Here is a 72,089-nt window from a genome sequence, read left to right on the forward strand (position 1 = left end):
AAAGTCAATATAAAAATATATATGTAGTTTCTTTCTATTCCTCTAGCTTCAAGTTAGATAAATATACTCACATTTAGAACGATGCTGCCACACCATGGCCGAAGCTATTAGATACACATGCAGCGTTTGAACTTCTAGTCATTCAGCCACTAGAGGGCGACTTTGAATTCATCGCACATCCCGCGAGCTTTAGTGAGATCTCGTTGTTTGTTTACAACCCGAGAACTTCCTGTCTGATGAGAGTAGCATTTTGGTTTTTTTGTGTGTGACAGTGACTGTTTGAGCTAACTAGTTAGAAGTGAGCTTTCAAGATGGGTTGTGATGGTGGCACGATTCCCAAAAGACACGAGTTGGTGAAAGGGCCCAAGAAAATCGAGAAGGTGTGTTAGCTTTATTTGGCTTCAGTTTCCCTTCCGTTTTTAAATAGAAAATATCCCTGTTGGCGATATTTTTCGAACGCTAACAAGTTGCTAATGCTAATGGGCTAAACTAAGTATTGTTAAGTTTCGGGGTTTCATCATGAGAATAAAAAAGACATATTACGGTATTTTAAATGTGGTTTCTAATGTACGTTATGTAGTTGCTGTGAGTTTTCAGAATTTAACGCTAGTTAACATTATCTTGATGTGTTATAGACGAAGCTACATGGCGTATTCTTTCCTCACGGTCTTCTTACATGAACAGGTTGATAAAAATGCTGAATTGGCTGCCAAATGGAAGTACTGTGCATTGAGTCAAGAGAAACTTAGACGACCCATCGTCTCCTGTGAACTGGGAAGGTGAGTTATTTTTTTGTCTTGTTTTGTACTCGGGCATTATTTGATGTTTGGACACGGTATCGCTCGATGATGTGACAGCGCGAAGATATAAACACCGTTTCACAAATAACAAAAATCAGACATGAATTAAGACTGTACAGTTTTTCATCTTTTCATTACACCACATTATGTTCTGGTGGTCTGGCACATGTTATTTTTCAGACTGTACAACAAAGATGCTATCATTGAGTATCTCCTGGATAAGTCGGCTGAGAGACCTAATGCTGAGGCTGTAGCACACATCCGTGGGATCAAGGTATATTAACACCGAAGTGTGAACATCTAACTTGTTTTTTTTATTTGTTTGTTTTTGTAATTAATAAAATACAGAGCTACATTATCCATTTACACAGTTGGAGGTCTTCAGCCCATGTGTTTCTGGACACATGATTGTGTGTTTATTCGTGGTTTCAAACAGGAAATCTATCTATTTGCTTTCTCTGAAGGATATAAAGGAGCTGAACTTGACTGATAACCCTGAATGGGAAGGAGAAAGAAGAAATACAAAGGGAGACAGATATGAAGACATTCATTGTGGCATGTTTATTTGCCCTGTAGTTGGGTTGGAGATGAATGGCAAACACCGGTAAGCAACCTGAGTGAAGAGGTACTAAACCTAAGAATGAAAAAATGAGACTGACGATTCATGTTCTCTCTTTGTTTTAAGGAGCAAGCCACTGTATCTAAGTTAATTTTAATATACTAAATACATGTTTGAAATTCACTGCAAAACATATGATGGCATTCGTCTATCTTGCTTCTGATATACTTGTGAATTTCTGGACAATTCTGTATTTCTTAAAATTCTCTATTTTTTATTTTATTTTATTTTACCTCTGTACATAACCACATCGTACTTTAATACCACATTTGCGATTAAGTTGGAAATCAGAATTTTCAAGTTCCCAGTGGAAATTTTCACCTGGAACGCCCTCTCAACTCAAATTTCCAACTCAGAAATTCAAAGTAGACATGCCAACCACAAGTTAACAATTGTAAGATGGCAGGACTGAACGTAAACGTTATTAAAAGTGTAAAACTTTTAACCTGTGCTGGTATTGTTTCGTATTTGTGATTTGTTAAATAATCCATTCACCCAGCACTTACAAGGTTCGATCCATGACCATGCTGCAGCAGTGTTTTTAAGTCAAAGAAAAACAAGTATTGCTCTGTTTTGTTAATGATGGATGAATAGTTCTATCTTACTAAGAAGCAAGGTATAAGACATCCTGTTTTTACTGTCTTCTCTGACTGAATCATACTCAACTCAGGAGTGATGTCACTCCTGAGTTCTGACTTCTGAGGTGTCTGGAACACAGCGTAAGTTAAATAATCAAAATGTAATGGAAGTACAGATTTGTATCTTTGATTCTGGAGTTTAACAAAATGCATTTGGTAGAAATGTTGATGCAAGTGAAGAAAACAGTTATTTGGCTGAGAAAACAAAACAAAACAAACCTATCAGAGAGAAATCAAAAACCTTGGGAGTGGCCAAATCTTCAATCAGGTACATTACTGAAAAGAAGAAAGCATTAGTCTGCTCTGCAACTCCATCAAGCCTGAAAGGCCACAGAGGAAAACTAAAGTGAATAAGGTCAAAATTCTTTATGGTTAAGAAACAAAAACATTCACAAAATCTAAGGGCTCCAAGATGCTATGGCACAGACTTGTCTACATGTTGTAGCTGTTTCCTGTCACCAGGGGGTAGTGTCACAAACAACTCGTCTGTGGGTTACTTTTGCTGTTATGCTGTTGTGGGACCTTGTCAGCTGTGGAAAAGAAAGGCGGTAGTGTACAGAGGGAAAATTACAACGTGTCAAGAACCCAAAAACGTATGGACCTAACTTTAGATCACATAAAGTTAGAAAGAAATACAGTTCCCAGCCCTGCGTCTGTTATTTATTTATTTATTTATTTATTTTTGGTGAATGGCCCTAAAAGCGATACAGGTGGAAACTGTTTAACAATTTCATATAAGTGTTTCTCTGTTTTTTAGGTTCTGTTACCTCCAGACTTGTGGCTGTGTCTTTTCAGACAGGGCCCTGAAGGAAGTCAAGACAGAAATCTGCCACAAGGTAGGCAACATTCATTTATTTATTTTCCCAGGTTATTTAGCCTCAGTAGGTTGTCAACTCTGACAGTTTTTTAAAAAAATTCTTAAGACACTTTTAATCTTTACTGCCATTAAAAATATGTAAAACAAACATAGCCAGCTCTATTTGTGACATCATTTCTGCTGAACAGCAACAAGATGATAACGTAGCTTTTATGCTCCTTAAACACAAAACCACCAATAGTTGAACTCAAAGACTTGATGGACCTAAAGTCTCCATCATTGACCTTGGGTGTTTGGCATTAATGCTCCTTGTTTAAGTCACACTCAGCAAATTTTCAACGCTAATGATTTGTAAATAGGCAGGTTTGATAAAAATGTAGATAAGATAGCAGCAGTCTGGTATTAGCTAGGGGTGGGGGAAAAATCGATTCTGTGTAGTATCGTGATATTTTGTTTGCTAATAATGTATCGATACAGGGACAGCAGAAATCGATATTTTGTTACAAAAAAGGTTTTTGTGCTCTGACTTCAGAGCATGTTGATCCTTTTTCTGAGCAAGAATCCTGACATTCCTTCACTGTCCAAATGTGTTTAACTTTTTTTATGGCAGCAATAAACATGACAGTTTACTTATTTTAATTTAAGACATGTTTTATTTTAATTAAGTTTAAAACTTTTTTATTTAATGTAAAATTATATTTTGTTTTAATTTACTTTCAAATTCTTCAGTTGCTGAAGGGGCTGCATAGTTTTCATAAATTGCATAGTTCAGAATAGCTATAATTGTACCAGATGGTTGCATTCAGTTAAGTTGGACTAGACTGTAATACAAACCGTTCAATTTGTCAACAATAAAACTGACTGAAATGAGAGAGAGACTGAGTGTGAGACTTTGATATTAGATAAAATGAATATTGATAAAGTTTACTTTTATGTACAGAATCTGAATATCGCAAAATATTTTAAAAAATTGCAATAATATCGTATCGTGGGATGTATAGTGATTCCCACCTCTAGTATTAGCTTTGTTCCAGATGCACAACTGGTTGCTCAGATAGATAAGAATGCAAGTTAAATTACTGAAGTGTAATGATTTAATGCTCCCATGAGAAGACATAAATAGAAATAAAAACCATCATGTTCACATTGTTTTCGGTATTTAAGGGCTAGTAATAAAAATGTAAGTGAACTCTGGCAATGTTTTACATTCGTAGAATACACACAGATAAATAACTTATTGTTTTTGGGTTGCTTTTTTTAAACAAAAAAATTATAGCATGTTGACTTTTAAAAACTATCACAATATCAGCATTGTTAAGAACATAAAGCCTGAAGAGAATGTAAATGTAACTAAAGTGCTCCTATAGTCCACTACAAACCACTTTGTTGTTCTATAGGAATATGTGATTAGGCAAATGTTTGAAATTTGGTTTCATCATGTTTTGACCTTTGTTTTGCTGAATTCACAATTTGCACTAGAATCTATGTGAACTTTAATTTGAGGATCAGAGGAAGTTTAACGTTTAATCACTTTAGTTGAACATGGCCTTTATATAATGCGCGTTTACAATATTACTGACCTCTTTCTGAATTTAAATAATACTAAACCATAAAGAACATGCCATATCACAACATTTATGTGAGTAGATGTGTTTTGGACAGATTAAACTGCACTGTTCCTTTCTTCAAGTCGCTTCTGAGATTGCCCTAGTTTAAGCCACACGGGAATTTGAATCAAGTAGGCCTAAGGCCTTTTATGGGTTCTGACCTTGTAGTTGTAAGGAGCATTAAAACTATGGTGGAAATTTCCCATGCACAGGCTATTTTGAGGTAACAGAAAGCAGATGGTAGCTGGTCAGTGTTGTTATTTCTGTTTAATTAAAAGCATTTTGGAACAGTGACAGATCAGTTGTTTGACTTTGTCAAAAATATCTAAAAGTATAAGAAAAGCTACAGCGCTTCTTGTGGGAAGCTGACTTAGAATACTGTGATTTTTGATAAGATAGGCTTATAAGGCAGCACAGTTTCTGGAGCCAATACGATTAGCCTGACTTTACCCACTCTTTATTCAGTTGCTGCTAAGTTTAGGAAATGTAAAGTACAGTTCACTTAACCTTAAATGTCAAAGTAAAACATACAAAATAACTGATAATGCAACATCACCCTTTGTTATATCCATGTAAGACAATAAGCAGTTTGTGCTGAGTTTTGGACAGGTTCTATAAAAAGTGATAGCCATTTTGGCTTTTTTTCCCCCTTTGCATCCAGTACCCATCATAAAATTGTTATCTAAGGCTGAACTGTCAGAATCAAGTTCAGAGTGTGTGTCATTGGATAAAGACTGAATCTTTATCTAAGCCAGCATTTATCTCTCTTTTTTCTTTTTCTTTTGTGGGTTCATATTTGAACTCTACTTGCATGCTGCTGTTTACCGAACACACTTTTTGTCCTTTTTAAGAAATTTTGTTGTTTTTTTAAAAAAAATATTTTTGCAAGGAGTCATTGCATAAGTTGATCTGCCAGTAAAAATGTAAAAATGCCATTCACATAACCAAATGTCTTTAGTCTAGCTTGACTTACTAGAAAATTCTGTAGCCTATATAAAAGAAACCTTTTTAAAAAGGCAAAACACTGTTTACTCGGGTATTGTTCAGACACACTGACAGCATGCGCAAGATCATGTGAAAGTTAGGACTCGTTATCACAATTGCTTTTATTTGTTTACACCTGTTACTTCTTAAATAAGAGAAAGGGTCAACACCTTTATCAGCAGTTGTGTTTTTCAAACTGAATGTCATACTGAATAACATTTCTTTGGTAGTGTCGTTTCATCCAAGCTTTAGTCATTATTTTTGCTTTATGGACAGAATTTATTTCATATTTTATTTCTGTATTTAGAAAAAAGGACAGCACTGATAAAGTTTCATAGATAAATATATTAGTATACACACATGGTCTTGAAATGCATATTGAATGCATTTTGTCTTCCTTGGTTTTGCTTTCCTATGCTCATATTATGACATAACAACACAAGACAAGTGCAAATAAGCTCAACTAGATATAGACTGCATGTTTGTAGTGATTTCATTCTCCAGCACTGCTGTTAAAGTAGCTGCTGCTGTTGCTGTAGTTGCTGTGTATGGCCAGTAGCCATGACGGTTCTATGGGAACAGTAGCCTGGTTGATAACCTTGTTTCTGTGCCACTGCTCCAAACAGTCTAGTGCCTCAGGAAAGGTATTACTCTCAAACTTATTGGCAAACATGCTGTCCATGCTGATGATCCATGGTAGGTCTTCCACTCCGTAGATACAGATGTCTCGTATGTAATGCCCTGGAAAACAGCAGCTTGGACATGATTTTTTTTTTAGCATTATGCCAAAATTCGTTCCTTTTATTACGAGTTTCCATTATATAAATAAATATATGTACGCAAGCTTATTTAACCTTTGACGTAAAGCTAGTGGAGAGTATGCCATATATATATATATGTATGTATGTATGTATGTATGTATGTACGTACGTACATATGTATGTACACGCATATATATACACATATGTACACACACATGTACACACACATGTACACACACATATATATATACACACACACACATATACACGTGTATATACACGTGTGTATATATTTAATATATATATATATATATATATATATATATATATATATATATATATATATATAGATATAGATATTAGGGGTGCAACGATACACAAAATTCACGGTTCGGTTCGGTTCGATACTTTGGTGTCACGGTTCGATATTTTTTCGATACAAAAAACATGTTCATGCCTTTTTAATTTGTCATTTATTAAAATTATAAATATATATTTTAACTCAAAAGTACAGTTTTTAAATTTAACCCTAACCCTTGTGCGTGTTTTTTATTTTGACAGCGAATGCGCACCTGCGGACCACTTATGTGCAGCCCTGGTTATTTAGCTCATCATATCGCAGCCACAGAAATTATTTTGTCCATGAAACCATAAAGCTGCACTTTCTTTTTGCCTTATAGTCTGATTTGTCATAACTTCTCCGTTTTGTGGTAAGCTTTTCTTTGGCTGTCACTTCTTCACCCTGACCTGTCTTATTTGGCTCAGCAGAACTAAAATATATATCCTGCTACTTTTACACACGCACTCACATAAGCTCAGCGATTCTCTGCGCGATCAACCTCTCACATGTTTAAGCTTGCTGCGGGAGATTTCACTTGTCATGTTTGCATAGTAAGCTAACGATTAATAAGACGATGTCAGAGGAATTGGTGCACAAATTATCATCACTCACAGATCAGTGCTGTCGCTCTCTATACACAGCTCGCATGATTTTCCTTCCTACAATAGCCCGACGGGCAGGGAAGAGATAGATTTTGGTAGCCCGACTGAAAAAAATCGCTAGCCCGACGTCCTGGGGCTAGCGATATTGCAAGCCCTGTATCTGATTGAGGAATCACTCATCTTTGGAAAAGAGAGTTTATTACAGAGAAATGTCTCTTTCCAAAATAAAAGCTATACTATCCGCTTCTTCTGGGCTATATTCTCAGCAGCATAAGGAGAATCATGTGCTAACAGCTGTCTAAATGACTCGGCTAAAGTTAGTAGCATGCTTGTTGTTTTTGTCTTTGCACTAGGATGATGTCGGCGTAAATGTGCAGTCATATTCGTTGTGTTCCCACTAGTGCTTTCAGGTTAATCTCGTTGAAATGACCTTAACGCCACAACACGGCAAATCTCCGTTAACGAGCTACCGCCGATCGCCCTGTGCATGGGGCTAGACGGCCAACACGTTAACGAGCTAACTGCGCTAACACACTAGTTCCCACCCATGTAATTGAGCATTGCACGGCACATCCAACATACTGTTTTACTTTAGTCCATGACTCGCTTACCTTCAGGGTCATACGTCACATGAAAACCAAAATAATTCCAAACGCCAGATCTGAATGAGGGTGGGGGAGGTCCATGTTACAAGGAGAGCTTAACTTCTGTCTTGCTAGCTTGCCCTGCGCTCTTCCTTCTGACGATGCTGTCTGTGTTGAGCGCTCAGTGGATCTGCGCTCGACAGTGCAGCCTAGGCGGAGTAGTCGAACGCAGATTCACTGAGCGCTCAACACACAGCATCGTCAGAAGGAAAGTTGATAAAATAAATTACAAATGTTGTATTGTTCGATACATATGCGTACCGAACCGAAAGCACTGTATCGAACGGTTCAATATCGATACGAATATCGTTGCACCCCTAATATATCTATCTATATCTGTGTGTGTGTGTCTATTTATGGATGTACATGTGACTTGCTCACAAGGATTTATGTGGGATTAATAATTTATTGTTGGATTACAAAACTAAATACCTCATTTTTACCACATTTTTATAATTTAAATAATTAGGAAATATTGGTAGAATTTAATCTCTGGGAGAGTAACTAATCCGGTCTTTATTGACATATATGACTATACCTTTGCAACCACTGTGTGCACTTCCTTCTTGATCCCGCCATTTGATTGCCCGGATAGCTCCTTCCCAGCCTCCATCAATGCGACTGCCTGGAGCTTCTTAAAACATGTAATCAGACAAAATTGGTAATTATATGACCTAATTGAATTGTCAAGGTTTAACTAGCCCTGCTCAGGCCTCCTTCATCTGCTGTTTGAGAGTCAGTTCTCGATACATCTCAAAGAAAAGCTAAAGGAAGAGGTAGCATTTGCAGTCTGTAAGCAATTAAAAGTAGAGACATTGATCAAAGTTGCAAAAGTTAAACTTGTTATAATTCCTGATAAGTTTTCATTTTACCAGGGGGTAATGAAATAAAATGTATAAGGATAACAAATGGTCACAGGCAGGCTGGAGTCTATTCTAGCTGACAAAAATGAAAAAGAAAAGTATAACCTACATAGACAGAAACCCATTCAGTCTCCTGAACTATGAGAAGGAACTGAAGTATTTAAAGCCCACATACATACAGACACAGAAGGCTCCAGTTAATAAGGAAATTTGAACCTAGAACCTTGTTTCATATCATCTTTTGTTTATATCACATCATACTCACATTAGTACATGTTTAATAGTTTTGTGCTAGCTGTTAAACAAGCGTGGAGTTTTGTGTCTGTGCACCTGTTTAAAACCGCCATTTTACCTTTGATATGGTTGAGCGTCACCCAGTAGTGTTCATCTGGACTGAATGTGTCCCTGGACCAATCCAAGAAGTCATGCGCTATTGGGCTTTTCAGAACAAAGTCCACGAAAGGTCTTGTAAGAACATAGTAGGCTGTTCCAAAATATAATTGCAGATTGTGTGGAGGAGGCCTTTTCCTCAGGCCTAGCCCTTTCGGAGCTACATGTGACCCCACAATCTCCTTGTACTGGCGTTGCGTTCTGTACATCATAGACATCGGCTGTTTGACCCCAGGTGTCATGTTTTTATCCCTCCATTGTTGGCTCTGCATGTACTGTACCAGTTCCAGGTTACTCTTAACAGGGAAGTCTTGTCCACACAGATTCACCACCTTCTTCCAGTCTGTCTTGGATTTCGCTAGATCCTTCATGCAATTCAGATCTGCTTGCAAACGAGAAAAACCAGCATAGGTCACAGTTTCACTGTGACTGGAGAGGAATGTATTTGGAAAGCAGCTGACTAGCTTCTGTACAGCCTCCCGATACTCCCGTGGAGCCTTAGCATCCACGTGAATGCAGTACACATTTTGTGGCATGTAAATTGCCCTCAAGAGGCGGACAAAAAGCTCCAGCTCTTTATGAATAGTCACAATGAAAGCTAAAGGGTAAGCCTCCTCTGCACGACTTAGAGGTTTTGTTATAAAGTGTAAATCTCTTTTCAAGTTTGAGCACGGCAGGTGGCTGTTTAGAATGTAGCTTTCCACCTGTAGACCAAAAAAGCATATATTGCGACTGTTACTGTTGAAACTCATTTTTAAATAGGAATGTCAATGTGACTGTGCTAATGCTCCTAACTGGTTGTTAGATCAAATGAAAATTTCATCTAGAATATTTGTGCTTTTTATTTCTCAGAAGTAAAGAAAGGGTGGGGGGAAAATACATACCTGGCAGTCACAGCTGTACCAATTTACTCCTTTCTTCATGCCTGGCAAAAAAGTTTTACACACAGTTGAGAAAGGTTTGCAACTTGAAGATGGGGGAGGCTTTAACTCAGGTGGCGTCCTAGTCCTCAAATAAATGAAGGAAAAGATAATAATACTTATCCCGAGGCACACGAGGAAGCTGCATTTTGTCCCTTCAAGCTGGCGCATAATAGCCCTGTTTCTCTGTAGTCTGCCAGTACCACCACAGTTAAAGCTTCTGCAGTGGAGACATCCAGTTGGATTATTTGCAGAAGGATCCTGGATCCTTGAGGAATATAAAATAGGGTTAAGTATTTAGGTTGGACCTAATTGATGAAGCTAGCTTGTAATATTTGGCACATTAACTGCTGCTGCTTTAGTGCTTCTGCAATGTCTATGGGATGTGTTTTCTAGAACCACAGCTTGCAACACAGGAAGTGAATTACTTGCTGTTCTGTATATGATAATATTACAAAAGCATGGCAAAGGTAATTGATATCGATCACTATGTTAGATGTATTTTTTATGATAATGCAAAGCAGTTCAATTGCGGATAACTTGTTTTCATCTTGTTGTATATTTTCAACGCGGCAAAGGGAAGAAGATGATTTAGTTCTTGAAAGAGTACTTGTAAAACGTTTAACTGATCACTTGCAGAGGAGCGGTTTATTTGCGGGACGTTGAGTATAGTTTCAGAATTCATCATAGTACTGAAACCTCTGTAGTGAACAATTACTTTACTTGAACAACAGGCTATCCTATTAAATCTCAGTGTCACATTCATTGGCCACAGTATTTTGCTACAGAGACTCATATATGCTTTTGTGTTAAAGGAAATGGTTTGCATTGATTTTAATCATGACTTATTTGATGGATTCCAATGTGTGCATGCAAATAGGGAGTCGTCTTCTCACATGACAAGTTTGTTATTGAGTTACAGAGGGTTCTGTGCTGGGACCAATTCTGTTTACATTATAGATGCTTCCCTTCCCTTGTTATTAGACAATTTTGCATACATTTTCATTACAACACAGATGATACCAAGCTATAGTAACCTCTGAAGCTGGATTACACAAATTAATTAGTTAAAGGCAAGGCAAGGCAAGGCAAGTTTATTTGTATAGCACAATTCAACAACAAGGTGATTCAAAGTGCTTTACAGAGACATTAGAAACAAGAACAAATAAAAAGCAAGAACAAATAAAAAGCAGCGGTCCCCAACCTTTTTTACGCCACGGACCGGTTTATGCCCGACAATATTTTCACAGACCGGCCTTTAAGGTGTCGCGGATAAATACAACAAAATAAAACTAGTACCGGTACCGAAAAAAAAAAAAAAGATTTATTCATAACGCACGTGAAAAGACCCGGGACAACCGAGTTAACGATAAAAATGATAACAAAATAACGCTGAAAACTGATAAAAACCCTGAAAACGGTCCTCAACTCTCGCGGCCCGGTACCAAACGACTCACGGACCGATACCGGTCCGAGGCCCGGGGGTTGGGGACCGCTGAGTTAAAGGACAGGCATGTTTTAGACACAACACTAAAGTTATTATATTTGTCCCTAATCTCTGAAACATGATGTCTAACCAGAACGCAAACTCTTGATTGGCATTACGTTAGCCTCCAGTAACATTGTGAGGAACCTGAGAGTCATTTTTGAACTGGATATGTCGTTCAACGTGCATTAAGCAAATATGTGTCGCTGCTTTCTTTCAGGTGGAGTATTGTAATCCATTAATATCAGATTCTTCTAAACGTCTTCTTTTTATCTCTCTGGCTCCTCACAGTTTGTTCAAGTACTCACTCACAGATCACTATCTACTCCAGTTAATTCTGGTGACCTCAAGGCTCTGTCCTGGGTCCTTTACTTTGTATTATCTATCTCCTACTCCTAGGTGATATTTTGAAGAAGTATAACATGCAATTTCACTGCTATGCAGATGACACCCAGCTCTACTTATCTTCCAAACCCACAGGTACTCTCCTACCCACAACTATTTCTGATTGTTTAAGTGACATCAAGGTTTGGTTTACTCACAACTTTTTTAAACTTAATGGCAATCAAACAGAATTTATTCTAATAGGCACCAAATCAAAACTGACTAAAGTTCCAACCAGAAGTCTTTCATTATCCATTGATAACTCTGACAACAGAGTTATCAATGGACTCTCAGGTCAAGAGTCTTGGTGTCATCCTTGACAGCACTCTTTCCTTCACAGCACTAGGGCTGCCACAAACGATTATTTTGATAGTCGACTGGTCAACGATTATTTTTGCGATTAGTCAACTAATCAGATTGTGCGTCCATTGGACGTAAAACTTACAGCTTATTGCACCAGCTTACAGCTTTAAGTGTTTAAGGTATGTGCTAACTAAAAATAAAGACAAGATGATAGTTTATTAAACTTTTAATGAAATTTGCAGATTGTCTCGGTAAAGTTGAATAAACTCGGCCGTCTGCTCCTTGCTATCTAAAATATAACAGGAGTATATTCTCGAGCATCTCGCACTTCTGATAATCAGTTGTCTGCTTGATGTTTATTCATCTGTGTAAAACTATAATTTTAATCTCAGCCAAACCAATTTACTTGGGAACAAATAAAATACTGAAAAAAGCCAAACAATAACATTTTTAAGTTATCTAAGTGACTTATATACCATGTTTAACCTGAGTAGCGAAAGACAGCGGTGGGTTTGAAAACAATTTGCCGGGAGTCCGGTGTTCTCACCGGCTCTAATGAGCCTTGAACCGAGCTGTTGGGTAACAGACGTCTCCGAAAACGCTTTTTTGGAGGAGGTTTGAAGTAGCTCCTTTTTAGGGACTAAATCGGTGTGCTGTGATGCACCGAGCATATCCCGACACCCCCAACTGGATATGGCAGATTACTGCCCCCCGGAGCCAGTTTTTGCTAGCTGTTTCTTTCTGTTAAAAGAGAGTTCTACACTCCCCACAAACTGCTTGCTTACAGGGAATTTTTTAAATTTTGGTGTTTTCTCCCAAATACTGTTAGGTCCTATGTAAGTAAACCTGAGTTTAATTGGAAAAAAGTACAACTTTTATTTTTTATTTTGTTTATTTAAAAAAAAAAAAATTATACCCAAGTATCCTTTGGAGGGCAGAGAAGCTTTAGACATGTCTGAACACTGTTCTCTTTCACAGTAAACATCCTCACTCAAGCCTGTTCCTGAGAATATCACTGAAGATAAAGATATCAGCAGGGAGGCTGCCATGGAAATGTGTATGTTTCTGATCTGCTGAGATTCCTATCCTTCTCATATTGCGACTAATAGAAAGAACAGTTCATATGTAGAAACAAGGAATAGCTTGCTGGTTGTTGGTTATGAGTTTGGGTAGATAAAAAAAAAACCCTTTGGTTTCTTAAAATATTTGTTTATACATTCCTTGCAATGAAAATTTGAGATCATATTTAGATCAGCATGTTCGACTATATTTTGTTTTCGTGCAATCATTTATCACATTGCTGCTTTGGTCAGAGGCAACAGAAATAAACAGCAGAATATGTAAAGAAAGAAAGACAAAGAAATGACAAGCTTAGTGACCTACCTTTGATGCAGGTCAATCTATACTCCTTATAGTGAAGAGGTCAACTTTTGTACATCAGCACCTGTTTGGGTCTTAATGACCTAAATTGCTCCTGCGAGTTATGTTGCTATAATTCATTTGAAGTCCTGCAGTGAAGAGTCCGTTCCTTTGGTGCCATCAGCAGCAGCAGCAGTAGCGGTAGTGTCAAGCTAAATTGAATTGCTTTCTTGTGTTCTCGTCAGGAGGTTGCTTTCTCAGAGCTTGATGTTGCGTTGTGAGTGAGCCACAGTGGTTTGTAATTGTGTGGAGTATTCTCTTGTTGTGTTTGCAGCTGATTATGTCTCTCCTCCCACAGCCCCATGAGACAAGTCCGGCCCTCCCTGGTTACTAGCATGAACACCCAATCACACACCTGACATAAGGAGTCATATTCACACATTTCACACACACACACACACACACACACACACACACACACACACACACACACACACACACACACACACACACACACACACTCTTTCTTGCTATCTCTCTCTCTCTCTCTCCTGCTCACTTGTGTATTGCATCAGTATTCTTGTTTTTTGCTCGTCTTCGAATCTCATTACCTCAAGTTTCTTCTTTCTTTTTTCCTCTCAGATAAGATCAGTTCCAGTTTATCTGCCCTGTTAATGGTGTGCATGTTTATGCACACTGTGCAGTGTGACTCGTCTCTTGTTCACAATCTTGTTGCCTCTTGCAGTTACAAAAAAAAAAAAGATTTTGGTTGACTTGTTTACTAACTGACTTCATGCTAGGTTGTGTCATTTTTGGTGATGGTAACAGCAGAGTGACAGACTTCATAGCGGTCCACAGAGTTTATTTGCTGCTTGGTCAGCTCCCGAGATTATCTCTGTTGTGTTGAACAGAGCACATGGCCACGGTTCACACCCAGTGAGCCTGCATTACAACCACACAATGGATCCCCTACTTGTTACTCAGGGGTTTAATATTTGTTTTTGAATATCGGTGTGTGTTTTCCTATTAAAAGCATTCATCCCGTTTATATGTTTAGAGACACAAAAACCTAAGCCTTTTTCTTTTTCTTTTTAATCGCAAGACTTTCACAAATATGTAAGCCAGTTTGTTTCATACAGGGTTATCGTTAACCAGTATTATCCTGTATTTCTATTAGCAAACTTACAAACTGTTGTGGATAAATGAAATCATAACTCAAGTGCTACTTCTGAAACCAAAGGAACGATGAAAACAACAGCAACAATAAAACAAATTACATTTTAATTTGGATCTGGAGCAAATATTAAACTTTTGATTTGGTGTGACAGAATGGTTTATTGTGTTGTGAAAATTTCAAGTGTCAAACTGTTGAAATAATAACATAGAATAACAATAACATTTCTTTGTCTTAGTCATTTCATCGATGTGTGCGTGTCTGACTGACACGTTCGTGGCATTTTGTTTTGTTTTTTTCCCCTCTCATGCTTCACAGAGTTTAGCCAGTCATAGGCAGGCAGCATGCAAATAAAATGGAAAAGGGACGTGTCCCGACAAAGAAATTATCTGTGGGTTGATCTAATAGTTTTGTTAGTTAGTGTTGAGTTCTAGGTATGTTTGGATATTAATGGCTCATGGAAAAAGCAAAAGGCATATTAAAAAAAAGTTTTACTGCAAATTCCTGCAAAAGATGCAAACGAGCAACATTTTATGAACGTCCATTGAGAAAGTTAAAAAAACAAAACAAAACTGATTTGCAAGATGGATTGGATTACATGTACTTATACGAAGTGAAACTGAAAGCAGTCACTTTTTCAGAGAAAATCATTTTAAACTAGCCTGACGGCCAAATATGTATATTTCAAAATACCTTAAATGATGTTAATTACAATCAACTTTCAGTTTTGTTACTTCCTGTTTTGCCACAAAATTTATAATGCATATACAACCACACAATGTTTTATCAATGCTAGCAGGCGGCAGCTTTTAAAAGTGTAAGTAATTGAAGGGCACTTTTTTAATCCTCCTTGGCCAAGAAGCTACTGTCACTGATAACAGTTTACCTCATTCAAAGTGTGAATCTATTGAAAGGAGGCGCTAGCAACAGCATTATACACAATACTAGTAATAGAGAATTATACACAATAATAACACAATTAACAGTAAAATAAGCTAGTCGTGTTTCCCTGGAAATTTCAAGTAAAGGTTTAACGTAACTCCTTAGCACTTTAGTTTACCTATAACTAAAAAAAAGTCACTTTTTTACTCGTTCGGAGCCTGCATAGTATTTTAGTTAAAAACTTTTATTCCTTTTTCAATAAAAATGAAAAAAATATTTTCTACATTGGATGTTGTATCTTGGGTCACGTTTTTTAACCAACCACTTAAAGTCCTGCTTTTCCACACCAGTATTTTCCATCCAAGACTTGCTCTATATAGAGTGCAGCTAGTGATGCTTGGTTGAGTGTTTACTTTACTTTAGGATTACACAGCACCATCCTTCATAGCTTGCTCTGCTGAAGGGTGTGTTGTTTCCTCAAATAGTAAAACAGGTCTGTTGTTTCCACCTTGAGAAAGAGAGGAGGTTTATGTGCAGATTCTGCAAAACATCTTGCTTTGTTGGGGGTTGTTGAAGTAGTTCCCTTTTTAGGTACTAAATGGTAAACAGAGGTTGACACAGAACTTGCTCATTGCTTCATGATTTCAGATGATATATGTGAAAGTCCTACCTCATATTTAATTTTAAAACAGTTGTGCTGGATAACAGTGCATTAGCAGAAATAACGCTATATGGTGAATGTCTTCTGCCTTTACACTTGTTGCAAAACATGTTTGCCTTTTCTAAATCCCTTTAAGAGTCCCTTATCTGGAATATAATGTTTGTGTTATAGTGTGGAGATCCATTTAAAGATGAAGATATTGTTGTGCTCAATGGCAACAAGGAGGAGGTGGACAAGCTGAGGGAGAAGATGGAAGAGAAGCGGGCCAAAGCTAAAACTAAGGTGTGTGACTTCTCTGCTTTTTGATAGAATCTGTCTTCACAACTACAAAACCCTGAAACAAATATTCTTTGATTTTCAGAAATCAAAGAAGAGTAAAGCAACTGAAACGGTGTCAACATCAGAATCAAAAGGTTTGTGTGAAGCCTAGTAAGTAAGTCATCATATGTGTTCAGCATTTGCATGAACAAGGCCAACGAACTAGCAAAAGGCCAGAAAATTTTCTTCTTCATTTGGATAATATTTTGAATGTGCTGTAGTGTACTAGCTGGGTTATTCAAACTTTTAACTCACACTGAAAATACTGAGAAGTTAAGATACATATAAATGTAATATATAGTGTGTGGCCAAGCTAATGCTGCTAATACTTTGTACATCAATGATGGACATTATTACTTTATCTTATTCTGGTTTTGCGGTAATGTATCAGGCTGGTTTTGTCATATTTTACTGACATACAGTGTTTTTCATAATTCCTGTGCAAACTTAGATCCTGACACATTTCCAATAACACAGGATTAAGTGTAACTGTAAAAGATTAGTCATAGAAATAAGTAATATTGGCCAATATCAGCCTTGTTGACTGTCTTTCACCTTTTTGCAAGGAAAGAAAAAAAAAGGGGGGGGATATTCCCACAGTTTTACAATTGTAAATCAAAATGTAAAAACTTTCCTATATTATACATTTCCTATAATTGTGAATGTGTCTTACTATTTCCAGTTGTTTTTCTTACTCTCATAAATGAGCCAAGAAATGCAAAAATAGTCACACTGAACCAGATTCTGTAGATCTGCAGTCTAACCTGATGTTAATTAGTCTAAATTGAAGGTGTCAGTGTTGTGTGCCAACAGAGAACATTGCTGTGGTTTCCTGTTTTCAATAATAGCACAACGCTCTCAACTCACAAACAAGACTAACTGAGAAACCCCAGAATTCGATTTGTTTTTACTCAGATTAACACTCCAATGCATAGCTGGACTGGCCATCGGGCGTACCGAGCATTTGCCCGGTGGGGGGGGGGGGGGGGGGGGGGGATTTTTTGTTTTTATGGGCAGATGTTTTGGTTTTTTTGGAGGTTTTTTTCTTTACGTAACGGTATCAACAATGAAAGGTGGTGGATTGGCCAGATGCTGGCAGATGTGTAAAAATAACTCAACTGCTTGGTGGTGGCTATGGCGGAGCTTCCACAGATTCAGTAACATTAGCAAGTGGCTGGTCTCCACCACTTGGAAAGGTGAGGCAGGAGGAGGCTGCTAAACAACAGCAGCAGCACTTAAGGTTGATAAGTTGTTGTTAGAATTTACTTAATATTACTTTCTAGTATCAGCTGATGTTTGCTGGAGCCACAGCTGTAAAAGCTGTTGGTCATGATATCGGTTTAGATATGTGGTGAGAGGGAAACATGAAGATGAAACCAGGAGATGTCCTTACTGAATCATCAGAGCTGAACAGCTGATGGAGAAGCAGGTTTACCTTTTAGGTGACATGAATGAGTTGAGAGGAAGTTATGAACTGTTTCTGAGAGACAACTAACACCAGGATCCTTTTCTACGTTGCTGACAGCTGGTAACTGTGCAGGGGCGGGTCTAGCAAAGTCTTGCCAGGGGGCCAGGTAGGGCATTAACAGGGAAAGGGGGCACAAAGAAATACGTTTCTTTCTTATTCTCATTTAAAATGTCTAGCTTTTATTAAATAATTTGAAAAAATAATCTGAATCTTACAACCAAAGTTTTCATTTGATGTAAACTGTATAGAAATCCATTATTGTACATAGGAATGGTTTTTTTTCTGGGTCCCATCATAATTTCTTCAGAGGAAAGTACTGTATATGATGCCAGTATTTTCCCACACTTTCTAGATACTGTACCAGTACTGTGTGTAAAATGCCATCAAAAAGTCAATTAAGTTTTATTCTTTCTCACCTGTCTTTCTGTCTCCTTTCACTTTTTAAAGGTTGCCATGTTAGAAAAAATATTTGCCCTGCCATTGATGTGGTAAATAAATAGTTTATGAAAATACCACTAAATCTGTCATTTATTATTTATTCACTGAACAGTATAAGTCCACTCAACTTACACAGTCTGGGGAAAACATGGCCCAGGGGGTAGAACAGTCGTTTACTTGGTCTGTGGATCAATTTGCCGGGCACTCCAGTCAGTGCATGTCTTAAAGCATACATTGGAATGTTTTTGTGGATGAATGTTTGACAAGGTATAGAAAAAAGTGCTTGTTATGAATGTGTGTGTGATTGGGTGAATGAGGGTTGTAGGAAGAAAGCACATTTAGTGCTCAGTTAAAAAGCGCTACATAAGTATTAGTGCTTTTAACCATTTATCCTCTGTCTTGCCTGATTGCTTTCCACACAGACGGCACAGTGTCTCCTCCCAATGATATAGCAGGAACAAGCTTGCAACAAAATGGTGGTGACAGCAGCCAGTCAGGTAAATAACAATACTTGGATCATTTACGTACAGACAAATAGTCTATTGACATTGCATTGTCTTCACAAATCTCTTGAAGCCAACTGTTTTAAAAACATGAATGTGGTTTTCTGTATGTAATTCATTCAGCCTCTTTTTATTAACCTTCTAAGACCCAGCAATGAATTTTTGTCCTCTGACTGAGACTGCTACATTAAGCACCATTTATGCTATCTATACGACTCCTACTATACTGTCAAGGGGACATGATGGGCTTTTTATTAATGCCACATTTGTGGAGGTTGCAGAGCACTTTCTTTTCAAAATGATGGAAATTGCCGCTTCCACAGATTGGCATACATTATGATTCTATTGCTTACACTCAGATTGTTTCTTCAATTTGAGAGTCTTAACTTTGACTTTGATTTCAGAAATGTACAATAAGTTTATCCCTTCCAAAACAAAAATTGTATTCACTGTCCTTTGTATTGAACAGCAGGACTTACTACTTACATTTTCAACCAGTCCATACTTCTGGTAGCAGAAGGCAGGATGAAGCAGAAAGATAATTTACTCAGAACTATGGAAGAGGAGTCAGTGTTACTGCTGTCAGGGGATGAGGTGGACAAAGGCCAGACATCAGAGTAGGAAGGTGGAAGCTCAGAGGATCATCATCTTTAAAGGAGCTTACGAAGGGGTGGTGTGACTGTACCTACCATCCATAATAGGAGCTGCTTAATGTAGGGCTCTCAATTTTTTAGGCATTTTAATATCTAGAAGGGGAAATAAAAACCTATTCAGTTGAATTCACACAATCACACTTCCACCAGCTAAGATTTTGATTTCTTCTCTTATTTTGTCAAGTCATGTAATTAATGCACTTTCAGCATATATATTATTAAACTCTACATCTGCTATCTTTATCATTTCAATTTGGGTTACATACTGAAATTGGGTTGAAAATTCTATAGGTAATGATAGGTTTGTAGCTTGAACCTATTCGCTGGAACGTTGAAGACAATATAATTACACAGCAAGCAAGACACGAAGTAGGCAAAGTTCTTCATGTTTCTCGTGCACGGGAGAGAACCGGACAAACGCCGTTCCTTCGCTTGACCCCAGTTGCTCTCGTCCGCTCCCCCGTAACACTGCTCTTTTATTGAGGTTACATGAATATGCATAGGTTCATTAACATATGACGTCTACATACAAACAAAAAGTACTTTGCCTGTGTCTGTGTGTTTGTGTTTGTGTGTGTGTGTGTGTGTGTGGGGGGGGGGGTCAGAGTGTGACCCCATAAATGACTTCCCTAAACCTGCTGGTCTGGAAGTCCAACAGTTCATCTAAACAAAAGGCACTTAGCCTAAAACAGATATAGCCACGTTTATCCTACCATAAGACAATAAAACAAGGTACGACCTCTTCCCATGCTCCCAGGATGTAGGTGTGCATTCCACTCTGGAATGCACACCAAGCCTTTGCAGCCTGCTAAAGATCACACATCCTATCACTACACAATTGATTATACACCTCTAAGCATATATGGTTAAATATTTCTAAGCATAAATGACAATCAACAATACAAAACCTAACAGGTAACATGAAAACAGGAAACCATTGTCTGGTGGTTGTGTGTAACAGAAAAAATCACCACACAAACAAGAGGGAAATGGTCATTTCTGAAGGTGGCATTGGAACTGAAACATTGTTCAGTTTATCTGTTGTCACCGCTTGTAAAGATAGCTTAAAATCTGAATTTACTGGTTCCTAATTAAAGCCAATTCATTAAGTTGAGAGAGCTTCATCAACATTGGGCAGTCTAAGTAATAATGATCTTAACGTCACAGCTAAGTGGGAGCAGAATAAAGCACTCTGGAAAGTGAATACAGAATGCAATAAGGCTGCCATGAAGTGTGATTACCTTCACAGTTCGATGTCCTGCATAACAGTTGAGAAACCAGTAACTACCTACAACTTCAGAGCCTTAGCATACACAATTCTTTTTGTCCATAATGGGAGATGGATGTTATCATTTTGCCAGGCTCCTCAAAAGCTGGTATGAACTTTTCACTCTGTCTGAAATTTCACCTTCGTGCTCTAATGTCTGGCTCTTGTCCACCGCATTTCTTGACTGCTCTAAATTTGACTCCACTTCCACAGTTATTTTTTCTTTGAAACAATACTTAAATTATCTAAACGGATCTATCACACATTTTTTCTTCTAGGGCTCAGGAGGTTAATGATCCATGTTCAGTCTAATGTTCAGTGTTTTACCACTGATGTCCAATTAAAGTAAAATTCTACTGTAGTTAAAATGTCTATAAATTGTTCTCAGTCATCCAGGTCATCGTAGTTTAAGGGGCTTGGAAAGAAAAGCGACTGGACTTCTTTAAGTTTCCTTGAAGACATTTCACCTCTCATCCGAGAAGCTTCTTCAGTTCTAAGAGCAATTAGTGGAGAGTCCCAGATTTTAAACCCTATGGGAGTGTCCCCAAGAGGGTCATGGACCCCCTATTGATCCTCTACCTAATCACACGAGCCAAGGTGTGGAAACGGGTGTGGGTCCCAATCAGCCAAGGTTTTGGATGAACCTATTGTGAAGCCTAGCCCCACCCTGTCATGTGATTTACTGAGGTCAAATCTCCCAGGATGTGAGTGGGCGTTAAGGCGTCTAGGAAGGGATCTCAAAACTGGATTATAGATGGCAGACAGCTGGTGTCGTAAGCCACCGCTTCTGTTCAAGGATGGTCACTCACAGTGGACATAAATGGCTTCTTTCACACCTCTTTCAAACCATCTGTCTTCTCTGTGAACATTGGCATCCTCGAAAGAGTGACCTTTGTCCTTTAGATGCAGGTGGACAGCCGAGTCTTGTCCCATGGAGGTGGCTCTTCTATGTTGTGCCATGCGTTTATGAACTGGCTGTTTGGTTTCTCCAGTGTAGAGGTCTGAGCATTCCCGGTTCCCTGTACAGCATACACTACGTTGTTAAGTTTGTGTGTAGGAGTTTTGTCTTTGGGATGAACCAGTTTTTGTCTGAGTGTGTGGCTGGGTCTGAAGTACACTGGGATGTTGTGCTTTGAGAAAACTCTCCTGAGTTGCTCTGATAAACCTGCTACATAAGGGATGACAGTATTGTTGCATTTGTTTTTTCACACCTTGGCTTGTGTGATTAGGTAGAGGATCAATAGGGGGTCCGTGACCCTCTTGGGGACTCTCCACATGTCTTAAAATCTGGGACTCTCCACCAATTGCCCTTAGAACTGAAGAAGCTTTTTGGATGAGAGGTGAAACATCTTCGACTAAACCTAAAGAAGTCCAGACTCTTTCCAAGCTCCTTAGACTATTGTAGTTAAATTAACATCCAATGGGTATGATCAACCTGTGGGAGGAACAAGTCCTTATTTTTAAAGATGCCTTTTTTTTTTGTCTCTTTCATCCTACTACTCAGCTGTGGCTGGACCCTCTGGATCTTCCAGCTCGTCTAAAGCGACCAAGTCTTCATCAGCCTCTGCTACAAAGAGGTCCATCCAGGATATGAACGAAAAGTCAGAGGCTTTTAAGTCTTTGTTCACAACCCACAGTTCTGCCAAGCGCACTAAAGATCAGACATCCAACTGGGTCACCCACACCCCTTATCACTTCTAATAACTACTAAAGTGCATAGATCACAGTTTCTAGATCTTCCCAGAAATATTAACATATTAAAATAAATCTTGCTGTGCATACCAAGCACACACACCAACCCTACATGACCTCAGATATTGACAGCGATATGCAGGCTAATTCCCAATTTCTCTCTCCAGTTCCCAGTAGCTCAGTGTTTACATGTTGGGAACATTTAGTTGCGGCTCCCTAAGTGGTTCTGAGTGTGTACTTTGTAGCTTAATTCCTCCCCATGGATTCCCTCACAACCTCTTTGTTGTCAGTCACAGGTGGTTGAGGAATTAATACTAGGATGACTGTATTATCAGTGGCACTCTGCTTCCCCCTAATGGGCAGAAAATAGCATTTTAATGTGCTCACAGGATTGCTGCATTTATTTTAGTCCTTAGTTATGATAAGAAAAATGAAAAAAGACAAACTGCCCTGCATTTGAAAAGGCAGATCCTCAGTAATTAGTATCTCCAGATTTTCCTTCCTCACAAAATCTAGTTGTATGTGCCTGGTAGCTATTTATTTTGGCTTTTTTTTTTTTAACAGGTGTAGCAGGTGACTTTCACTCACTTTTGTTCTTTTAATTAGTTATTTCTCAATTGTTCTTTGAAACGGGGGAAAAACTAAAGCATTTGGTGTATTTGACTCCTCTGATTTGCAAAATAACCACCACAGCCAGAGACCAACAGCTTTAATGCGATTGGGGAAATATACTCTATAACTAATGCTTTTTTTGTTTTTGTGCATTTTTGTCTGGACTTTAATGGAAGACCTTTAAAATACAAAGTTACATTGTATTATTGTCTCCAAATGAATTCATATTGAGGTTAAATGTGCTTGTATAGACAGTCAGTACATTTACAACATTTACAAAGAACTAAAAAAAGGCTTTGTTCTTACTTTTTGCTTTTTTTTTTGTATCAAGCAATACCACAATAAATTTCTGTTCACAGTATTTTAGTGTTGTTTTTATGGTGCAGATTATATTACATCTTTGTGTTCTCTCTTCTGTAACATGTTACTAAGTGCATAACAGAGCATTAATTATCCAAGATCACAAAAGCAAAACCAAATCCCTGTTGTGCACTTGAAGGGAAACATCACACCTAACACAAGCTATAAAAAACTCTTACGCAACAACAAGTCTCCCTGCAGTGATAATGTGGACAGTGTCACATTTTTGTAATTAGGGCTTGTATCTCACAGTAATGAGACAACCAGGAAGCAACTGAAAAAACTGACTCAGCATAAATCCACTTCGCTCTCGCACTGCAGGCCTACTTGTTGTTCCTAGAGTATTTAGAAGTAGAATGGGAGGCAGAGCCTTCAGTTTTCAGGCCCCTCTTCTGTGGAACCAGCTTCCAGTTTGGATTCGGGAGACAGACACTATCTCTACTTTTAAGATTAGGCTTAAAATTTTCCTTTTTGCTAAAGCATATAGTTAGGGCTGGACCAGGTGACCCTGAATCCTCCCTTAGTTATGTTTCAATAGACGTAGGCTGCCGGGGATTCCCATGATGCATTGAGTTTTTTCCTTTCCAGTCACCTTTCTCACTCACTATGTGTTAAGAGACACCTCTGCATTGAATTACATCTGTTATTAATCTCTGTCTCTCTTCCACAGCATGTCTTTATCCAGTTTTCCTTCTCTCACCCCAACCAATCCTGTTAAAAGGGAGTTTTTCCTTCCCACTGTTGCTTGCTCATAGGTGGTCATATGATTGTTGGGTTTTTCTCTGTATCTGTTATTGTGCGATCTACTGTACAATATAAAGCGCCTTGAGGCGACTGTTGTTGTGATTTGGCGCTATATAAATAAAATTGAATTGAAAAAATTAAATTGAATTTCTCCTCCTCCCAACATGGCGAGTTGAGTTCATGCCAAATAACTGAACTTTGATCTCGTCTGACCACAATACTTTCCCCCCAGTCCTCATCTGAATCATTGAGATGTTCAGTGGCAAACTTTAAACGGGCCTGCATATGTGCTTTCTTCAGCACGGGGACGTTGCAGGCACTGCAGGATTTCAGTCCTTCACTTCTTAGTGTTTTACCAACTGTTTTCTTGGTGACTATCGTCCCACCTACCTTGAAATCATTGACAAGTTCCTTCTGAGTATTTCTGGGCTGGTTCCTCAACATTCTCATTATCACTGAAACTCCACGAGGTGAGATCTTGTGTGGAGCTCCAGAACAATGGAGACTGGCAGTTATTTTATGGTTCTTCCATTTGCCACCTTCTCACCTTGCTGCTTGGCGATGGTCTTGTAGCCCATTCCAGCCTTGTGTAGGTCAAGGTCAAATTTATTTATATAGCACATTTCAAACAGCCGATGCTGCACAAAGTGCTTAACAATATAAAAATGGTATTAAAAAGCAACAATGTAATACAATAATAACAGTAAAAAACAATAATAGGACAGTAAAAGAATTAAAACAATAACTAAACTAATTCAAATAAGACCAAAATGCTTGGGTCATAGTGTGTTAAAAGCCAGGGCATAGAAATGTGTCTTTAGTGATGATTTAAATTGCTCAAGTGTTTGTGCAGATCTAATATTTAAGGGGAGACTATTCCAAAGTCTGGGACCTGCCACAGAGAAGGATCTATCACCACGGGATTTGAGGTTAGTCCGTGGGATGGACAGCATTAGTTTTGAGCTAGACCTCGTGGTTTTTCCTGGAGCATAGGCAGAGAGGAGCTCAGACAGGTAAGGAGGGGCCCGAGCATTAAGTGACTTAAAAACAAAAAGTAGAAGTTTAAATTGGATCCTGTAGGAGACAGGAAGCCAGTGTAAAGAAGCTAAAACTGGGGTTATATGCTCTCTTCGTTTGGTACCAGTTAGCAGGCGAGCAGCTGCATTTTGAACCATCTGAAGACGATGGATGGTGGCCTGATCTAGACCATAATACAATGAATTGCAGTAGTCTAATCTGCAAGTAAGAAAAGGGTGAATAACACGCTCAAAGACGTTAGCCGGAAGGTATGGCTTTACCTTGGCTAGCTGTCTTAACTGAAAAAAACAGGACTGAACTACTGCATTCACCTGCTTATTCAATTTAAAAGAACCATCAATGTAGACGCCGAGGTTTTTTACATGTGTTTTACAATATGAGGAAAGGGCACCCAGAGTGCTGTCGACACATCCTTGGACCACTGACATCCTTGGAAAGCTCTTTGGTCTTCATGGTGCAGAGTTTGGAATCTGGATAGATTGATTGCTGCTATGGACAGCTATCTTTTATACAGGTAACGAGTTGAGAAGGCTCCTAATGTCAACTCATTACCTGTATTAAGAAATCTTGCTGATACTTGTTTCCTTCATGAATATGCGAAGGAATTTATACCTTTACTGAAATGTGGGGTTTTTTTTTGTTAATGTTCTGTCTCTCACTGTTCAAATAAACCTACCATTGAAATTATAGACTGATCATTTCTTTGTTATTTGGCAAACTCATAAAATTAGCAGGGGTTCAAATATTTTTGTCCCTGACTACAAAGTTAAGGTTTATAAAAACTGGACAAATTGATGGTAATAAAATACTCTGAGAAACCTCTGGTTTCAACAGCTGATATCCAGAACCTGTGAATGTTAAATATGGTCTTTCTTGCTTTGTGATACTCTGTCAGACTTTTACTGCATCCTGAGTTAATGTTTGCCGGGTTTTTCCTTTCTAATTTTCCATATAAGGAAACGCATGATTGGGTTGCAATTAGATGATTGACTTGTGTGATCGAGAAAATGTAAAAAATTTTTACCTTCAACATTTTATTGGTTGCTTTTAGTGCCATCTGCTATACAGTACTACCTCTGCAACAATCATTCTTACACACACACATATGTGAAAATGGCAATAAAAAGTAATATGCCATGCCAATAAGCTATTTTTCTCACTGCTGAAGTAATCATGGCATGTAATGTAAATACCTAAATAACTTAAATAACTGAAAATTAAGTACCGTAGATGTAATATGTTGAGCTGATCTCTGAATAGGTCCACCCAGAGTAGCTACTTACTCCACAGCCACTACAAAACAGGCTACTACTGCAGTCCTGTGGTAATGAAAAGATGCGGCCCCTAGGTGACAGCACAGGCGCAAGTACCGCGCTGAGATTTTATACTCGGCGTAAAGAAAACAGCATACAAAGGGTGTACAAAGCCTGCTTCTCGTTACACCACAAATGATCAAATTATGGTGGCTAAAACTTTAGAATAACAGAACTGTTTCCATCCACAGATTTTCCTGGTAGTCTGCTGTTTTCTTTCTTTCACGTTTGGATCACTTAGTGCGGCATTTTATCAAACAAAGCATTCAACACTGATTAGGAAACAAGCATTTTAATTTAGTTGATAGTTATAATAAAGACTTGCGAATGAAAAAAAAAAATTTATTATTTAGGCCTCTTTAGTGGTCATGGGGGACTATAATAAAACGAAATTGGTGTTTTGTTGTGGTTTTTTGGAAAGATATAATAAATACCAACTACACGGAACAATTTATTGTTTGCTTATATTGGTTTGAATTATTTCACCAACACATAACGTCAGATTTGCTAAATTGTAGATTTTTTTCCCCCTCCACCCTTAATTTTTGTTTTACTCAAGAACGTAACAACAAAATTTATATATTAGAAGATCTTTATTTTTTAACAGTAGCACACTGTTTTAAATTAAGGTCTTATTGTTGGAATTAAATTAATCTGGGGGGAAATGTGTCATTCCACCATTTTTAAAAAATCGATTAAACAGGTGTCAGACCACAGGTAGACGTCTTCCCCCCCTCCCCAGATCAAGATATATCAGCTGCATTCTTAACCACACAGCAAAGACACTTTGATCTGTTCAATAGTTTAAGCTGAAATCTTCTGGAGATCAGATAACAGGGACTATACGCCTTAAAAAGCTTCAGTGGCTTTTGAAAGCAGATTCTTGTGGTCACCCCGAGGCGCTGTGGCTTTAGGGCTGGGCTGGAATTGCCTTATCTTGAATTTTCCATACTTCTTTTTTTCCACGTATTCATTAATTTTATCCTCCGTAACTTTATTTTTTTTTTTTTTTTTTACACTCAAAACTAGAATACAATGATAAGTTTAACTGTAGTACTGTCTCGGTTATAAGTCTAATTCTGTGCATCATGTTTGTTTTCCTCAGTGTTTTTTTTTTTTTTTTTTAGTCTTTCGTACCAGCTTTCCTCATATTAATAAATTAATGTACACGTTGTTTTACACAAACCGTATATGCAAATTTCCATAAACGGTTTGGCAATAAATTTTGATTTGTCCACTCAGGTGCAGTTCATTAGAGTGCGCATGCGTCCTGCGTTGCAGTCAGGTGAAGTCGGCAATGTAAAACTCATGGTTTCACTCATTCGCTGCAGCTCAGCGGGATTACTGCGACTGGAGCCTTGCAGATGTCTGTACTGGAGAGGATAGACTGGAGGGTGAGTTGGCTGCCTCCTGTATTTTCCTCTTACAGATGATCTAATTTGACCAAGCCTGTATCGTGTTTATCGCTTTTGTTTTATTACTTCCCACCATAACAAGGAGTTAAATTGGGCTGGTGCTGTTCGGGCCCGACACACTCCTCACAGAGCTCGGTAGACGATCAGCCTCACTTCATCTTAATATAGGTTAGCTTAGAGTCCGTTTTTACAGCCACACTCTTAAAAATTTGAACAATGAATTCATGCACTTCCACCTCTGTCATTAAATTTAACAAGCCTGACTAATTACAGCTGTAGGGTATAAAATGGCAACTTTCAAATATCACAAGCTTCACAGGGTTTCCCGTAAAAGTCACCTTGCAGATCAGCTCCCTGTTTTGTCAAAAACCACCTTGAAGATCAGGTCCCTGTCAGAAGGCGCAGGCATTGGGAGATTGTTGCGTGCGAGAGGCCACGGAGTGAGCAATAAGGGTGAAAAACTAATGCAAATTGGTTGACATCCTGCTTGAACAGGACGGAGGCCTGTGGATTATCTTTTAACCTTCGCTGATTTAACTAGTAGCTTCCAGTTAAAATAACCTGAATATAGAAGGAATTTAAATTGCACCATGTTTGAGTGAACTACGGCATCAATAATATCCAAGCATATGAAAAGGCTAATGTAAAATGTAAACTTATAATTCTAATGCACTTATTAAAAGACTAAACTTATTCGTTTAATATCTACATCAGTGGAAGACTAACAGAAAAGTAAACTTACGGAGGGTCTTTCTTACACTGATCACTTTAAAAACAGTCTTGTTCAGAGTAGAATAAAAACGTAACCCTAGTTTAGGCTATATTAAGTCAAATTATAGCAATCATAGATCTACTCATAAATATATTGTCTAATTTAATACGTTTGCATTGTGCAAAAGTGCGCTCTCGTTAACCTTAAGACTGAGTCCCTCCTTATATAGCCTAAACCTTTACAGCAGCCATTTGGACACGACGTGGTAAGTAACTACAGGTGTTACTAATTACAAAATCTTCATTAATGTCATTAGTAGCGGCTGTGGCTGTACACTGCTTCACGTCAAAATGGTTGCTGCGGAAAAGGGCAGTTACAAATTCGTTTTTATCCCCAGCTTAAAGTCGCACGGCGCTATATGCGCTTTTTGAATAACCTGTGATTAATGCCAATAATAACAAGGTTTAACTCATCAGAAACTTTGAGTATTTTCGCTTGAGGCTACTGGATCACAAACCAGTGGAGCTGCTGATGGTTAAAACTGAAATAAAGGATGAAATGATTTTTCAGTAAAATTGCTGATAGGGTACTTTTTCCACCTCTTCAATAGTTTCTGCAAACAGTTTAAGTTATAAATTTTAAATTGAATTTTTTTTGGGCGGGGGATTACAAGAGTAGATTTTCCGCCCAGTAAAGTTTATATATATCTTTCTTTCTTTCTTTCTTTCTTTCTTCAGTTACGAACACATATTGGAGCAACTTCAATATTACTGTGATCTCCATTAGGGTTGTTCACTTAGTAGTTTACTCACTTAGTTAGTAGACCTATCAATACAATGCAAATTTTGGGTGTTAAAATCAGTTCATAAACCAGCTTTGAACTATATTTCTTAAGTCTGGGATCAAAGAAAACAGGCAGATCACTAGGCAGAGCTCAGTCATTGGCTTCTGTGACACTTTGAATGTGTCCGGGCACGGATCCATTTTGTCTTCACACCTGACATCAGCTGAGTCGGCTGTCATTAAAATGACAGGCTGAGCATCAGGATTTTTCAAAACCTTACCGGTCGGCCAAGCGTGACTAACTTTCTTAGGTCCGTCCTGTGCCTGTTTCAACACAGAACAACATTTTAAATAGGGCATTTAAAAAAATAAATAAATAAATAGTGCTTGGCATGACAACAAGGCAAAGAGGACAAAAAGGGGCGGACTATCACAGCTGGGTGGAGAGAAGCCACGGGATTTCCGCACGTTAAGTTCACAAATTAAAATCTGACACGTACTGGTTTACGTATCAATTGATAATGCAAAACAAAGTGATAAAATACTAGAGCAGCCTCGGGGTGGCATAATACGATTTGAAGAACTGATAACAGGTGTTATTTTTATATCATGTATTTCCCCCCTCAAAGTCTGTTCTACTTGTCTTTTGATTAAAACCAGAGTTCAAAGAGCCCTCCTTCCGAGATACTATAAAGCTCAACAAAAATTTAAATGAAGTTAAGAAAGGGCTGCTTGCCGAAATCCTTTGAGCTTTAGAGCTTTTTGAGAGAATAATGCGGTTAAGCCCTCGGGCTTATTGCGGTTTGAAACGTACCACTGATATGAAACATCAAAATGTCACGGGCCTGTTGGAATACCTGTTACTGAATTAAGCATACAAACTGTAAGTACGCCTTGTCGTGGGAAAAAGGTGATCTTTAAGATTATAAAATTATCCAGTCGGTCAAAGCATAACCACAAGGTTTTAGGAATAAAAGGGAAACACACAGTAGCTTGGCTCAGTTTCCTATCACTGCATTTATGCGTAGTATGTATGCAGGCCAATAATAGACCTACATACTACTGCTACTACTACTACTACTACTACTACTACTACTACTACTACTACTACTACTACTACTACTACTACTACTAATAATAATAATAATAATAATAATAATAATAATAATAATAATAATAATAATAGGGTTTTACTTTTAGTGGTGGTGGTTTTAAGAACACGAATGTTAACTTTTGTTTTTTTGTTTTTACCTCAAATTAAGACGTTCTCCTGAAGGCTATTAAAATTAGCAGCTCAAACCGAGCAAAGTGATTGGTCTCTAGAGGCAATACACTGTGTAAAGCCTGCGTATACTACAGTACAAGGTCTCGTCAAGAAGCTCTCATTAACGTACAGCAGTAACTGCAACGTTTTCACAGGTTCTGTCTCGTAGTCGTAATATTTTACATGAGCACATTGTCCTGCAGTTCAGTAAAGTGCAATTTTGTAAATATATAAAACTCAAGAAATCATTTCTTTGATGACTGGCTAACAGATCTCTGCCCAATGAATCGCTTTAAAGCCCAAGAATATAATCATTAAACAGAACACAGTGCCCTGTAAAATTAAAGGTTCAACTACCCATGGGCCCGAGGAGATAAAAGAAGTAAAAATGTTAATGAGAAGCAGCATTTGCTGCAAGACACGAGGAATAGGTAAAAAAAAAAGAGAGAGAGAGAGAGGAAAATGGATATAGACTACACTGGGGATGTTTAATCCTTTTAATATTTGACGCCGTGCAAAGACGCGCTACAGACGGACCGAATTTTGATTGGACAATCACCCCGCCAATCAGGATTTTTTATTTTTATTATTTTTTTTTTCCAATTCACTGACATCATCGGACAGGGTGACGCCCACTGTAAGTAGCTGTGCAGATATAGTGAAATGCTCATGTTTGCACTGAACAGCACTGTTTTGTCCATAAGAGGGAGTCAAGTTTCTTATGAACCGGTTTCGCCCACTTTCACAACAGAAGTACTGAGCGCCTTGGCAGGAAAGGGGGGAATATTGCCTGACAACGATTATTTTTCTCTCATAGTGGCTGTGGAAACTCATATCTGTAGTTGGATACTCAGTCGGTAGGTCAGTTCGCCCTTCAGCCTTCGCCTACAACTTTGCCTCCTGCTGCAGCTGAAGAATAAGCGGGTTCATGACCACCAGGAAGCTGTTAATTTCTTCATACCTGGATTAACTCGCGGGCTTCTTTCCCCCCTCCCCCATTTTTTTTTCTTTTACACTTTTTTTTTTTTAAATTTGCAAGAAAGAGACTTTTTCCTCAGCCAAAATGTTGTGGAAATTAGCCGACAACGTAAAATACGAGGATGACTGTGAGGTGAGTTTCGTAAGAGATGGCCTCCACTAAGTGAGATCAGTGGCACCGAATTTAACGGCAAGAAGTGGGTGCTGACTTTTAATCCTTTGGGTTGAAATAATCACGGTAAAATTTCGGAAGGTGACTCATTAGAAGCAGCATGATGTGCTGCACCAAGGGAGAAAAGTTAGAGTAAAGTTTGGCGAAACAGTGAAAACAGGATGTCGTTGTCAGAGTTAAAGCCGGCTATGATTCCTTATAAAATTAAAGTGGGGTCGTGTTCTTATTATTGTTACTCTATATACAAAATAAAATATGATAATAATAATAATCTGAGACGCTGATTGCTGCTGAGAATATTTGCATATTCTTGCAATAGCCACTAAGTACTAAGAAAAATTCCAAATTAACGGTCTCCGTTATTGTTTTATCCCGTCTAAATCCCATTTTTCAGTAGACATCGTGCCAGCGAATAATCTGACATTTTATCTCCTTGGGTGACAACCTGCCATGTTGTTGGCATCTTTCTCAGCCGCTTTGTCTCCTCCATTCCTTAGGAAAGGCACGATAGTAACAGCAATGGGAACCCACGGCTGCCTCACCTGCCGGCGGTCAGTCAACACCTCTACAGCCCGTCTACTTCCCTCTCACACTCGGCCAGTTCAGACTTCCAGCCCCCTTACTTTCCTCCTCCCTACCAGCCTATCTCGTACCCGCAGTCTAGTGACCCCTACTCTCACCTCGGGGACCCTTTCAACATCAACTCCATACACCAGTCGCCATCGTCGAACCAACAGCAGCCGTGGCCTGGGCGGCAAGGCCAGGAGGGGCTCGGCGCACACGGGAGGAGCGGACTCGCGAGTCAGATCCTAGGCTTGGAGGGAGGCTCGTCAGGGGTTAGGAGGGAAGGGTTCCGCCGACCGGAGCTGCTGTCTCCACACGCTCACAGTCTAGAGTCGTCGGTTATTGGCGATAATATGGGGATGCATGACATGGGACATGGGCTGGATGATGTTCAAGTAAGTGGATTAGATTTATATAATCACTTGACATTATACTTTTGAGGCAGAGGCGCGCAAAGACTGAGGCTTTGTGCTTAAATGGTTGTGTGAATGCAGTCGAAGTAGTGAATATACTGAAAAATCGTAAATGGATGCATTATAGTGTGTTTTATTGCACTCGCCTGCCATATGGAGATTTAAAATCTCCTAAATGTTAATATAACCAAAGGTCACATATATTCAAAATGCTTCCAAGTTAAAGGTGCGGTAGTAGAAAATATTTCTATTATAAAATGGAACATATTACATTATATGCTTTGCATGAAAGAGACAGACTATGATTACTAATATCAAGAAAATACCCACCTTAGGAAAAAATAGTCTAGCTCAAGCATCTTATCAAAACAGAGCAATGCATGTGTTTACTTACTGCTGCTTCTTTTCTTTGTTATCAGCAAGTAGACGACCACAGTATAATTATGGCAGATCAGACGGTCATCAAAAAAGGTGAGTTGTGACATTTTATTTATTTTGACTTTTTAACTGTTAGAGCAATTAAAAAAGAAAACTGAAGAGGAATGCTTTTGTACAGCAAAATATGTGGTAATTACTAAAAAATGCTGGACCTTCATTTGTTGAACTCTATATACTTGGAAATGACATACTTCTATAGTGGCATGTCAGGGCACTCAGTGAGAGAGTAAGGAAAGGAGGCGTCTTCTGTTTGTACTTACACTGCATACAATGATAATCCATGCGATGCACTTATTTAAGCCCGATGTGATCCTTAGCCTATTCTGTTGAAGGTGCTTGAATGGATGCCCAGTGGGAAAGAACTGATCCCTTTCATATTCATCAGGCTACAGCTGACATGACATGGAAATTGAGCAATCTCACAAACTGTTGACTATGAGTTCCAAAGCTTTGGATCATCTTTAGGCGTGTTAAGCTCGCAATTGCAGCTCTTTTCAGTTCATGTTAGCAGGAAATTATGAGTTGGTCTTGAAGCTGTGTTTGGCTCTGCAGAACCAGCTTTTGGGTGGGTGTGGCATTAGGCTTGCATGTGAAGGACAGTTTAGTAATTTGTTGAGACTTGAACTGTTTTGAGGGAGAAACTTATTCCTGCTGTTTTGTCATCAGGGCTCTATTAAACAGACTTAAAGTGAAAGATGAACCCAAGGAACATCATGTTATTATGAACAGTATGTGGACAGTGGACAAGTAGAAAATATAATTTGCGTAAGTAGAGTTAAGTTTCATTTTAAAATGTAAACGTCACGCCTTAGTTTCTTGTTCATATGTATGTTAAACATCAAAGTAAAATTGATGTTTTTGATTTGCTGACAATGTCATATTTTGCAGTACAGTCCCAAAGTTTTATTCTTTGAAAGCATGCTAGTAATTATAGGGTTGCTTTGTAATATTGCAATATTACAGTACATAACAAGCAGCACGACATTTGCAGAGTGCAATAAACCAAACAGTCTGCATTTGTTACGTAAATCAGTGATTGCTTATTATACTGTTCCCAGGCTCAAGGGCACGCTATGGGCAATCTAGGGTTTCCACTTGTAAACAATGGCATGTCATTCCCAGTGATTTGCCGGAGAGGAGATTTAAAGCACTGATGTGACTCTGTCATTTCTGTCTCAGTATTAGGACTTCGAGGTGGCAGGAACCTTGATCGCTTACAGAGGACTTATTATCAGGGGGGAATTTTCGCGGGTGAGGATGAAGATAGCTGTTTTGTTTCGTAGTGTGCTGTACTGTTTTGTTTGTCTGTCAGTGCTTTTGTTGTGGGATGACATTTAAAAAAAATCACAATGTCTAGCTCGATCAAAGACTGTGAGACCAATCAATTCACGGTTCCGAGGTTGTGGCTTAGATGAGTGACGGTCTGTATGTGCGTACCTGTTTGTGGATGGTGTTTGACGTGAGGGCATCATAGCTGTTTAACCATCAGGCATCCGATCTTTCCAAAACCACACATTTCAAAAGGCTTTAGATGTTTTTTTTCTTGTATATTTTGGCACAGCAGAGACTGGCTTTCCTCATTGGAGGAGAGCAGCATACGCATACTTCTGCTCGCTTTTCCGCACAAGACACAGAAAGCTCAGAGCTTATGCACATAAACAGGAAACGTACAGATTGGTTTGTCTGATTTATTTTTATTTTTTATGGATCGTAAGTCTGGAATAAAGATTGACAGTAATTAACAAATCTGACTGCCCAACCACAATCTGTTTTTATGTTCTTTTGCACTACTTTAGTATTTAGCTTACAAACATTATTTTCCTCACTCTCCAGGGCCTGTCACTCTGCCTAAAGGAAACGCACTGGGTCTTCCCTTCCAGAAAGAGTCCCTGCTGGGCATGGTGTCAAATCCCACAGAGGTGTTTTGCTCCGTACCAGGCCGTCTTTCCTTGCTGAGCTCTACATCCAAGTACAAGGTTACTGTGGCTGAAGTCCAGAGACGTTTGTCACCCCCAGAATGCCTCAACGCATCGCTCCTGGGAGGCGTTCTACGCAGGTCAGGGCTCGGTCTCATTCCACGTCACAGCTAGACAGTATTCTTTTTCCTTGTGGTTCGTAAAAATCTTTAACATGACATGTGAATACATTTCTATTGATTCACAAAAAATAGGATTAACTAATCCAAAATGATTTCAGTTGTTCAAAATTTCTGGTTTCTGCAAACTGTTAAGACTTTTATTATCTCAAAAATAAACCATCATTAAGCTGTGGAAGGCGTGGAGCAAGTGATCTGTAGGCTAAAGCTTAGTAGCCCATGGGAAAGGCTCTTTTTAAAAGCACAGCTTGACTCTGTTGCTCCGGCTCATCATTTTTCCTCTTTTCTTTATTTTTTGCAAGGTTTGTGACATTCTTTGTGTTGTGTGCAATTTTGGGTTCAGTGCTTCCATTGGGGATAGGTTGCGTCAACATTGTTAGTACCTACCTATTGTGTTTGTGTGCCTGTGTACGTGATTGCAAATGTTAAACTGTGCCAGAGCAGTTGACCTTATGGCACACATGGTAGTGCAGCAGTCTGTTGAGGGACTTCGAGGTTACAGTACATGGTTAACACTCCTGACTGGAGCATTTTGTACTTGGAGTGCATGTTTACCACTTCCCATGTGCCTGTATTAATGCTGACATGCACCCACAGACCCACATATACAATCTCTTTTTTTTTCTTTTTTTTTTCTTCTTTCTTAAAAGTAGGTCACACAGCAATAGGACTATCGTTAGTAGTGGGACAAGAGGGAGAAGGGGTGGGGGCACTCAAACACACATGTCTCTCCAAAGATGCGCCCCTTCTCACCGACCACTGAGGGGGAGAGCTTGTCTGCCAGTCATGCAGAAAACTGAATTGGCTATGGCAAGTGGAGAGTTCAAGAGCTTCTGAAAATGCATTTATGAGTTATACCTCTCTGCTGTGCTTTTGAGTGGAACATGAATTGTTTCAATATTTTATTTTAGGTCAAGAGAATCTTCTTGTAATTTATTTTCAGAAGTGTTTGAGACTATACACATGAATGTGTATTACACAGGTGTACAGTACATATCTTGTAACTCTTGGTATTTCTTTTAATTTATGGTCTCAAGGGGGATCAAATAAATAGTCATAAATGACACAATAACCTTTTAAAACTCCACTGATAATTTGATGAAAATGTCAAGACAATATGTGAATGACCTCAATTTCTTTTTCTCTTTATACAGAGCCAAGTCAAAAAATGGAGGCCGTTCTCTGAGAGAAAAGCTGGACAAAATTGGGCTTAACCTGCCTGCAGGAAGAAGGAAGGCAGCTAATGTCACTCTACTTACCTCGCTAGTAGAAGGTATGACACATTAGTCATTTGCCCACAGTAAATTCTCGCACTATAATTACGGTTTGCAGTGGCTGGAATGTCGCGTTAGTAGTATGAGAATGTGGGAACGTTAGTGTATTGGCATTGGTATGTGTGTGTTTCACTTCTTGTGGAAAGGGTAACTAAAGGCAATGTAACTGCAACTTTTTTTTTTTTTTTTTTTTTTTTTTTTCCCCCCCTGTGTTTAATGTGCCAGACTGTCAGCTACACATTATTTGGTGAGTCATAGTGGTTTGGAAAATTTAGCCAAAATTAGGTTGACTGAACTCGTATAGTGTATAAAAGACTGAGATGACCATTTTCCATCTGAAATACTCAAAAGAAACAACAAACCTCAGCACTAATTCTGTTACTCCATTGAGCATGTTGTCTTGTATTACCTAGTGTGCAAAGTCACCTCTGAAACTCAGTTGTGTTAGGGAAAATTAATTGTTCCTGTTGATGGAAAGAATACTACCAGGTCATACAGCCCTGATTTTTATTGTGACTGTTTTCTGTTGCTGTATAGTTTGAATGACAACTGCAGTCATACCTCAGTCAGTGACATTTGATTCTATCATCCCAGTATCACTTTAATCACATTTACCTGCCGCTGGCTATAGAAAGATATTATTTTATTTTTTTCCCTCTCTCACTCCCCACATGCCGAATTTTTATAAATGGGGTGATGATTCTGTGCAGGAAGATGACTGGAGGCCTGTGTTATTTAGAGACCTTCAAAGCTGAATTAAGCCTTGTTATCTTGTGTTCGGCTTGCCAGGAGGGCCAGCTGACCTTAAAGCTTGTGCTTCTGAATAGCTGCCAGCATTTGAAGACTTGTACATGTCTATCAATAAGCGGTGTTGTTGGCATCTCGGGGCCCGTTTTGGTAGCATTTATTCACATAATCCCTTTATGAACATGCAAGTCGAGCCACCCTGAAGACAAAAATGTATCAATCTGCATAGCTCTTCTTACCTAGAGTTAGAAGAATGACTGCAGATGATTATTCTGCAGTTCAGCTGCTTCACTTCTTATGCCTTCATGCTTGTGTATATCTGTTTGAAAATGGGACTATTCATGTAATGCTCTTAAACTAGTAAATTGTTCTGCTCCTGGACAGCTTAACAATCTAGTATGTCAAAGGATATGTTGTTATAATATTTGTCTAAAGACTAATATTAATATGTATTAGTAATATATTTATTCACAAGTATTAATTTGTGGTTAGCAATAAAGTTGCAACTTGAGTGTTTTCTTGGATCTACAGAAAACCTGTTTTTGTTTTTGTTTTTTTTCTTATATGTAATATTATCTTTTTCTTTTTTGTCTTAGGTGAAGCTGTTCATTTAGCAAGAGACTTTGGTTATGTGTGTGAGACCGAATTCCCTGCAAAGGCAATTGCTGAATACCTGGGTAGGCCACATGTGGAGCGGAATGAGGCTAACTCGCGCAAGAACATGCTCCTTGCTGCCAAGTAAGTGTATTTTCAATCATTGTTTTAATTTACATGCATTTAAACACCTAGCAAAGTGGGATGTAGCAAGACAACCTTTTTCAAAAGCTGGTTTTAAAGTATTTGATCAATAGAAAGCTGTATTTTCGAAATTATCTGAAATATTATCCATTTTCCAATTAGGTCACAAATCTGTACATATTTCACATCCTTAGTTATTCTGCTTCTCTACCTACAGGCACATCTGCAAAGAGTTTACTGATCTGCTCACTCAGGACCGCTCACCTTTGGGCAACGCTAGGCCTGCTCCCATTCTGGAACCTGGAATCCAAGGCTGCCTGACTCACTTCAGTCTCATCACTCATGGCTTTGGCTCTCCAGCCATCTGTGCTGCCATGACCTCGCTTCAGAACTACCTGAATGAAGCGCTCAAACAAGTGGACAAGATGTACCTGAGCTCTGGTAGCGACACCCAGGGATCCTCAGACAGTGGAAGTAAATCTACTGACAAAATGGACAAGCACAGGAAATGAGAGCTTAAAGGAGAATCCCTATGAACCTGAGATTCCCAGAGTCACTTAATCTTGCTGCCCCGACTTCCCTTTTGGACCTTTTTAAAAATCAATATTTGGTATTGTCTTTTTGAGAGCTGCATTTGTGTGTGAATGTGTGTGCTCACACTGTAAATTTATAGTTTGACAGGTTGGGGATTTTTAACAGCCTGTCACAGCAGGCTACAAATCAGTTACTGTTGGCATGCGTGTTGAATGCTCTGGATTTGTCCTAATGGAGCCCGCTCTGTGAAAGAGTAAAGCCCTTTTCAGACATGGCATGTGTGGCTTCTTCTGTCTGCTAAAGCAACAGGATTGTCATTTAGTGATAGTTCACTTCTATATTAATGTTTGTCTTGCCTTCATTCACACAAACCAGTAAGAGGAGAGCAGCATGGCATATGTTATTTTTCACACGTGCAAAAGATTTGTTTTTGGCAACAAGTCCTGCCATTATGAACTGGTAAGGTTTGTGCATTCAGTTCTCTCTAAATTTGCCACGGAGAGCAGGGTCTGTGTGATGCATGCAAGTCGGGGAGAAAAGGAAAAAAGTATACATTTATGTTCATATTGCTGTTTAGCACAGTTGCTATTTGTCATAAGCTAGTGAAACTACAGCCATGACTTTTCCAGAGAGGTTACCAGGGTGTACATTCATACACCAAAGTAATGCGATAAAATACTGTTAAATTCCTAGCAAGGAGTACATGCCTAAAAAGGGGATTAATACATGCCGCATCATGCTAGCCACTATGCAGTTACATACAGTTGCTAGTGGCCTACTGCTATAACCACAGGGCCTGCATTTTGTTGAAGAAGATGAGGGGGAAACAAAATGCATTCTGCGACTATTTTTTCCACCTCCCTTGTCTTTCTCTCTTTTTTTTTTTTTTTTTTTTTTTTTCCCCCCCCCTCCCTCATCTTCCCTAGAGGACATCATTTCAAGATGACTTTCTGTGGCTGTGAATTCCTCTCAGTTTTCTCCTTCCTGCTCAGTCTGGGGGCAAATCCACTTATTTCCTGTGTCTCAATTGACTTGCAAAGGACAGTTATGTGTGATGGAAAATCTTAGTTTTCTTTATTTTTGTGCTTTAGTTGTACCATTAATTCAGAATGGATCCAGTGTTATTGTGTTTTTGTTCATGGGAGTTGATTTGAAGCTAGATGAGAAAAGACAGTTGGTTTTCTCATCTCAGCCTGTGCTCTTTCAGAAACCAAAAACTTTAAAGTGCCCCCATTATGCCAATTTAGAGGCTCATTATTTTATTTTTGTGGTTGTATACTGCTACAGCACATCTCTTCACCCTCTGAAACACTCAGTATTAGTGGCTGCATTAGGTTTTAGTTGACTGCTTTTTTTTTTTTTTTTTTTTTTGAGGGCATGCCAAACTAGCTGCTAGGTGTGCATTATGGCACCATGTTACATAGTGATGTAAATGACAAAAAGAAAAGTCTGGACTTCAAATTATGCATTTCAAGCAGTTTAGCAGCACTGGTTTTTGCAGGAGAGAATAACTCACTTTGATGTGGACTTTGCAAACCCTTTTTCTCATGTGCAAAAATGATTTAACAGACTACATGATAGATAAAATCCCAGAATGCATAGCAGGGGCACTTTGAATTTGCTATGACAGAAGCCTCCTCAGTGTTTGTGGATTACAGGCGTTGCCATGGATCCATTGTTACTCAGTCTTACAACACATACAGTACATAGTCGTGAGAATTTTTGTTTGTTTGCTTTTACTTATTAATTTTTTGTGAACAAGTTATTAAAACAACATCCAAATTGACACTAACCTACCAACAAGCCCACTTCTGCCAGGTTGTGTGTTGGTTGTGAGAATGCGTGCGTAAATGTAAATATTTCTTTTAAAAAATGTTTTTAGAAATTAAATTCCAAGCATAGAATTTTATCCAGTGTCTTGTCCTGGATGTAAATATTTTCTAATTTATGTTGTAATTTAATGGGCTTGTGTAAATAATGGTATCAGTTTGGTGCATAGCTTAACTTTTTATGACGATGTGTTAAACTTTTGTAAATCAACTAGGTTCTTTTTTTTTTTTTTTATAAACTAGACTTTAGAAAGTGGGGATGATATACATTTTTGAAAATGTTTAAAAAAAAAATGCTGTTTTAAAGTTTCAGGAAAAAAATAAATGACAGCCTCAAGCCTGATTTAGTGAGTCAGTAATGTTGCCTAGGCCACACACTTACTTTTTTTTTTTTTTTTTTTTTTCTTAATGGATAGCACTTTTGTTCTGTAGCCTCTTTTTCAGCAATATCACACAGATGATGGTTAAGTCATGTGTTGAAAAACTTTCCTATTAATAAACGGCAAAGAAAATCCCCTACTAAACTAATGAGAACAGTAGCCATCATTATGTGCTCTCACTTAGCTTCACAAATAAGCTGTGTTGCTCAGTAAAAGCACAGACCTCAAAAGTACATCATGTGATGAACAAAGAAGTGCAGCTTAGAGAGGACAAATGGGTTGTTTATGTTAAACTTGGACAACTATTGAATCGTCTGTACTAACCGTTCAGCATTCAACGTCTATCCTCTGCAGCTTGCCAATATTTCCTTTACATATGTTTGGAGCAGGTGTGCCATTAAGCCTACTTGCAAGTTTCTTGGGGAATAATGAGATGCAAATTTGTGGCTGCAGCAAAGAATTTAGTTAAGAGAAAAGGAAGTTAGGCAGAACTGTCTACTTGTTTCATCATCACTTGTCTGTTCAGGCCTTGCTAATTTCAGAGGTTCATCTGTTTGTGTTTCACGTAGGTATGAGGGGCCGTACAAACAAATTCATTCTTTCACTCTCACATACATATATTCTTCTTTCACATACATATACTTTCACTCTCACATAGTTTTATTTTAATTTTTATATTTGGATATTTTTATTCTCATGTTTACACATATTTAAAACACACATTGCAATATTGTGCTCTTATAAGTTCTTCAGCAAGCTATGGCGTTATTTTTGTGCCACTATTTTGAGTGCACGTAAAAAGAAGTTTGCAGGTGCAAGTGTTGCAGCTTGAAAGAATGAATTTTGGCTTGTACGGCCCCTCATACGTAGGAGTAACACTTATATGAATCAACATCGAACATATAGCTGAATTGAAAGGTATAACAACGGCACTGAAATGCACAAACATATATGACATCAGTGTTTCTCTTTATGTTTTATATTAGCTTTTGGGGTCAGTGGGTGAAACGAACATTTCCCAAAAACCAAGCCACAGGTTATAAAGGAAGCAGCAGCAGCAGCAACTACCTTGCAGTTAAACAAGTATCAGCCTTTCCCCTCAGAACCTGTTTAACCAGACCTGTCAACGCAGTGGCTCGCTGCCCTCACAGCGGTTGACTTTAACTGCCTTCAGTTACTCGTGTTAGCTTGTGTGCTTGGCCCTGAAAGGGTAGATAATAGGTGGAGGAGGTATGGGTGAAATTTAGCAGAGAGAAAGAGGAATACTTTTTTTTTTTTTTTTCTTCTTCTTCTTGTGCCTTTGATGACAGGCTGAAAGTGGTTGAGGAAGCACTGAGGATTTGATTGGAGGTTGACCTTGTTTCTTTATGCCGTCTCTTTGTCACATCACAAAGTTTGTTTTGGCAGATGTCAGCTGTTAAGTACACACGTCCCGTTTGTTGTTTTTTTTTTTTTTTTTTTTTTTTGGCCTGATTTTACATATACAATGATCATATTTTCCGTTTGACATCAGGTGAACGGCTTTGTTTAATTCCTTGTACGTGTTTTTCCAAAACACAGGCAACATCGCAACTGGTCAAACGTTTTCTTCTCAACTGTGAGACCGTGTGAGTAATTCTCTTATGACACGCCTAATGTAGCTGGGAAAAGGAGGCGAGCATAGACTTGTTGCACTTACCTGTTACCTTCACTTCTTTTTCTCTTATGAAAGAAGAGGAACTCATGTACTTTTTTTCTTTCAAAAAATAGATATTAGAGATTATATCTGACATGTTAATATAATCTTCAGACCTCATTAGGATGCCCGAGGCTACTTGTCAACTCCAGATTCACTGAACTGTAGCTGTATTCTATTCCAGCTCTGACTGAATGACCTTTCCATGTAGGTCAAACCAAGTCACAGGATGAAACTGTAAGAGCGGAAAAAAGGCCAAAAAGGAGACAACTTGATGTGATATTTCCCTTTTTTTTTTTTTTTTTTTTTTTTTTTTAAACCTTGTTTGACAATCTTTTTGTTGGTTTTTATTACTTATTAGCCTAACAAGTTGACTGTATGCTCTTACTGTTACAATTTTTTATAGATTTCTGCCCAACTTGTTTCGAGGACACTTAGAACTTTACAATTACCCTTTTAGTTAACCGCTTCCCTTCCCTGTCTTTGAAATCTGTTGTACATTAAGGCTCATTTGCAGTCAGACTAATCGCTTGCTTGCAGCTCCCAACCACTGAAACCACTTTATGAGTTAAAACATAGCCTTAACGTTCCATGTCATAAGTGACAAGTCACACAGATGAGAGTAGTAGTGTAAATCAGAAATCTGAATTAAAACACGCCTGGCCCTGTAAACACACAACCCAGATGATCATTTTAATATAAAAAAAGTGTCTCTCATTTGGACAAAAATAGGAACAATCCAGTCTTTACATGATTAATAGTGCCATTTTGGTGCCACTGAGGAATAAGAGTAAGGAATGAGGAGCTATATGGAGAGCGAGTTGACTAAAAGTATTAGAGATGATGCATTCTGATAAAAGTTGATGCAACATGGTCTGCATCAGTGCTGGGAAAAGCACAAGAACATACCAGGATAAAATATAAATCATACTGAAGTAAGTGTACTGAATCTGATCTTAACAGCAGAGGAATTACACCTTTAATGAGTTGATGTTGTACTTTAAGGCTAGCCTCAAGTTCTGTGACATTGTTCCGTTCACTGTCGACTCCTCGTTGGAGTAGGGGGTGGGGAGTAAGTTATTTTGTGTTGGAGTCAAACTATTTTTTTATATACTGGTTATAGAAAAAAAATCCCAGAAATACCCATATTAATATGACTAATAGAAACTGACCTTACATATCAGTTTCTCTAGAAAGAAAAAGGCTTCTTATGTTTAGTCCAGACTGAAGATGAATTCTATTTTGTTACTGTATTATTCATTATGACACATGTGGCAACTTACCCAAACAAAATTCAGCTTTTTTTCAATTTAAAATGTTTTGCAAAGATGTGGAATAATGTGTGTATATGCATGTAGTTTTAGTTACTGCAGGGCTCAGTAGAATTCCCCTACAACACACAGGCAGAAGGCAGTTCTTTGTTTCCAGTCTGATAATGTTCTCACTCCTGCAATTTTACTTGTAAATGAAAACAACTGAAAAAATATATTTTGGGAAGAAAGAAAACAGATGGGGTGGGGGCGGGGATGGGGCATATAATGGATAATATATGTGTGTTAGAAAAATGCAGAAAATCAAGAAAAGACCAAAGAAAAACAGAGGCAAATGTGGCCTCTTAAAGTCATCTAGGCCAGCAGTTAGTATTTACTGTACATGATGCGATGGACTGGCCGTTTTAAATTGAAGAGGAAAGTGTAATTAACTGTTGGTCAATGTAAATATATTTAAAACGTAATAGTCGTAAAGCAAATGTGTCTTTGCTTTACTTTCCCGGTATGGCTGAGGAATGTTTGTGTCTACTCCCAGAGTGACTCACTGGCATTAAAGAACACCTGAGTTACAGTAAGTCTGTCAGTATTTGGCTGCTGCGACGCAGTGAACAGTTGTCAAAGACCATGGCTAATTTGTGTATTGACAATAGTCACTGCCTTTTATATGTTCACTGTGTATCTGTTATTATAGCAGCTGTTTTGTTATCCCTAATTCCATAATTATTCCCAAGGCAACCTCTACCTTTTATTTATGAGAAACCTTTTAAAGATGCCAAAGAGGTTCATCTTTCCGTGACAAACCACTTTGGCTAGTAATTGCTGCAAAGGATGTTTATTGCAGTGCGTGGTTGACGGCATTTGAAAACAGCAATAATAATTCTGAGTTGACTCTAAGTATTGAACCAAATAAAGCTGAAAATGAGACATAATGGTTTCTTTATATAATAAGTAGAATCATATATCAAGCTATCCACACTGATCTCAGTTGAGAGGTTTTACATTTGTGAGTGATTGTTTTTGTGCGAAGGTTGGGGGTAGGGTGAAGTTATATTTGGTGGAAAGAAGTTCAATAATGAGAGCATTAAGCAACTATGGTAGGGGGTGAGCTGGGTGTGCGTGCATGCATGCTGTGTGTATGCTGGGGGTAGGAGTGCTGGGGTTTGGGGGGTTGCTGCCTAATCCCTGAGGAAAATGTGGAAGAAATTAATCTAAATTACAAGGATGAAGCTAGTCTGGAGTCTGGGACTGGAAGAGCTACAGAGGAAAGGCGGGTGAGAGGGAGGGAAGAGGGGGACCAACTCTTTCTTTTTTGTTTTTTTTTTTGGTTGATGTTTTCTTGTTATTTTTTTTTCCTTTTTTCCCCCTCATCCTGTGGGAATGAGGTGGTCTGTCTTCCTTCCTCTTTGGCTTGCCACGCAGATGCCCCTCCTTCGCTTGCTCATGAATGGGCCTCTTTCCAATTAGTTAGCATTGTAGCCACTGCCAGTGTGGACAAGATTGTAGAGACCCCTCAGTCCCTGTTCTCATCCTGGTGCTCTCTTCTCACAGACAACAGATGTTTTGGTTTCTCGGGGAATACGTGATTCTTTGCTGGCTTCTCCTAGTGTCAACAGCAAAATGAAGATACTTTGCAATTCTTTTCAACCTGCCACATCTCAGTACTCTCAGAGAGTGGAGAAGAATTAGCTGTAGAAGAGACCTTGATGGTCTCCCACAATTTTATATAAGCTAATTCGTACAAAGAGTCCACCACCAGTAAAAAGCCCTTACTTCTTCCTCATTTACTCGCACACAAAAACAGATAAATTAACACAGGATGGTTGCCGCCACTCATCTATTTAATGAAAAGCATCTGCCGTCTCCCCTTGCTAACCAACATACAGGCAAATCTTGTTCACCTAGGTCTGAGTGCAGTAATCAGAACAAGCTGTTTGGTCAACAAACAAACCTGTAAACACAAAACGTACCAAAGTTTATGCATAGTACAGTTTACCAGTTTACCAGAATCAAAATTCATGACCACAGGGGGTATCGCAACAGGAGATAAGTAGTCTCATTAGTTGCTCAGATGCTTCTTTCTCAAACATTTTTGTGCAGTCCATTAAGTCTACTGTGAATCAATAGAAAACAGAAAAAAATCCCATGAAGCAACATTTGCTGCTTATTGTTGTTACCATTAATGGGATTATGGCTTAGCAGGGATTATTGATTTGTCTCCGTCTCGCTGCTCAGTTCTTCATTGTCACTGACATGCACATGGCTGATTCCCGAGCCCAGAATGAAGTCTGAGAACGCATGGCTGAAATAAAGGATAAGGCCGCAGTAATGGTCACGTTCTCTTCACTGTTCATGACGTCTACGTGTGAGTTCACTAAGCAATTTTCTACTTTCTCTATTTTAGTCTTAAATCCTATTCTTGCTGACCTATTTCTTTGGTCATGTAACATTGAGAGCATGAAAAAACAACTCTTGTCTAATGATCCTTTTGCCAGCGTTCACTATCAGTCACTAGTCTCCATTTTTTTTAATTCTTTGTAATCTTTCACTGTGGGTTTTAGGGCATCTACAGCGCTCTCACGGTGCTTCACCCAAAGTGTCATTCAGCCATCTGCTCTCTCTGCTCTACCACCACTGCTATCTAGACTTCAGGTTTTCCCGTCACTACCTTCCACTCCCAAATATACTTCCAAATGTGAAGAAAATAATGTATTTATCTTACATTAAACAACAGACAATAGTTTTGTTTGTTTATTTTTGTTAGTAGCTGATGAATTATACAAAGAAAATGCCAAAAGACAATGGAGTTTAAAAGTGCTGTACTCTTAGAGTTGACTGGCCCTATTCTTGTCTGAGAAATTTTACTGGTTTACAATGTTCAGTGATATTTTCATTGGGAGCTCCAACAGTCTTCCAGGTTTGATTGGTTTAAAAAATTGTTTGTGGGGCTGCATTTTGTAAAAAGTAAAGGGTAAACTTTGCAGATGCTTGCAGGTTGCAGTTAAATTTATTTATAATAATAACTAACACTTTGAGCGTAAATGAGCATATTTTATGTGTATTAATGTATTTATTTCTATATTTTGTAATACTTCACAGGCTCTGGCATCTGTCATGCTAGTAATGACAAACTCTTCTGTCATCAAAACTGAATTTAGGCCCATTCACATTATAATTCTTCAGTCAGTTGGGGATGATCATGGCTAATCAGTTGATACAGTTTTTGTTTGTTATCGTTTTATTTTTTAAAAACATTTAAAGATTGACAAGTTTGAGTCTATTGTTATCATTTTAGTATAATATACCTTTGCGAACATATTAATTTGCTGCACATGTTAGCTTTTTGTCCACTCTATGTCTGTGTGTGTCAAGTTAAACTAACAGAGTATCCGGTATACTGCACTACTACACCTTATTTAGCTAATGTAGTGAAAACATGCACATGCTTTCAGTCACAAAGGGAGACTTTATAAAAGTAGCTAGTTCATTCAGGAGTTTGCTTGCAGACACAATAAACCATCTAGATTCTGGTTACTTGAACAATTCAGTAGAAAGATCCAGTACCTGGTGTTTGCCGTGTGTAATAATAACTGCTTGTCTTTACTTCCTGAAGCTGTTTTTTTTTAATGCGTTAAAATTAATACCATTAATGCTATATTTTGCTATTCACTAGCAATTCACTATCTAGTGCTAACTATTTCTAGGGTGCTTTTCAGTAAAAAAGAAAGAAAGAAACTAAGTCAATGAAAAAAGTGAAAGTCCAAGCTGTAAAACTAAAACTGTGATCTGAAAGAGACTGAAACACAAGTAATATGCATCCATCCATCCATCCACCAAAATATTTAAAAATATAAATACAAAATATTTAAACATAATATCTTTAATATCTTTAAACCTAATAATACTAATATTTGTACTGTATAAGAAAAAAAAGGTAAACATAACAAATAAAGGAAAACCACAAATCTGAATTAAGAAAATTAAATCCCCCAACTAAATATTAATAGTAGAGGAAAAAAAGACACAAAGCACTGACAAGTCACACATTTCATTTTGGAAGCTACAGAAGTAAATCACCTCAAATTTAGAGAGAGACAGTTCCACATTAGTTTCATTGTAAGGTTTTGAAATTTATACTAGATCGTCAGATGAAAGCGGCCGCCTGTTAAGGTCATGAGGTATGAAGATGCTAATGATGTAATCCGGAACAAGTTCGGTAACTGATGAACTTGCTCGACATGAGAATAACAATTCAGGTTGTTAAGTTGCACATGATGAGGGGAAACATTTAAAAGCCTGAAAGTGATAGCTGCTACAACCAGGACATAGGATATTAAGCATACATGCACATGTGTTTGTGTGTTGTCCTCACTTCAGAGCAGGAATGCCCATAAGCAGGAACTAGCCTTTATGGTTCAGCTAAAGGTAAAGCTCATTACTCTGGCCGACAGTCTCTAACCAGCTGTACTGCACAGTTTAAATTCTGTCCTCGGGCACTTTGACTTTCCACTAATAAAGATAGCAGAGCAGAAGAGAAAAATATGGGATAGAGAATAAATACGAGAACGTGAAGCGGTAAGCAAGGGGTACGCAAAAGACAAAATAAAATATCTAAACATAACTGGACACTTGAGTTTTGGCTAAAAAAACCCAATTGAAAATAGGGCCTTTGTTTAACAAAAAAAAAAAAAGAGTTAGACACAACTCCCCATATTACAAAAATCAAAAGGATCTCTTGTAAGGTGCTTTTTGAGGTAAGAATCAGCTAAATGAAAAGATGCGTATCTTCCAAAGCAAGAGAAAATAGTAAACATGTGAAGCCAAAGCTGCTTTGAATGGATTTCTTTGACAACAAATGCTTCCAGTATGGAGTGAATCATTGTAAAACCACATTCATTTCCTGCCTGTGTTTATCCACAGAGGGATGAGATACAAAGCTGTCCAGACTTGTTTGCAACGTGCAGGATAGTGTACAGAGAGGGAGATGTGCTCATCTCTGACAGGGAAAGGCCATACTTAAGCAACTTGTAACACTTGCATGAATAGCAGTTTGACAGTCTCATGCTACCGAACAAAAAACAAAACAAAAAAAACAAATAGAAACACTAGCAAGCTGCATTTTTTTTTAAAGTTTAAACAAATTTATTCATTATAAAGATGAAAAAAAAACCAGACAAAGTTTTACTTCAACCTTCATTGTCCTACTTTAATCATTAATTAATCAAAAAGCAGCTCTTTTCTTTTTTATCCTCTTTGCTCATTCCTTCCTTTCCAGCAATTTATTCAGCCCTTGTTTGGCATATGGCAGCCACAAACTTGCATGCCTCTGTGATGTTGGACGCCATTGTGTTGAAGGGAGGGAGCGAAAGGGAGTGAATGTTTACAGTACCTACCCATGGCATCCGGCCACTACGCTGTTATTGCTTAAAGAGGGAAGGTGGTGATGAAAGGTGTCAGTGTCCATTGGCAGATTGGTAGAGCTCCTCTTTAAACAACAGAAAGAGAGAAACAGGAAGAGGAAGAAAGAGAAACAACAAAGCTATTTTCTGCTGTGGTTTTACTGAAACCTAAATGTCGTAAACTAAATGTTGTATTTGAATATTACTCCAAATGTGGAAATCATATCTGTCATAGTGTGGATTAGGGCTTGTGTGCTAAACTGGGCAAACACATTTGCTTGTTTTAAATGTTTGAACAGCATAAAGTGGACAAATGCCTTCGCACCAAATTGATTTATTAAAAAAGAAAAACCATGATCTGTTCTGCTTACTTAAATGTTTTGCATTTCTGTGTTTATATGCAGCTGCTTGTGTATGAAACAAATATAAAGTAAACAAGCATTATAAAGTGTGTGTTTGTGTGTAGACTCACATGCACCTGTCTATTCAGAATATATAACAAGAAAAAATAAATAAATTAGCGTGACTGCCACTTACAACGGTTCTGCTGATGCAAACACTGCTGGATAAATGGGCAAAGGAGCAAAACGAGAGCATGAAGAGCACAAGGGAGAGAGAGAGAGCATGGAGAGGTCCCAGATGCCAGTGATATGAGGGCGATAAAGCTCATATCTCAGCATGTTTATACTCAGAGAACTGCTGCGGTATACTATCTGATTGTTGGGTGAGAAACAGAGGTGGCTCTTATCAAGAGAGTCATTTTATACCTTTAAAACTAATGTAGTCTTTGTTATTACTTAAAAAGCAATTGCTGAAAGCAGTATATACTTACCACAGGCATCGCACTGCACCGTACTTTGCTTTCTGGTATTAAGCTGTGCGTTTTAAGCAACCTTCATATCCACAGTTGCATTAACAAGATACTTGAAGAAAGCAGGCGTGATAAATTTCACAACTTAAACAAGTGCTTATCAGACTGTTGGGAAATTGATTTTGAGATATCACACTGCAGGATGTATGAGTGCACCTGCGTTTATGGATGAGTGCAGTATGAGTCACTAAATATCTAGCAATACAAGTTTACCAGAATACACTGTATTATACCACAAAGACAAATCAACCACACTGGATGGATTACTATATCATTTTTCTAAGGGAATATACTTTGACAGGGTATGTACATTTTAGGTTGCCTGCCTTAAATTATATTCACACTAAAAGCAGATTAACACTGAGTACAGGTGTAATTTAATACAGATATGAATGTAAATGTTCTCTATTATAAAACTAGGCCACACTGGTGAACTTTGTTGTTTGTATGTGTTTTCCCTCCATCTCTAGATACACGAGTGGACAAACGTACGAGCATGAATGCATGATTACACAAGTGTGTGTAAGCGCAATCCTGAACATGTTCATGTGGGGGTGTACATGTATGTGTTTGCGTGTGGGTTTAGTTCTTTGTCGAAACAGACAGGCAGAAGTCTCCAGCAAGGAGAAAAATGTGCAGCTTGAAAATATCTGTCTTGTTCTGACATGTCTCATCATTTTCTGCTCTGCGCAAACTGCCTCACTCCAGCTCACTCATCTACCAAAAAGCCTGACAGCAGCAACGTGCATGCTCCTAAATGATTAAATAAGACAACTTGAAGAATCCAAAATGCTTGAAATATCATATCATTTAACCTCCTAGTAGTTATCTCTAATGACAAAAGCTTTACCTAAGTGTAAGAGCACTTTAACAGATACATCAAAAAAGGATTTTTAAAAAGTCAGCAAAAATATGGTGAATAACTCATTTGTGAGCAAAAGGGTTCTTTTACTTGACAAGTACCAAGATGACCCACCAAACATCTAATGAATAAAATAATTAGCATGTATAGATTTTTTCACGTAAGAGTAAATGCTCAGATATAAATTGGTTAACTAGCTCTTCAAAAATTCAAATTTTTTCATTGTTGCTGTTAAAAACAACACAGTTAATCAGTACCACTGTCTCCTTACTTAACCTCCGAGGGGGGCATCTTCCTTACTGTCTTATCTACATCTGATACCAGTTTCGCTGAAGTGTTCTCTTGAAAGCAAGTTATGCCCATGCGCTTTATCTCCTTATTCTCATGTTTCAAATGTTTAAATCTGAGGTGTCATTTCAGTGATATCACCATAGTGAGCTACTTGAAATGATTTTTCCTTGTTTTCCATACTCAGATGAGTAGTTAGGCCAAGCTAAGGAGCTTTGAGAGATAAAAGTAAAAAGTGACTAGAAAAGATTCAGTCTAGTTGCCGGTTTAACAAAAACAAAAAACAAACAAGCAAAAAAAGTAGACTTACTTTCTGTGCACTGTGCCAAAAAGATTGCTCGTGATAAGAATATGTCTTCCAGATAGTAAACTAAGAATAGTAATAATGCTGAAAGTTGCCAAATACTGGATTCAAGGACACAAGGAGACAGCCTTGAATGAGAGATCTATGATATTTGAATCAGTTAAGAGTCAAATTTTTACAGGCAGCGTCACAGAACTTCATGAGTAAACAAATTATGAATCTACAAAGCTGAATTTCAGGAGGTCTAAGTCTACCTCTGCTTGACAGTCTTTTCTCACTAAAAAGACACTGGAGCATAGTCTACTCCTGTGGAGCCACATGTCCTTGCTGACTTGTAATCAAATCTCACTGGTGCTTTTATATGTCAAAATGTGGTTCCTGCTTTCTCGTGTTTGCTCAGGAATGACTTCAACAACTCTTCTATGTAATTAGTGTTCTGGGAAGATGCCATGATAAAGGTGTTTCACTCTGGCCAAGACTTGAGAAAGCATGCAGTCTGAGGTTAAAATTGCTTATGGGTGATTCTCTGCAGACATAAAAGGGATGAATTATACTTTTACATTATGATGTTTTCCAAGGTTTTACATATCAGGTCATTAAAAACATCATTTAGTCCTCACCAGATCCAAAAATGACTTAAATATTGCCTCAGATGAACAACAACAAAAAAAAAAAACATGTAATATTACACCATCTAATTATTTATTTATCAAAAACTAAACCAAATGCAGAAACGATATGTGAAAGACTAAGTATACCAACTGAGTAACTCGTAGAACCAACTTTACAATTAGAAGCAATAACTTGAATAACTTGAAATAATAATTTCGTTAGAATTAAATCAGTCTCTCACATTGTTGTGGGTGAATCTTTGCCTGCTCTTCTTCACAATGTTTCATTGGTTCATTGTGGGCATCTGTTTATGCATAGTTCTCTTAAACTCCTGCCACAGCATTTCAGTCAGGTGGAGGTCTGGACTTTGGGCCATTGCAACATCTTGTTCCTTTTCCTTTTCAGCCCTTCTGTTGTAGTTGTTACTGTGCTTGAGATAACATTGCATAGCTCAGTTTTACTGTCGAACAGGTTACATTTCAAACAAGAATACTTTGGTATACAAAGGAGTTCCTGATTGACTCAATGACTGCAAGGGGCCCAGGTCCTGTGGTTGCGAAAAACAAGCCCCAAACATCACCCTTCCACCACTGTGCTTGACAGTTGGTTTGAGGTGTTTGTGATGATATGCTGTGTTTGCTTTTCTCCAACTGTGGTTCTCTGTATTATGGCCAAACATTTCCACTTCTCTTCTGTCCAAAAGGAGATTGTTCCAGAAGATTGCTGCAGGGACTTTACCTTAAAACATAAAGAGCTTAACCAGAAGTAAGAACTGAAAGGTTTTTTGTTTGTTTGTTTGTTTGTTTGTTTGTTTGTTTGTTTGTTTGTTTGTTTGTTTGTTTGTTTTGTTTGTTTCATTTTCTTTGAGAACTGGGGTGAATTTGCTGGGACAAATTTCCCCTGGAAACATTGACAACTGTCTTAAATGTATTCCACTTGCAAATTATCTTTCTTACTGTAGAATGATTGAGTTTTGATTGTCTGGAAATGGTCTTATAACCCTTCCCAAATTGTGCAGCATTAATTGCTTCTCTAAGATCATTGTGGATTTCGTTACACCTTGGTAGTTGCACTAACGCACAGCTAAATACTTCAGACTTTAAAACTGGCAATACTAAGGAAGCGGTCACACCTGCTCGTTGTACAGTCCATTAATGGTGCCACTGTGGTGGAAATGAAAGTAAAATGTCCCCTGAACTTAACTGCATCTCAAAACTAACTTATTTTACATTATAACACAGTGATTTACAGGAAACACATTAACTAACCACTGCATGCCATTGGCTATCTTATTTGACAGACATTTTTATCTGCCTTGTTTGTTCATTTGTTTCATCAGAGAAACAGAGAACAGAAAAATATTGTTGGTTATTTTTGCTCAGCCACATTATTATGGTTATTGCCATTGATTAATTAGATTTCTGGAAAACTGAATACTCCACAACTTATGGTTCACTTATCATAATAGTGTTGTTGAAACTGCTCTTAAATAAGATGTTTTTCTCTATACTTGTTTTTCAGATGTCATAGTGTAGCAAAGGGTGCTTACACCATCACCAAGAAAGACCAAGGAAAAGACTTCCTAGTGAAGTATTTGGCCGATTATTGCACTTAAATTGTTTAAAAGACACCAAGGCCTCAAACTAGTTTGAAAGGTCCAGTTGTCTGTATTGTTAGCATTCATCTGTCAGTCAAAACTAATATTAAGCCTTACTAAACTAAACTAAACTAAACTAAACTAAACTACTGCACATTAACAGCAACCAAAACCATTCTTTATTCCAGGCTGCAAACATGCCATTTCCTTCTAAAAGGATACGGTTAAAAACACATAAATTACTGTCTCCATATTGTTTTTGAAATCCTAAGTGTTCAACACATGATGATTTCTCAATCATGTAAACTGGTTGCAATCTAGACCGATCATTACAAAGTTATTATTTCTAATCTCCTGTAGTTTACCGCGCATAAAGCAATGCCACACTTTGCAGTTTTTGGTTGTAATTGCCAGATGGGAGGAAATAAGGAAAGTGATATTAGTCTTTCCAGTTTTCATCTTGACAGAAAGAGGAAAATCAAGTAGGAAATGCCTGTGGTTGTATATATTTGTATAATATACACATTTTTACCAAAAACCTAAACAGGATATTGGAGTGAAAAAGGTATTAATTGAAAAAAAAAAACACAAAACCAAAAGTAAAATTTAAAACCAAACAAAATATCCAGTTCACATGACCATGAAAGCACGTGTAAAGCACCTACTTACAAACAGCAATTGTGCTCATCTTCTTTTGTCAGTAATTATGGACCATGTTTATGCATGTCCATCCATCCATCCCATCCATTCGCTTCCGCTTATCCTTTTCAGGGTCGCGGGGGGCGCTGGAGCCTATCCCAGCTGTCATAGGGCGAGAGGCAGGGTACACCCTGGACAGGTCGCCAGTCTGTCACAGGGCCAGACAACCATTCGCACCTAGTGGCAATTTGGATTATCCAATTAACCTATCCCCACAAGTTGCATGTCTTTGGACGGTGGGAGGAAGCCGGAGTACCCGGAGTGAACCCACGCAAACACGGGGAGAACATGCAAACTCCACACAGAAAGACCCCAGCCTGATGGTGGAATTGAACTCAGGACCTTCTTGCTGTGCGGCAACAGTGCTAACCACCGTGCCACCGTGCTGCATGTGAACAGGAAAATGACAGGTAGAAAAAAAACAAACAAACATTTTCTTCCTGCACATTTCAAGAAGAAAATTCACTTTCAGCTCATGTGTCAGAGGAAGAAAACTGTGGTGTGGTCTACAGCTTTTGAGGAGCATAGATATGGAAAGTACTTTTTAAAAATTTATTTTTAAGCACAAAAGGACAAGAGCATGAAGGTAAAGGGCAAACTGCATCAGGACAAAAACAACCACATTATACTGCTAACAAAACTTATGCAAGCATCTGCACAGACACCATGCTAACACAAAGCTAGCCAAGAACCCAGAGTGATGTTGAAGGTGATTCCAAATAAACCCTTTGATGATGTTTACTTGTAAATTTGTTTAGTGGAGAGCCGGTAAATCACGAGGAAGGCAGTATAATAGCATCTTGCAAGTGATATTTGTGGCTACAGGCCCACATATTATGTTGTTGTCTATTAAAACTTGCGTACAAATTTAAAAATGCTGATATAAAAATAAAAATTGTCTAAGGGCAGAAAGTAGATAAATATGCTATGTTGTACTATAATAAAAATTAGTAAGATATTCAATGGTAATCATCATTCCAACTGAGTGTTGCCAAACTGTAATTAAATAACCAACTGGATCATATAAAAAAAAACATTCCTGGAATGGCAGTCGCCCACAGTGTCATCTCCACGTTCTTCCTTAAGCTTGTGACAGTGACATCACAGACCAGCTGTTGGCATTCATCACCTGGCCACTATGCACACACACACACACACACACACACACACACACACACACAAACACATCTACAGGTAACAGTGTTGTAAAGCCTGTAAAAGGCAGACAAATGCTTGATCTACCCTGTCGCACTGAGCAAAAGTGAATAACAACAGAGTGCATGTGTTTAGAATTGCACATGTGCTCACATACGTACATGTGTCAGTGTCCACAAATGTGTGTGTGTGTCTTGGGATGTAGAGCAGCATGTACACATATAAACATCCTCCAGGCAATGGGAGTCATCCTGGGAATATTTATCTTTGCTGGTAATGCAAAGAGGCAGCCAACCTCTAATCTGGCCCTTAGCTATTTTCTCTGAAATCTCTGAAAGGGAGAGGGGGGGTTAGAGAGGAAGGAGGGAGACAGCAAAGTCAGTGGGGAAGTAAAGAAATCTCTGATATGGTGTAGGATGGAAAGACAATAAACTGGAGAGACAGCACTTGTCTGGTGCATGTGCATGTGTATTAAATGTGTGTTTTAGTTGACATCTTTGTGTCAGTATGAGTCTATGTGGATTGTAGGTGTCTTTGCATTTCTTTTAGGCATGTGTGTTCCGTCCGGTTAAGAGGAGTGACCAGAGGCTGGGTGATGAGACGCACTGGAGCCCTTGTGTTTTGTGTGTCTGTGAGCCACAATGAGATGGAGTAATGAATCGCTCTCTGTCTCTCGATATATATGTGTACATATATTGAGAGAGAGAGATAGATAGATAGATAGATAGATAGATAGATAGATAGTGTGTGTGTGTGTGTGTGGGTGTGTGTATAGCAATGGCCATCCCCTACAGGCTGAGCTGGATCTCTCAGTGTGTGGCTGATTCGAAGTGAATGGCAGCGTGCCGTGTGGCTCCATCGTGGCCAAATGACTTCTGACACTCCTCGCCTTGTTCTTTGATGTATGAGGAAACAAGGCGACACACACACACACACACACACACACACACACACACACACACACACACACACTGCAATAAGTGAAAGACCAACATTAAACTTCTAAACACAATCTCAGACATGCAGACACTGACAGATAAATACTAACAAACATTGGACAATTTGAAACAATGTCATTTTGGCTCCAGTTGCTTCTAATGGAAAATTCAGTGGAAAATTTGATGCTACAGAGACTACAAATGTAGAGCCATTATTCTGTTTGCCCTGATTTGCTTGTGTCTATTTACTGTACATGTGTTTTACTTTAACATCCCTGACCTGAAGGGCTTGAGGGAGAAAGATGCTAAGGGGATAGAATGCACGCAAGAGGAACACGACTTCCTGTATGCTTTACATGTCTACATAGAACATAGTGTGCATGTATGAGCATGTGGGCATCGTTTACACCTTGATGACTGACACTCTGACCACATGCACACTATTTTTCCAGGCAGTGTGTGTGTGTGTGTGTGTGTGTGTGTGTGTGTGTGTGTGTGTCCATTTGGTTTTATTTGGAGCTCTGTCATGTCACATACAGTCTGCTTGGTGCTGCACTTGTCTTTGCCTCAGGGTCGAAGTGTCCAAGACAAACACTTGATTTGACCGGGGCCATGTTTTTCTCGTAGACCACCACGGCTCATCTTTAGAGCTCAACTACTACAGAAATCATTTGTTTTTTTTGACTTTGAGTATTCCAGGGATTGGTGAATGTTGGTCTTCTTTTGCCTAAAAATGACTCGTGTGTCTGGGAAAATAAATATTAATAAAAGCAACAGAAAAACACCACGATGTGTGTTAAAAAACGAGAAAAAGAAAAGCATGACATATGAAACATAAAGCATAACAATATGTTAGCCATGTGTCAAACAAGTGAAGAAAAGTAAACAGCTATACTGCAAAGCAACATATGCTCAAAATGTGCTTAAATAAGACAAAAACAGGTCAGGACAGTGTATCTACAGTTAAGTAACTCTGAAGTACAAGGAAGTTGTGATTCAAAATAAAAACAACCATGGATTAAAATAGTAGAAGGGACTATTTTGATGGGGCTTATTGCTTAAGGTAGTAGTGAGACGTGATCCAGAAAGTCGAGTTGGAGTAACAGACTGTGTTTGAAGGCCTATCAGCTGGAAAAATGTTGCACAACCATTAGTAAGACTCAAAGGCAGTAATCGTAATGACAGCTGTGCTGTCAAGATAACTGTCATAATAATGAAGGGAGAAATAGTAGAAATATCCTAAAAGTGTCCTTGCTTGGACAATGTAGCTCCATTCTCTATGAATGTAACTCGTGGATCGAATGTGGCCCGATAATAGGGAGGCGTAAACAGAAACTGCCACTGGGAATACAGTTATTATGTTGAATCAATTTAAAACAATGTATGGTATATCAAAAAGGATCAAAAACAAATCAAAAGGCTACATTTTTTAAAGTAATGGACATAAACACTTCACACATGACTAATTATAAAGTTTTACATGCAAATCTGTTCACAAGTGTTCAAGGTGTCTCCAGATGCCTGGTGTAAGTCTCTGCAATAATTAAGCTCATTCCATAATTTTCAAGCATGTCTGGAGTCACTGCAGCCACTGCAGTTGTTATGCTACCTACTGACAACCAGGTCAAACTCACGAATCCCCACTTTCTCACAGTACATGTTTTGATCATAAACGGCTGTGGAATCAAAGACGTCTGAAATTGGCAGATTATTTTTGATACACCCTGTATTATACCAACATTTTGGTAAGCAGGTAATATGAGCAATAATAATCTTGTGGCTACATGCCTTAAATGCAGTTTTAAATGCAGTTCTTGCTCCTTCTCAATTTAAAGAGAGCTATGTGAAAAGTGATTTCATACAATATACGAATACATGTGAGAAAAAGCCTAAATGTACATTTCCAGATCATATGCAAATAATTCTTAAGGCACACATAAACCCCTAATTATTTATTTGGTGAAAAAGTGTTCAACTGTCTAACATATTCAGAGCTTATTTTTTATTATTCTAATTAAATAATTACGGAAATCGACTGCGTCTTTAGCATTTTGGGACATTGTAGTTCTCCAAAACAGTGCTCAGTTTTGGATTGTATCTTCAGTGCTCTCTGTGCTGCAGCTGCCTCATTTTGTGTTTGTTTTACCAGCAGTATGAACGGGATTAGAAGTGTGTGTACAGAATCTCTCAGTCATCAAAATCCTTTAACTGTATTCACTGACCCTGCTCACACACACACAAGACTCCATACACTTCAGAATGTAGTGTTCATACAGAGTATTTATGCATGTGTGTGTGCATGTTTCGGTATTAAAGACACATTGTGATTGGACTGCATTTTCCTGGTATGTCTGCTCTATTTTTCATTCACTGTGTATATATGGGTGCCTGAGTATGTGTACAATTTTGTGGTTTGACTCCATTATGTCTGTGAATATGAAGTAATTTATACAGTTTGAGCAATAAACACAAATACCAGCTTGATGTGGTTTTAGAGGAACTGACACCAGTACAGCACAGTTACTCACACAACAGCAGTAATCACACAAAGGAAAAAATCCTGCAATCTTTGTAAAAAATGGCCACTAGGAGAGCAGAACTGTGGTCAATACTCAAAAGTTAATGTTTCGCTATATACAAAGGTCTCCTAGTTCTGAAAAATGGTCTCAATTCTCAATAATTGGGAGCCAAGAATGAAAAAAAAAGATCATCAATATTCACAAACAGCAGTCATGATAAACAAATTAGCAAAAACACACCACTGAGCTGGAAACAATGTCCTCACTGTTACAAAGAAGCTGCCTCATCTCAGAAATAAATGTTTGGTCCTGAATAAAGCAAAACACACTAACCAATTTAGATCATTTCTGCTTGATTTTAGTTCGATCATGATTGCCAGTTCTTATTTTACCTCATCTAACCAGGATATTATGCAAGAATCCAATATGTGATGTGTTACGTCTAAGGGCAAATTACAAACTTGTCTCTTTCAGTGACTATCACCCAGACGAGGACTCTACATGGCTGCCCTTCCCTGCAGCCTACTGTAACCCATCTCTACCGAACAGGGAAGGAACATTGAAGAGTTTAAGAACAACAATCAATAAAAACATAAATATAAACATAACATAAATAAATAAACAATGATCATCTATGCTGTGAAATTATAGAATGAAAGGAGGATCTCATAAAAGAGGCAGCTTTTATTCCCCCAGACTTAGTGAGAGATATGTGGAGCTTTAAGGGATAATATCCACTCTGACACTGCTGATGTCATTGTCAAACTTGCCTGCCTCTGCTCCTCCAACTCACACAAACATATACCCACCACACACACACACACACACGCACACACACACGCACACACACACACACACACACACACACACACACACACACACACACACACACACACACATCCCTCCAGCCTTCTGTTCTTACCTCTCTCCCTCCTCTTCTACTCTGTGCCCCTGGCTTTACAGACGAGCTCTGGATTAATTAACCAATTAGAAGTGGAGCCCCTGGGACGCGTTTGAGGGTCCAATCCCCTTGTTGTCATTAGACACACATACATGGCCTCAATTAGGCAGTGCTGTGATAGGTCTCATTGACTGGAAGATGCATCTCCAGGAGCAGTGTTTGTCTCCCCCCTTGAGTGACTGAGTAGGTGAGTAACCTTTTAATTTAATTATCATTATTATCCTGATGTCCACTGTTTCTGCCTCCGCTAACCCCTCCTCTTGCCCTACTCATTTCCCCCGAGGTGCAGCTCGATTCAATTATATCGGAATCCCCATATTGAAGATTTTGAGCATCACTGTCTTTTCTCTTCTATGTTGTCTTTCTTTCTGCAGAGATCAATGTCCTCTCCGTAGCTCTAAGCAACAGGCATGTCAACTTTGTGTCTGTAAATTTACAGAAAGTCTGTCTCACACTGAGCCCATGCATTGTTATTGGTCAGGAACACAGAGGGAGAATAATGACTAAATGAAAGGATAAAAGGAAGAATCTATATCCTACCATGTTCATATGTTTGTAAGGTTCTTTCCCACCTTCTTAACTTGACTGACAGGGGCTGGATACTTGAGGACTGAGTGTACACTACAGTATGCTGTGTGTCAGCACTGATTGGCCTTATTAGGACAACACCGCAGACGGCCACGGACACAGCAGGGGAGTGTTGATGCTGCTAGAGACAAGACAAGACAAGTTCACCACTTCTCATCATTTACTCATTTGTCTTTTCACTTGGCCAGCAATCACAGCTGATCTCTACAGTATGTAACCATAACGGCTAAATGACAGCCTAACCTTTTGGTCACCAGGGGACACTAATGCAAGACTCTCAGTTTGTTTTGCTAGCATACTGAGCCCCACAAAATGTTTAGTATGTTGTAATGAGGCTCCAGTGGGCTGGTTAATGTTTTCATACATAATGTTGAGGCCTACAAAAATGAGTCATAATAAGCTAATCTTCTCAAAGTTGAAAGCCTGTCTTCACTTTGCATGTTGCTATGGCCCAGCCCCCATGCCACAACAAAAAAATGAAAGGACATGACAGTGAAAGATTAAACTGAGATATTACAAAATAAACAAAAAAGCAAACTGAAAAATGTCTGTTCATCAGTGGTGTTGGTGTGTGTGAGAGAGAGACAATGGGGAGACTGCCAGGTGTTGAGAACCTAAACTAAAAGAAAATCAGAACCGACAAAGAGTGTGCTATCACCTTTTATCCTGGTTCCCAGAGCAGGTGTGCCAGATCAGCTGTTTACCCCAGCTGAACTTTGCCATGAGTGGTTTGGAGACACCCATACAGCCAGAGTTGTCATTCCCATTGCTCCGCAGACCCCATTAAGCAGGGCTGCCATAGTGTTTTAAAGGCTGCCTACAAAAAAGAAGACATTTTTGAACTTTTATTGAGACACTATTTCACTAGAATATTAATATGCTAGAATATTAAAAACAGATGCAAATAATTTAAGCTATGTGTTGTTATACAGCAGTAAGCTATACAGCAGTAGGCACACCTGTTGTTGGTGAAAGGGAATTTGTGAAATATCCACACACACACAGGACACAACAAGAGAATACTTGTTTTACATGCTATGCATCCTGGGAGTAAAATGATACAAGGGTTTTATAGGAACCATAATTTACAGGGACACTATATTTTGGAAAACTACATTTAGAACAATTCCACCGTTAAGAAACAGGTAGCTAAACTAGAATATTCTTGACACAATAGAATAATGTGTGATGGCTTTGTTTGTGTGACCAAGTGATCCCGTGTCTCTTCCCCTACCATGTGTTTGTGATATCCAGAAAGCACTGTGTGCTGTGAATAAGCACAGGAGAAAGACAGGAAAGGAAAGTAGAGGTTTTACTGCATCCTGGTACATCCTGCCTTAATGAGGCCCCCCTCTCTGTCTGCCCATCTGTCCCCAGCGGGATTGGGTGCATAAGGCCCCATGTTAGTAAGCCGTACGCTTGCGTGTGCATGCATCTAACAAGTAACAACCTCAGTCAAAGTAAGAACAGCCTTGTTCTTACTTTGAAAGCTAATGTGCTTGATATGACAGAGAGAGGTTAAGTGTCCACTGTTTTTACAATTCATTGTCTTGTTTCTTTTTAATCGCACACTCTTGTCTGTTCTATGACACATGAGTGAAAAGCACATGTTTAGGATTCCCCCTCCATCTCATTTAACAAAGAAGGAAGGGGACTGAGTCATCCATTCTTACCCCCCCCCCCCCCCCCCCCCCACCACCACCACCCCACCTCTGATGACCCCTCTTCGTGGTACAGTCTCATTAGCCTGAGCTGCAGCAGCTTGTTAACCTCACTAATCGAAATAGGAATGAGCATAAAAGAGCCCAAGAATTTACTGCCAAGTCCACACATCAAAGGGGACAGCAGGGAGGGGGTATCATCTAGGAGACTGTGAGTGTGTAAAGGTGTATGTGTACATGCAGAAGAATGCTGATTTATGCTGATCAGTTTATTACTAGTAGACCTACTGCTTAAGACAATTTGCTTCTCGCCTTACACTATGCAGAAGAAGCTTCACCAGTGTCACAAAGAAACAAACTCAGCAAATACAACAAATTTCAGCTTCAGATTTTATTTTTTCAAAAACCTGATACTCAAAGTTAAAGTTTTCCTCTATCCACCTACAAAGTGTGCACTGCAGTAGCCTGGATCCTGTGTCAAATTCCCACAGTTCTTTAAATAATGCATGTGTAACAGAGACATGCTGCAGCGCGCCCTGCTCTCCCCATCTCTAGTGGAGCTGCCAGCACTGACGCCCATGAAACTAATATCGCCACTTCACCGCATCTGCGGGGCCAATCCTCTTTGCATATTCTGCAACAGCTGAGATCAAGGAACTATTTTGTTCCTTGTTCCTTATTTATTTGTTCTACTTCAAAAGGTTAAGAAAAAACAGAGAAAGATAACATGCACATCTTAAAGCTGCATCTTAAATCTCTTTTTCTCCAATCCAACATTTACATTATGATCAACCAACCATTAAGGAGCTTGAAATGCTATAATACAATATAATAATAGTTTTGCTCTTGGTTTATCCAGCAGAAAAGTTTCATTTTCTTCCACTGAAGGTGAATGTTGAATATCTTCAAACTATATACTGACTGTTATTGGGGGTTTATCATGAGGGATTTATATCCTCATAGTGTTTACATAATGAATCTGGTGATCGTCAGTAGGAAAATATTACTGACACTGCTCAAAAACTCCAAGGATCAGTTAGCACACCCCCTGTACTCCAGATCTATTCACTTGGTAGGGTGTGGCAGTCAACACTTGGCAAACTCAAAAATCCCAGAGGTGCAGAAAGCTATTTTGTCAAGGGGAACATGTAATCCATTTATTCAGTCATACATGTTTATCTTTTGAATCCGCTGTGTCACTTAAACTGTGCTTGTTTACTTTGTTTCATTTTCAGTGTCAGCACAAAGTTCTCTTTTTATATTATTCAAACAAAGTGAGATGCTGTGGTTTGGTTAGGCAGACCCAAAGAGGGATTTGGCTCATTCCAAGCCATGGTGCACCACAATGGCTGGTATGAAATCTGTTAATACCGGCCCACTCACTACTACCTGAACCCTCAGGTGTTTTTCAAGGCTGGTGCGAGTAGATACCTTGCCAAAACAACTCTTAAAAGAAGCTAGAAGTTTGTTTTTTTAGAAAGCTTCTGTATAAATAAGCTGACTTATTTTTACAGGACCTAATGGGAACAGCTGTATGCGCAAATCAACAGGATCTCACATCTCAAATGCATCTAACTCCTAACTCACTGTCAAAGGGGAATTTCATACACTGTTGCAATCTTTCATTTACATGACTGCTTGAATACTAGAATATTAGAATTACATTCGCACACTCAAGATGAAGTTTTATGAAGTTTTTATCATTACCTCACCTTAAAGGTATGACAAAATTTTGAGACCAAATGCAACTTTTCATATGCCCACCAGATATGTTTTCTAGCACAGGGCTGGGCCTCCTTTTGCCTGCATTAGAGTCCCTCTCTTAATTCTGTGTGAAGGTGCTGCAAACATTCCCGTGAGATTTTTGTCCATATTGGCATCAGAGCAACACTCTGATGGCTGCATATGCATATTCATAATGTAAATCAACTGTTCCACTTTATTTCAATGGTGCTTTGTCAGACTGAGTCTGTCGGTGTGATGTGCTTTCACAAATGCTCTTCTTCACATCTTGGTTGCAGTGAGTGGTTGAGTTACTGTTCCCTTCTGCTCAGCTTGAAGCAGTCTAGCAGTCTGCACTGTTTTCTAGCAATAACAAAGCATTTTCACCTAGAAACCTTCTGCTTGTAGATGTTTGTTTTTTGTTTTTTTTTGTTCTTTTACTGTGCTTTCATGCGTAAATGCACTGAGCTGCCATGTGATTGACTGTCTGATATCTGCATTCCTGAAAATGCAACACCTAGATGCAGAGGAAATGAGAATGTAGCATATGAGCAGGATTCGAGCAGGATGCAAACTCTGTGAGTGCTCTGGCCTGTATTTGTTTGGTGAACTTTGTGCAATTTAAGCCAGTTACAAGAAAAAAAATGGTTAAAAGACAAAAAGAAAGAAAGAAACAGTGAGATATTTGTATGGTTTGGTTGGGATCAATGATGCACACCTGTAATTTGGACTGCTTACAATTTACCAGTTTAAATAAGCCTCATAATAGTAGAGTAGTACTCCTGCAATGACAAACTTGTACAGAAATGTGGATGTAAGTGTTCACTGGTAAAACACAAATAATACTTTTTAATAAGGAAGCTGAGGTTGACTCATTTATTAAATGATTTTTTAATTTAACTGCTAGTGTGTCTATCAACAAATGCTTTTTTTGGGAGGCATTTTGCTGGTAAACATCCACTTCTTCACATGGGTCACTTCAAATAAATACAGAGCTGTTCTGAGGGATCATCTTCATCTTGTGGCTTAATCCTACAAACACTTGAGGTACTCTGAACATGTAGTGTACCAATAGTTTAGACTTTAGGTTCCACTATCCATTATTGCCACCTGTTTGTGTTACTTTATGCAGATACAAGGGCATTTATTAAGATATAAATGACTATATTTAAAAAAAATAAAAAAATAAAAAAATACAATGCTAAAAGTTTTAAATGGTGAGATAAATAATATAATTTATGTATTCTTTAATTAATTAGACTGCATATCATCCCTCCCTGCCTCTTTCTCCCATGTTTCCTGTTTTCTTAGAATTATTCCTGTCCATTAAAAGCATAACAACCCCATAAAAATAAATATTCAACAAGAAACACTAATTAATAAATATGATACCATCTGAAAATGTTTATGAAATTCTTTCACATGCTTAAAAAATGTTACATTGTGGTGTGTTGTCTTTGCCTGTGTGTTTCCCCCAAACCAATAAGGAGAGCACCCCAAAGGTCCTGCAGGAGAATAAGAATCACCTCATGAGTAAAATCATTTGTGAACAAAGTAACGTGATCCTGGCCAAGAGATCGAGCTAAAATGTCCTTTTTTCTTCCAGAAAGTTATTGCCTCCGTTTTCTAAATAATCAAGAGATTGTTAAAGCAAAATAAGTTCACATCATATTTTCTTATCTTACTCTGTTGTGTCAATGTGTGCGTCAATATCTTTTCTACTGTTTTCTGTCTGAAAACCAACAAAATCTGTTGTCCATGTGTGAATAGCAGCCAGTGACTGTGCCTTGTCAGGTAGGCTGTATTTGAATAATTTGATGAGACAAGGAAGCAATGACCATCAGACAGATCAGGGGAAGTGAGAAGAGACAGCTAAAGAAAACATGAAGCAGGGAAAATGTTTTCACACCCACATTTTAAAATGGGATAACTGCAGTTTGATTTAATTTTTTTTTAAAGTCTCGTTTTTTTTTTTACACTAATCAAGACTTTTAAAACTTTTAAGTGTTAAATTCACATTATACAAGACATACAGTCCTTGAACTGTAAGGCAGATCAAATACATCAAATATATATGAGTACAAGAGTAAGGTATTTGTTAATGCAAATTACGTGAACTGAATGGATTAAAGTAAATAATTAAGATGACTTATTAAACATATACGTATGTATGTATATATATATATATATATATATATATATATATATATATATATATATATATATATATATATATATATATATATATATATATATATATATATATATATATATATATATATATAATAAGATAAGATAAGATAAGATAAGATAAGATAAGATAACCTTTATTAGTCCCACACGTGGGAAATTTGTTTTGTCACAGCAGGAAGTGGACAGTGCAAAAGTTATGAGGCAAAAATTAGAATACAATAAGAATAAATACAGTACACAACTGTACAGAATAGAATAAAATACTATATACAGTAGAATAAAATAAAATAAATATACAATAAGATAAAAATAGAATACAAATACAAATACTATATACAACTGAGTAAAAATACAACGATGACAGAAAGGATTATTGCACTTAGTATTATTGCATATGTATGGATGTGTGTGCTTGATCAGTTAAAGTCTTTATTATGGAGTCTGACAGCAGTGGGGAGGAAGGACCTGCGAAATCTCTCCGTCCCACACTGTGGGTGCCGCAGTCTCCCACTGAAGGAGCTGCTCAGTGCTGTCACAGTCTGCTGCATGGGGTGCAGCAGACACCCCATAATATATGATAAAAAAATAGTAAAACTGTCATTGCACTTGTCACTTTGTGGCATGTCAAGAGAAGAGAATGTATTCAAGCCTATGGCAATGTGTGACCTTTTTGGGAAGCCCAGCGCAGTTTCCCTAATTAACCCGTCCGCGCACAGACATCCATATCCACTCACCATCCACACATGACGTCTTCTTCATTAGTCAGACATGGAGATCAACAGATTAATTTAATCTGCATAAATGCAAATGTCCTCCTTGAGCCTGATGGGCTTGCAGGGAGTTGTTAGAGCAAATTACAGTGTCCCCACAAAATGATGCATGGACACACCACAGGTTAATGCTAATGATATTAAATCTATTTATTACCTAATAAAACTCCTTAAAAAACATTATGAATACATTTTTATATTGATAAAATTCGATAATAAAAACAAACAAAAACATGTTTGCATCACAAACAAAGTCAACCCTGGTAAATTTGCAGGGAAATCATTGTCCATAGTTTAGTTATTCAATTACCCCCCCTCGTTTAAGCTAGGTCAGTGATTAATTAGTTTAAGCCAATGACCAGTGGAGGTCTTCATTAACAGTCTCGTTATTAGCACAAATTAACCCAGTTTGGGAGGCTCTTATGAGGCGCTTTAGCAGTCGAAGATCAAAGCAATGACAAGTCTGTGATGAACTCCAGGCATGACAAACGGACAGGGTTGCATCTTCCTGCAGTTCTGCACAATGTCAACCGTGAAAACCTCCTGCTATTAGCCATGGAAAAATAACTAAACACATGTTTACTCTCATAGACTGAATCAATAAGGCGAGGATTTTTAGTGAAAGAAAGTGTAATCAGAATGAATCTCTTCGGTGAATCTGTCAAACTGAGTTACATTTACAAAGTCCAAATATGATAAAGAACTTAGATGCAAAAATTAAAAAAAAAAAAAAAAAAAAAATTAAAGCACTTTTATTAAATTAGAAATTATATAATTAAATTACAACTGAATATTATGTAAAAGGCAGTGATAAATACTTGCTTGGCATTTTAGACACACGTGAAATGTATTCAGTGAATGGTGAAAATGTCACTGGCTTTATTAACTCATATTCAGATCTTCTATTCTTGGAAAAAGGACAGTTATGTGATAAATGCACAACATAGAGAACGCTTTTTTTAAAATAACATTTACTGTATTTATAATTGATTGGGTAAGTCGGTACCAAAAAAAAGTAATGGTATATTCTCAAATCATAATACATTTAAAGAAGTTAAGATTGAATTTAATCTTGTCAGTAGGATCACATGCATGCATAGACACTCTGACACAGTGTAGTTAAAGAGCTTTGGTGGCATTTAAAGAGGCTTTAGGAAGCGCCTGAGTGACAGTGACACCTAAGAGGCCTGCAGCAGCAGCAGCAGCCAACACTGCAGCTTCACTTCTTCATGTCCTGGTAAGTACAGTGAGGCCATTCCAGACTGTATTTAACACGTCCCCCCACTGCTTTATAAAGACATGTTTAAATAAACACAGCTCTCTTCTATATCCCCTGCGAGCCTCCCTTTGAGCTTGACATAGCGTTAAAAGGTAGAACTGGCCTTTGACCATTTGTGTGCCACAGCAGGGAGAAAAAACAGTGGGGCATGAGAGCGGGAGAGGAGTGGTGTGTCTGCTGAATTGGCTTTGACTCTGCCTTTCTTAAATGTATTTTCACAGAAGGAACTGTGGTTGAATAGGAGCCGCCCTCCTGGAGTAGAGAGGTATCAGGCCGATGTTCATTAGCCTCCTTGAACAGGGCTCCAGGATAAAAGAAGGACCGGGCCAACCCCTGTTTCACATAGAAAAGGGGGACTTCATGAGTATGTATCCCTGCTGAGATCCCATGTGAAATGGAAATGCACTAATTGCCATGATCTGATGAATGGTCAGCTCCTCCCTGGCCACATATCCTAGCCTTGTCCTGCTGTGATCACGTCACTCGAGGAGCCGGGGCTCTTGGGAGAGAAAAAGGTTAGCTCTCAACTGCTGAGCTAGCATCACATTAACTGAGGTGAAAGGGAATACCTTCGGTAGACACACACACGTATTTGATTTCTTAATGCTGATCGCTCCCATAATTCAGCCTTAATAGCACTATTCTCTAACACTGAATAATTTGTGCCGGAGCTGATGGCTGTTTCTTTTTTCCTTTTACATCACATGCTAAGTGTGAGAACCCTGTGAGCTCACATGATAACAACACAAACTGACATAACAAGGAATACCTGGCACTTACACTAATGGCAACAGCAAGTCAATGCTGTTTTTTTGTACAATTAATTTGCTTCACAGAACCCATTGTACAGCTTTATGAAAAGCCAACACCAGGCCATGTACATTTAGAAACACAAACAACCCTAAATGAAGTTGTTTGGTCATCATTTATCATCGGAGCAGACTTTCAGGAGTGTGAACAAGCTCTCTGCACCCGACAAAACCTTTTTGTAAATCATATTAAATGAGACAGACGTGCCTTTGAGTTTCTTCTCTCTTTTCCTGAGGGAGAGCTGATTTAACAACTGTATGGAGGAGCTACAGGCTTTGTTTGCATTGTCCCTGCCCTGAGACAGAGCAACTCTCCCAGACTACACTAAACTGGCTTGGCAGCCGGCGTGTGTGTAGTGCCAGGCTTGAGGGAGGGTGTGTGTGCAGATTCATGCACATGTGTACACTTATCTAAGTTTTTCTGTGCAGAAATGGTGCACTTCACATGCTTGGCATTATGGGACTGCATGTGCTTTCATCTGTGTGTGCTCATGCAAGTGCCCAGTGCATAGACCGGCTTTAAGGGAACACAAAACGGGCAAATGAATCCTCGTACCCTCTTTTGGCACTCATCAGTTCGTGACTTGTGAAAAGCGCCAAAGTGAGGATTGTAAGTGAGCAGGACACTCGTCACAGGTCTGCCCATGAGACCCAGTGACACCTGTCATCACAGCTTACTCTGAAGACCTGCTACACACCACCTCCAGCCTCGCCTCTCCTCTGCCACCGACAAATAGGGGGAATAGAGAGAAGTGGGAAGGAGGGGGTGGATTTATAGATCCCCTCTTTCTCTGTTCTCCGTACTGGTAGCGAGGTTAGAGGGCACCGAGCTGCCGGAGAGGAGGGCAGGAGGGAGAGGGATGAGGAAAGTCTGCCTGGTTAGCATTTGTCCTTTAGATGAGCATGCTTCTCTGGCCCTGTGGTAATAGCTCTCCTTCCCGCCTGACTGCATACTCAGGACAAAGGCTGTGCGTGTGTGTGTGTGTAAATGTGCATGTGTGTGTGTAAGAGAGAAAGACAGAGATTCAGTGTTGCATGTGTTAACTACTTAACAATTTAATTTTCACTTTGGTAATGATTTTATTTCCATTTTAACATCCCTTTTAAAAGTATTCATGTAAATAAATAAGACTGCTCATGGAATGTTTATTTAGATTAGTTATAATCTGAATGTGGAATGGTTTATTTCCTCTCCTCCGGCTTTATTGCTTGGTAGTTCATTATAGCATACTAAACAACACAAAAAGTACGAAGAGTAGCCGAGGAAGAAAAAAAGAGGAGAGAGAAAAAAGGCTTGTTTGGTTCAGAAACCATTTAACAACTTCCCTTGGAAATTGAAAGAGGAAATAGTTTTGGGCTGGATTGCAGTAGGGGGGGAATGAAGCCCATATGAGGACCAGATGAAGAGCGTATGCAGCCAAGCTGGACTGACAGTGGGAGAGAGACAGGCGGGGAGGTGGGGGATCGTTTGATGTTCTTCATTTACATCTCACAACAAAACAGAGGAAAAACAAACTGAAATCATTGTAAAACAGTGACAGAGGGAGAAATGGAGAGAGAGAGCGCGAGAGACCATGAGCCATACAGAGAGAGAGAGAGTGCAGGAGGGCGAGGGCACTGGGTGTTTATGAGGTCATTTACCAAACTTGTGTTTTCAACATTTCCTCCCCACTTTAATTTTTCAGCTTTGTTCTACTCTAATTACTTCCATCCACATGTGAGAGTATGTGGGGATGTTTGTGAATGTGTGTGCAAGTCATTCTGTCTGTTTGGTTTTGTATGGATCCACACGTCACTGCAACTCTGGTTATTGCAACACAGACAGTCTGAAAACATGCCCACAAACTTCTCTTCCTTTACATTAACCATTCAATACTCCAGAGGAATAACTGAGAACTGGTCAACATACCATGCAACCTTTCTTCTTGGAGTGAAGGTAAAAACTGAAAGGACAAAATCCTAAGTAGATACACAAAGTGTGTGACTTCTTCCTACCATCTGTGAACATCGGCTTCTCCTTATCACGGCACTGTAGACTTGTGCAAACAAAACAAAACCAACTCTTAACTTACTTACAGTAGTGACAAGCCATAAAACAGTTGTACTAATCGTTTGTTTAATGGCCATATACTATAATCCTATAACATACTTCTGCTCAATTTTATTTTCTAATAAAAATTTGAATTCTGTGCAAGACATCATCCAGGAGGTTGATGTTTGGTTTGGTCAATGATTTCTGTGTATAACTACACATAGGTTTAACTTGAAGGTGTCTAAACCTTCCCCAATATATTGTTAAAAAAAATACAACGTCAGCCTATTCAGGAAAACTTTAAAAAAATAAGTGACGTGAGAAACACCCTTCCACCGTTCTATGAGTGTTGATGTTGCATAGTTTGCCCACCAGAAGGCACTCTGCAACTTCACTGTTGACATGCAACAATGAGCTGATCCGAGCCACGACTTGCAATAAAAACAAGATTATTTTAAACTGCACTGCCATATTATCTCAGTAAAGACTCATAAATAGCATTTAAAATCACAAAATGTCGCTTATTGTGTTAAATATCCTATACTGCTCAGGCTCCACTAAGCAAACAGCGTAACATGAAATATTTTTTTTTCGGTTTAATTAAATTGCAATTAAATTATAATATAATTTTAAATTAAAAATTGTTGGTATCTAAATAAATACCCAACTAAAAAACCAAAGAAACAGCTGTTAGCTGTCAGTTTGATGGTGACTATTTTTAACACACAGCAGGAAAGAGCTGAAGTGGTGTTTAATTGGGGGAAGATTTTCTGATCAGTTTTTTCCTGGTAGTTTAATGAAATTGGAAGGACACCAAATGAAATCTCAGGTGACTCATTAAAACTGATTTTATACAGAAATTATTTCGACATTCATTATTAAATCCAGTAATTTGCCAGTCAAACACATCA

General features: G+C 38.5%; 3 protein-coding genes across 7 annotated transcripts; 2 read left to right on the plus strand and 1 right to left on the minus strand.

Moving 5' to 3' along the window:
- The first annotated feature begins 254 nt into the window (after positions 1 to 254).
- Positions 255 to 24,372, plus strand: rtf2 (replication termination factor 2). Its single transcript, XM_085354656.1, has 9 exons — positions 255 to 380; positions 685 to 779; positions 981 to 1,074; positions 1,265 to 1,404; positions 2,815 to 2,893; positions 16,406 to 16,516; positions 16,596 to 16,647; positions 18,881 to 18,955; positions 22,386 to 24,372. The coding sequence occupies exons 1-9, from the start codon at positions 312 to 314 to the stop codon at positions 22,580 to 22,582; spliced, it is 912 nt and encodes a 303-aa protein (XP_085210782.1). The 5' UTR covers positions 255 to 311; the 3' UTR covers positions 22,583 to 24,372.
- On the minus strand, positions 5,946 to 10,241 carry gcnt7 (glucosaminyl (N-acetyl) transferase family member 7). Its single transcript, XM_085354655.1, has 4 exons — positions 9,950 to 10,241; positions 9,028 to 9,769; positions 8,351 to 8,446; positions 5,946 to 6,206 (listed from the first exon to the last, which is right to left on the minus strand). Exons 1-4 carry the CDS (start codon positions 10,154 to 10,156, stop codon positions 5,959 to 5,961), a joined length of 1,293 nt encoding a protein of 430 aa, XP_085210781.1. The 5' UTR covers positions 10,157 to 10,241; the 3' UTR covers positions 5,946 to 5,958.
- Positions 24,373 to 28,004: 3,632 nt separating the features above from the next.
- Positions 28,005 to 38,745, plus strand: tfap2c (transcription factor AP-2 gamma (activating enhancer binding protein 2 gamma)). Of its 5 annotated transcripts, XM_085354657.1 has the most exons (8): positions 31,878 to 31,925; positions 32,462 to 32,923; positions 33,361 to 33,412; positions 34,559 to 34,630; positions 35,213 to 35,435; positions 36,629 to 36,747; positions 38,092 to 38,233; positions 38,451 to 38,745. In XM_085354657.1, the coding sequence occupies exons 1-8, from the start codon at positions 31,878 to 31,880 to the stop codon at positions 38,743 to 38,745; spliced, it is 1,413 nt and encodes a 470-aa protein (XP_085210783.1). The 5 variants fall into 5 exon arrangements, with proteins under 5 accessions (XP_085210786.1, XP_085210787.1, XP_085210783.1 ...); XM_085354660.1 differs by lacking the exons at positions 31,878 to 31,925; positions 34,559 to 34,630 and adding an exon at positions 28,005 to 28,034; XM_085354661.1 differs by lacking the exons at positions 31,878 to 31,925; positions 34,559 to 34,630 and adding an exon at positions 31,478 to 31,504.
- Positions 38,746 to 72,089: the final 33,344 nt, after the last annotated feature.

This window comes from Diplotaxodon limnothrissa, linkage group LG5 (assembly GCF_057381915.1).
Source record: "Diplotaxodon limnothrissa isolate DT_005_m linkage group LG5, D_limnothrissa_male_GT1.1, whole genome shotgun sequence".
Classification (NCBI taxonomy): Eukaryota; Metazoa; Chordata; class Actinopteri; order Cichliformes; family Cichlidae; genus Diplotaxodon; species Diplotaxodon limnothrissa.

Excerpts from the sequence above, each read along its gene's own strand:
- rtf2 (XM_085354656.1), top strand. The coding sequence starts at position 312 with ATGGGTTGTGATGGTGGCACGATTCCCAAAAGACACGAGTTGGTGAAA. Across the intron at positions 1,075-1,264 it reads CACACATCCGTGGGATCAAG|GATATAAAGGAGCTGAACTT; the intron begins GTATATTAACAC and ends CTTTCTCTGAAG. Across the intron at positions 1,405-2,814 it reads GAGATGAATGGCAAACACCG|GTTCTGTTACCTCCAGACTT; the intron begins GTAAGCAACCTG and ends TCTGTTTTTTAG.
- tfap2c (XM_085354657.1), top strand. The coding sequence starts at position 31,878 with ATGTTGTGGAAATTAGCCGACAACGTAAAATACGAGGATGACTGTGAG. Across the intron at positions 35,436-36,628 it reads CTGGGAGGCGTTCTACGCAG|AGCCAAGTCAAAAAATGGAG; the intron begins GTCAGGGCTCGG and ends CTCTTTATACAG. Across the intron at positions 38,234-38,450 it reads AACATGCTCCTTGCTGCCAA|GCACATCTGCAAAGAGTTTA; the intron begins GTAAGTGTATTT and ends CTCTACCTACAG.
- gcnt7 (XM_085354655.1), bottom strand. The coding sequence starts at position 10,156 with ATGCGCCAGCTTGAAGGGACAAAATGCAGCTTCCTCGTGTGCCTCGGG. Across the intron at positions 9,770-9,949 it reads GGTACAGCTGTGACTGCCAG|GTGGAAAGCTACATTCTAAA; the intron begins GTATGTATTTTC and ends TTTGGTCTACAG. Across the intron at positions 8,447-9,027 it reads GACGCTCAACCATATCAAAG|AAGCTCCAGGCAGTCGCATT; the intron begins GTAAAATGGCGG and ends ACATGTTTTAAG.